The following is a 71,069-nucleotide window of genomic DNA, read 5'->3' on the forward strand; positions in this document are numbered from 1 at the left end:
GAAGTCATCCCTCATCCTATATAATCCTCTGAGATTTTAATGAAAAATTTCTTCTCCTATAGCTTGTTATCATTTTTATTAAGTGTTTGTATGATTGGTATTCGTCCGTAATCCTCTTCTATTTATTGCTAAACAAGACTTGAATAATTTCTAAAAAATTGTCAAGGGATCAACACCCGACCATAACACCTGGTCACTGGTCTAACTAGTGCCTTCTTCATAGTCATAAATAAATAATTTGGAAAATTTGAAGACCAGGGCTAATACCCGGACATGTAATCTGGTGGATACCTACCTAATGGCCTGGGCATGAAATGCCTTATACTTTTTTATGAAGCGGAACTAACACTTGATCATGTGGCCTGACGGATACCCGCCTTATAGCCTAGCAAAAAATGCCTTAAAATTTTTTTTGTAAAACGGGACTAACGCCAGGTCGCGTGGCCTGGCGGATACCCGTCTCATAGCCTTAGCATAAAATGCCTTAAAAATTTTTATATGGGACTGTCACTCGATCGTTGAGCCTAGCGAATACCCACCTTGTGACTTGGCATAAGATGCCTTGTTTAGCAGGACTAACACCAGGATTATGTTCTGGCAGAACTTGCCTTATGGCTTAGCGTAAGATGCCTTGTTTAGCGGGACTAACATCCGGATTAGGGCCTGATAGAACTCATTTTGTGGTCTAGCATTAAATGCCTTGTTTAGCGGGACTAACACTCGGATTGTGGCCTGACAGAACGCACCTTGTAGCCTGGTATCAAATGCCTTATTTCGTGGGACTAACACTTGGATTATGGCATGATGGATTCCCCCCTTGTGGCCTGGCATAAGATGCATTGTTTAGCGGGACTAATACTCAGATTATGACCTGATGGATTTCCACATTGTGGCTTGGCATAAGATGCCTTGTTTAGCGAGGCTAACACTCGGATTATGGCATGATGAATTCCCACCTTATGGCTTGGCATAATATGCCTTGCTTAGCAGGACTGACACCCAGATTATGGCCTGATGGATTTCAACCTTGTGGCTTGGCATAAGATACTTTGTTTAGTGGGATTAACACCTAAATTATGGCCTGATGGATTCTCACCTTGTGAGCTGGCATAATATGGCTTGATTAGCGGGACTGACACCCAAATTATGACATAATGGATTCCATCTTGTGGCCCGACATAAGATGTCTTGTTTAGCAGGACTAACACCCGGATTATGGCCTAATGGATTTTCATCTTGTGGTATGACATAATATGCCTTGTTTAACGGAACTAACACCTGGATTATGGCCTGACAGAACTTACCTTGTGGCCTTTAATGAATGCTCTTTAATATTTTTGAGAAAGGCAACCCCATCATTCCTTGTCACTGAATAACACAACACATAAAAAAATACATCGTTAATTATCATTGGTAAAATTTTCTCAGATTACAAATATTTCAGGAGTGGAAAATGACTCGTCCATCTAACTTGGCCAGCTTATAAGACCCTGGACGAATAACCTTCGAGACCCTAAATAGTCATTTCTAGTTTTTGCCCAACTTACTAAAACCCGATATTACCGCCTATTACATTTGTCCTTTTAAGGGCTAAGTCTCCTACATTAGAGACATATGACATGACTCTTCTATTGAACATTCAGGACATCTTCTGTTATTTATTTATTTTCCCTTACCATTGCTGGGTCTTTCTGCAATTATATGAGTAACCCCTACAAGTTTATGGTGAGGGGTAGTTTCAGGAGTTATTACCTCGGGTTCGAGCCTTCTCTCTTCTCTATTCTTTCTAGCAAACTTTCAAAGTGTCATCCCTTATTAACCTCTCGATCTCATCTGTAATACCCGGCTAGACTCCGGTATCGGAATTCCTACCGTCCGGTGGAATCTCGGATGTCGGAAGCCTCTAGTAGGGTAGAAACATGTTTTCATAAAATGTTTTAAGGTATTTCATGGTTTTAAGTAAAATGGAAATGAGTTTTTGCATTAAAACAACCTTGGAGGAAAACTCAGGTTCGACCGCCGAACCTCAAGTTCGGCCGCCGAACATGCATGCCTTCGGGAGCGCCTTTAGGCCCCCGAAAGCACAAGTGAGGGAAGTCCAGGTTCGGCCGCCGAACCTCAAGTTCGGCCGCCGAACATGGCATGCATGCGGAGGCACATTCGACCCCCGAACGTGGCCTGGCCAGCCACTATAAAAGGGTCCCTTAGCCGAAAACGGGCGAGTTTTTCCCCCATTTTCGGCCAAGGTGAGCTTTCTGCCACCCCTCACCGATCTTTGATGTTTTTCCTCTAGATCTTTCAAGTTTTTCACTTGTTTTAACTTCGTTTTGAAGATTTGAGCTTTTGAGCAAAGTTTTGGTGCTTTGAGGTTCAAGAACTCGAATCTCTTCCAACTCCAAGTCTGGTCGCCTCTACTCTCGATCTTCAAGAGGTAAGAGTCGATCTCTAGCTTATAGTATGTTTTAAGTAAGTTTTATGAAGTTCATGGGGGTAGAATACATGTTTAGCTCATAGTTAGGTTTATGGGTTTTGTATGTGTTTTTGAGCAATGTGAGTTGTTTGTGTGTTGTAGTTGGGGTTTTTGATGGTTTGATGCCCCTAGGAACTTGTATGTTTGTTTGTGTATGCTTGGGAATGTTGTAGAATAGGTTTATGCATGTTTGGATGAGATTGGAGGCACAAATGCATAAGGGAGCCAAGTTTCTGCCCTTTGGCAGAAACCAGGTTCGGCAGCCGAAGGAACTTTCGGCCGCCGAACATGGCTGGGGAGGCAGGCCTTTCGGCTGCCGAAGTTTCCCCCGAAAAGAGACTTTCGTCTCTGTCTGGGACTTTCGGCTGCCGAAGGTGCCGCCGAACATGCATGAGTTTCGCCTCTGTCTGGGAGTTTCGGCCGTCGAAGGTGCCGCCGAACCTGTTTGACTTTCGGCTCTGGAGGGACTTTCGGCCACCGAACCTGCCGCCGAAAGTGCTCTGTCCAGCCCTTCCTTGCATGTTTTTCTATGATTATTCCATGATGTTTTAGGGGGTTTTTGGGGAGTAGTTTAGAGTTATGTTCATGTATGTTTGGTCCCTCATTTGAGTCCACCTGTGTAGGTTCGGACCCGAGGAACCGAGGACCCCAGCAGTGAGTCTGTTGCCCCAGTGTCTGGTCGGAGCTACCCAGAGGTGAGTGGAATAACTTAATTGTGTTTTAAAGAAAAGAATGAACTTTTTAGCATGTTTCACGCATCATGAATGCCATGTGATGAATTAGGTTGCTTGCATTAGAATTCACGAATATGTTGCATTGCATATTTTTATGTTGATGTGGATGAATGTTGGATGATCCATAGCCCTCGATCTATGATATGACGATGTGATATGTACGGTACGGAATGTAAGACCAGTGGGACCCATTCTACATTCGCTGGCACTATGTAAGGGAAAGACCAAGACCCATTCTACGTTCTGGCACAGTTGGACACTGTTGTGTTATGATATGTAAGGGAAAGACCAGGACCCATTCTACGTTCTGGCACAGTTGGACCATGTAGAGGGCTTGATGTGAACCAGCATGGGAAGCAAGGCAAGGATCCCTTGGAGCTACAACAAGGACCATTGACAAGGAATAAAGCAAGGAAGTACGGCGTTACTCTTGGATTGCATATTCAAGAATTTATTACAAGAGAGATGACTGAAATTGCTAGGGATAAGTGCGAGAAGGAACTTGAAGGTCATTCGAAGCTGATTACGTTGCTGGGTGTATGCATGGATGAAGCAGAAGCAAATTGAAGATTTGTAGCGCTCGCTACCATTATCAAAGTCGCGCTCGCGACATTCAGTTAGCCGAAGATACTTTTGTGTTTTGTGGAAGTTAATTTTGGAGCACATCATGGAGGAAGATAGTGGAGAATCAGCCCGAACCATAAGCAGGTTGTGGTTTCGTCCCTGAGGTTGTGGTTTCTGCTGGAACTATTGAGGCATACGAGAATGTGGTTGGTTTTTAAAGACTTGGCAGTTATTTTTGTTATTTTAGCTTGTTTCCCTGTTGGGATAGGAATTCTGACTTAGTATTTGTTTTCCTTTTCCAACTAGGTTTAGGTTTTTGCCTTACACTATAAATAAGGCCTTAAATTCTTATATCAGACACTTTTTTTGTTTTTTTGACAAATTTAATTCAGATTTGCTTTATGCAAATTTCGGCCTTCTTTGAGAGAGTGAGAGTTTGCTTCTTTCATTGATTGCATCACGAATCAGACCAACTTATCAATTTCGATTGTGGCGTTCTTCTGATCCGTTCTACAAAATCCTTCCGTTATTAGTGTTCTAGCTTCGCTAAGCTTAGGGTGCTATAGAGGGTGGTTTATCCACGTTCTTGGAATCTATATCAGAGGTGCGACGGGGTTTGAGGATTAAGTGCCATAGGGTTCCGCGTCATTTGGTATCAGAGCCAACAACAGGTAAATCTTTATCTATCTGTCTTTCTAGGGCTGTGTTATATTTTCGTTTTTTTGGTATCTTAGTTTCGAATTTCGTTAGGGTTCATTGTCTTCAATTCGTTTCTGTTCAATTCGATTCCAATTGTTAGGTCCTGGATTGTCCATCCAAAATCATTGTGTTGCTTGCTATTTTGTTATTTGGCAATTCGGTTTCTTTTAGCAGCCATTATTTCCCTTCGAACTGAATCTGTTAGTGAATTTTTTTTGATACACACTCAAGAATTTCGTGTGGTGTTGTTTGAGACCCAAGCAAGGGGATAGTGAGAAAAAAAAAAAAAAAAAATTGCTCCAACAAAAAAATTTTCTTTTTAGTCTTGCTATTTAAGTATTAAGGATCAGTTCTAGGTGGGTTACAATTAAGTGAAAATTTTGCTTCAGATTTTTTTTCCACCATTGAGGGGCTGCTGTTCTTTTATTTCAAATTGCATAGTATAGTAGCATTCTTGGGGTGTCTTCAAACCAGCGTTTGGGGTAGAAGATTTAGGTCCATAAATCAGCTTACCAAGAGCGAGTTGGTTTTGATACATTCTGACCAGAATTGTCTATTTTATTGCCCTCTTGTTTCTATTTTGTTTTTGAGCTAGCGTTGAAATTCCATTACATTGCTGAGTATCATTTGTTTGTTTCGATACTTAGTTTTCAATCGTGTAGTGCAAACGTTCTTGTGCTACCTCCGGATACTTGTCAAGTTGTCTTCTAGGTGTCTAGGGATTAGGATCCTACCTTTTTGAACGTACTTGGCAGATTGGTGAGTGAACCTTGGTTCTGAAGTGCAATCGAAGAATCAGCAATAGTGAGGTAAGAGCGAAACACTTGTGAATTCTTTCTTTCAGTTACTAATTGTTTCTTGTGAGTTTCTCTGTTGTGGTCATGACTAGTGGGAATGGTAAAGATGTTGCTTCAATTTCTAGCAATTTTGAGACATATATGCAGTAAAGTAATGAGAAGATGGAAGAGATGGCAAGAATGATGGCCACCCTACAAGAGAACATGAATCTAATGATGAGGGAGAGGGTACAACAGCCCGCACCTCCAGTGAGATTACCACAACGAATCTTACCAAGGGGAGGCGAAGAGGAGGTCATTAGGAGAGCAGCAAGAGGAGGTCGAGGTGATCAGGAAGAGGTGGCTGAAAACTACCAAATTGTGACTGACAATGACCTTAGTTCCATCAAGATGAAGGTACCCGAATTTAAAGGGAATAACAATGCGGAAGAATACATTGAATGGGAGCGAAAGGTGGAACAAATTTTTGAGTGTCATAATTACTCAGAAGAAAAGAAGTCCCATATCGTAGCCGTGGAATTTAGGGGATATGCTACATTCTGGTGGGATCAACTCAAGTCTAGTAGAAGAGGAAAAGGATTGCGACCCGTGCCGGAGTGGGAGGCCTTGAAAGACTTAATGAGAATAAGGTTTGTTCCTTCTCATTACTATAGGGATTTGTATAATAGGTTGGCAAGACTGGTCCAAGGTGGTAAGAGTGTTGAAGAATACCACAAGGAGATGGAGATGACCATGGCCAGGGCTGACATTGAGGAGGATGAACACAGGCTAATGTCCAGATTTCTGGGAGGTCTAAATTCCAACATTGCAAGTGAGCTGGAAATGTATGATTACAATTCCATGGAAGAGTTAGTTGAGAAGGCCATGAAGATTGAAAGGAAAATCAAGAACAAGAGCTCCACCAAATATGGGAAGTTCCAGAATGTGGGAGGAAGTAGTTCAACCTTTAAGGGGTCTTCAAATGATTTGCCCTCAAAAGGTGGAGATTTCAAGAATTCCTTCCAAAGGAGCAATCCTCCACCTACAAGTGGAAAAGGGATGAATGGAGGTTCAAATAAGCAGCAGTCAGGTATTCCTAATACTACTCCTAGTAGAAATATTAAGTGTTTCAAATGTTTAGGAAATGGGCATATTGCATCTCAATGTCCAAATAGGAGAGTTATGATTGCTACTGATGATGGGGGTTTAGTTTCTGATTCTGACCATAGTGATGGTGATAATAATGATATGAATGATATGCTTGATGATGTTGATGAGTGTGAAGAAGAAGTTGAGAATGCGTTGGTTGCTGAACGTGGTGATATGTTAGTTGCTAGGCGTGCTTTGAATATGCAAGTGAAAGAAGAAGGTCTAGAGCAACGAGATAACATATTTTATACTAGATGTTTAGTTGAGGGTAAAGTTTGTATGCTCATCATTGACAGTGGTAGTTGCACCAATGCTGCAAGTGAGACAATGGTGGAGAAGCTGAAATTGACTTGTTTAAAACATCCACATCCATATAGACTACAATGGTTTAATGATAGTGGAGAGGTGAAGGTTACTAAACAAGTGAAGATACCATTCTCTATAGGCTGGTATAAAGATGGAGTGTTGTGTGATGTAGTTCCTATGCAAGCTGGCCATATGTTGTTAGGAAGACCATGGCAATTTGATAGGAAGGCGCAGCATGATGGGTATTCAAATAGGTACACATTTACCTATGAAGGAAAGCTGGTTACTCTTGTACCATTATCACCGTTGGAGGTGTATGAAGATCATCGGAAGATGCATGAAAAAGCAAAGCAAGATTCGACCAAAAGGGGTGCTACTTTAAAAATTAAGGGAAGTGCGAGAGAACATGATAAGGAGAGTGAATGTGAGAAGAAATTGGGAAAGGAGGCCAGAAAAGAAAATAATCAAATAAATGGCCCATTGGTGAGAGAAAACCAAGGAAAGGTGAAACAAACTTTTTATGCGAAACCAAGAGAGCTTAAATTTGCAATATCTAACGAGCAGCCGTTATTGCTCATTAGATATAAAGAAACTTTGTTTACTAATGTTGATGTTTCACTTGACCATTTGCCTTCTAGTTTTGTGTCTATGTTGCAGGATTTTCAAGATGTGTTTCCAGAGGAGCTGCCTAGTGGTTTACCGCCATTAAGGGGAGTTGAACACCAAATCGACTTCATACCTGGTTCGACGATTCCAAATAGACCAGCATATCGAAGTAACCCAATGGAGACCAAGGAGATGCAACGACAAGTGGAGGAGCTGTTGGAGAAAGGCTTGATTAGAGAGAGCTTAAGCCCTTGTGCCGTTCCTGTTTTGCTGGTACCAAAGAAAGATGGCACATGGAGGATGTGTGTCGATTGTAGAGCTGTAAATAAGATCACGGTGAAGTATCGACATCCCATTCCACGACTTGACGACATGTTGGACGAGTTACATGGTGCAAGGTATTTTACTAAAATTGATCTTATGAGTGGATATCATCAAATTCGTATGAAACCTGGGGATGAGTGGAAAACAGCTTTTAAAACAAAATATGGCCTATATGAGTGGTTAGTAATGCCTTTTGGGTTGTCTAATGCACCGAGTACATTTATGAGATTAATGAACCATGTTTTGAGAGCTTATTTGGGCAGATTTGTTGTTGTTTATTTTGATGACATTCTGATCTATAGTAAGACATTAGATGAGCATTTAGAGCATGTTAGGATAGTGTTGGAAGCTTTGAGAACAGAAAACTTATATGCCAAGCTTAAGAAATGCACATTTTGCATGGATAGGCTTGTTTTTCTTGGCTTTGTTGTGAGTGCACAGGGATTAGAAGTTGATGAAGAGAAAGTGAAAGCTATAAAGGAATGGCCTGTTCCTAAGAATGTGACTGAAGTGAGGAGCTTCCATGGGCTAGCAAGTTTCTATAGAAGATTCGTGAAGGATTTTTCTACCATTGCAGCACCACTCACTAGCATTATCAAAAAGGAGGTTGGATTTCAGTGGGGAGAAGAGCAGCAAAAGGCGTTTGAGAATTTGAAAGGGAAGTTGACATCTGCACCTGTCTTAGCTTTGCCTAATTTTGATTCAATTTTTGAGATTGAATGTGATGCTTCTGGTGTAGGTATTGGGGCTGTGCTGATGCAAGAGAAGAAGCCAATAGCATATTTTAGTGAAAAACTCAAGGGTGCACAACTGAGTTATTCTACATATGACAAGGAGTTACATGCTTTGGTGAGGGCGTTGGACGTGTGGGAGCATTACTTGCTGCCAAAGGAGTTCGTGATTTATACTGACCATGAATCCCTCAAGCATTTGAAGGGCCAAGGTAAGTTGAACAAACGGCATGGTAAGTGGATCGAACGAATTGAGAGATTTCCATATGTGATTAAGTACAAGCAAGGTAAAGATAACGTTGTTGCTGATGCGTTGTCTAGGAGATATACATTACTTTCTGTTTTGAGTTCTAAGTTGCTTGGATTTGAGTATATTAAGAACTTGTATGTTGGTGATGTTGATTTTGGCAATGTTTATGTTGCATGTGAACAAGGAGCTTTTAATTCATTTTATAGGCATGAGGGATATTTATTTAAGGGAAATAAATTATGTGTGCCCAGATGTTCCATGCGTGAATTGCTTGTTTTGGAATCTCATTGTGGTGGTTTAATGGGGCATTTTGGTGTGTCTAAGACTTATGATATTCTGTTTGAGCATTTTTATTGGCCATCTATGCGTAAGGATGTTGGGAAGTTATGTTCTGCTTGTATTGCATGTAGACAGGCGAAATCTAAGTCTATGCCTCATGGTCTTTATATGCCATTGCCTGTACCTAGTTCTCCTTGGATTGATATTAGCATGGATTTTGTGCTTGGTTTGCCTAGAACTAAGAGAGGTAGAGATAGTATTTTTGTGGTGGTTGATAGGTTTAGTAAGATGGCACATTTCATTGCATGTCATAAAGCTGATGATGCGAAAGTTGTTGCTGATTTGTTCTTTCGCAATGTTGTGCGCTTACATGGAGTGCCTCGGACTATTGTTTCTGATAGGAATACAAAGTTCTTGTCCCATTTTTGGCGTGTTTTGTGGAGTAGACTAGGAACTAAGCTTTTATTCTCTACTACTTGTCATCCACAAACAGATGGGCAAACTGAAGTTGTGAATCGTACTCTTGGTACGTTATTGCGATCTATAGTGGGTAAGAATTTGGCTACTTGGGAAGATTGTTTACCTTTTATTGAATTTGCTTATAATCGTTCTATTCATTCTTCTACAGGTTATTCGCCATTTGAGCTAGTTTATGGCTTTAATCCACTAACTGTTCTTGATCTTTTGCCATTACCTTCTAATGAACTTGTAAGTTTAGATGGGGAGAAGAAAGCTGACTTGGTGAAAGCTTTGCATGAGAAAGCACGAGCTAACATGGAGAAAAAGAACAAGACGTATGCTGATATTGCGAATAGGGGTCGCAAGAAGATGGTGTTTGCTCCTGGAGAGTGGGTTTGGGTGCATTTTCGCAAGGAGAGGTTCCCAAATCAAAGGAAGAATAAGCTGGATGCGCGTGGTGATGGCCCATTTCAAGTCTTGGAGAAGATCAATGACAATGCTTATAAGATTGACTTGCCTGGTGAGTATGGTGTTAGTGCCACTTTTAATGTTTCTGATTTGTCTCCTTATGACGATGCAGATTTGAGGACAAATCTTTTTAAAGAAGGGGAGAATGATGTGAACCAGCATGGGAAGCAAGGCAAGGATCCCTTGGAGCTACAACAAGGACCATTGACAAGGAATAAAGCAAGGAAGTACGGCGTTACTCTTGGATTGCATATTCAAGAATTTATTACAAGAGAGATGACTGAAATTGCTAGGGATAAGTGCGAGAAGGAACTTGAAGGTCATTCGAAGCTGATTACGTTGCTGGGTGTATGCATGGATGAAGCAGAAGCAAATTGAAGATTTGTAGCGCTCGCTACCATTATCAAAGTCGCGCTCGCGACATTCAGTTAGCCGAAGATACTTTTGTGTTTTGTGGAAGTTAATTTTGGAGCACATCATGGAGGAAGATAGTGGAGAATCAGCCCGAACCATAAGCAGGTTGTGGTTTCGTCCCTGAGGTTGTGGTTTCTGCTGGAACTATTGAGGCATACGAGAATGTGGTTGGTTTTTAAAGACTTGGCAGTTATTTTTGTTATTTTAGCTTGTTTCCCTGTTGGGATAGGAATTCTGACTTAGTATTTGTTTTCCTTTTCCAACTAGGTTTAGGTTTTTGCCTTACACTATAAATAAGGCCTTAAATTCTTATATCAGACACTTTTTTTGTTTTTTTGACAAATTTAATTCAGATTTGCTTTATGCAAATTTTGGCCTTCTTTGAGAGAGTGAGAGTTTGCTTCTTTCATTGATTGCATCACGAATCAGACCAACTTATCAATTTCGATTGTGGCGTTCTTCTGATCCGTTCTACAAAATCCTTCCGTTATTAGTGTTCTAGCTTCGCTAAGCTTAGGGTGCTATAGAGGGTGGTTTATCCACGTTCTTGGAATCTATATCAGAGGTGCGACGGGGTTTGAGGATTAAGTGCCATAGGGTTCCGCGTCAGGGCTATTGGTGACAAATTCATCCTTGATGTGATTAGCTGTGATGTGATGCATTCCATGATCCATATGATTTAAATGTTTTTATTATTCTGCTCACTGGGCTCTAGTAGCTCACCCCTCTCCCATTTCCCCAGGATTGCAGGTACAGGGTAGACCAGGAGGTTTACAAGAGTAATGAAGTCTGATTTATGTAATAGATAGTGTGGACATGATAAATGTATTAATGTTATGTAAAAATACAGTTTCAGTCATGTAATGATATTGAGGATTAGATATTGTGCTTGACATTGTGTTTGAGGTATCCCTTTTATTACATGATCAAAAATGTTTTATAATGTTCATGAAAGCCAACTCATCTCATGTTGTATCGCCCGTTGGGGCATTGATGAGATCCCACAGAGGGATCACGATTATGATTATGACTACGTACATGTATGTTCAGGTTGAGTTGGATGTTTGAAGGAAAAGTTTTAAATTTTTATGCATGTTGTTGATCATGTATGGGATTATATAGGTTCTCAGGTTATATGTCAGGCTTGCTACGGGTCCCGGCGGCCTTAAGCCGATCTGGATCCTAGCGCCGGTAGCGGTCCAATTTTCGGGTCGTTACAGAATGGTATCATAGCCCTAGGTTCATAGGATCGGACCTAGAGTGTCGGGCTCATAGATGTTCTAGAAGGTCAAGCACAATAGGAAAGATCATGTCCACTAGGATAGGATGTGGAGTCCTGTCTTGTATGTTGATGTGAAATGCCATGATTATATACATGTGCATTGATGTTATGATATGAATGATGTATATGTGATGAGGGTTCATGTGTGCCCACATGAACCATATGATGCTAATGTTTGTATGATGTGTACTATTTTTCAGAAAACAGGATGAGAGGAACCCGTCGATCGGTAAGATTGACTGGAGTACCACCTGAGGATGAGGGCACAAGCGCCCGTCCTCCTACATTGCCTAGGGCAATGTCTTGTAGAGCAAACAAAGAAAGAGTGTCAAGGGACCCTAGAAGGTCTTTTGATGCTAGCAGAAGGGGGACAGATAGAGGAGGAAGTTCTTCAGATGTGAGGGAGGTTATGGAGGAGGAGCAAAGGAGGGATGGGAACCTGGATGTGAGCATGGAGGAAGAAGGGACAAGGGAGTCTCAGGGAGGCGTTCAGGCCTCGGGGAATGGTTTTCCACCCCATTATCCACCTTTCCCACAGGGTTCAGGGTATCCGATGGGAGGTACATCGGATTATTCCAGCTTTAACCCCTACCCTACCTACATGCCTTATCCACCTTTCTATCCACCTTACACACAGTACCCAGCTTATGCACCCTCACCCTTCTATCCAAACCCGGCAAACCCCACCTCGGGGAATGTTGTACCCCCACCTCCACCACCTACAGAACCAGCAGCCCCAGTTACTCAACCTCCTAGACCTAGCTCAGCCGATGGGAGCAAGGTAAAGATGACAGATTACCTCAAGCTGGATGCTCCCAAATACAAGTCAGGGGATGACCCCTTTGAGTATCTGAGAGTGGTGAAGACAATAACTGATGACCTAGGGGCAAGTGATAGCAGGGCCATTCAGATGGCAGGGTTCACCTTAAAGTGCAAGAAGGCACGGGAATGGTTCAAGTGTTATGTGGACCCGAGACTAGACGGCATGACATGGGAGGAATTCGCGAATGAGTTCGCGGGATGGGCTTTTCCAGACAGTTCCAGAGAACTGAAGATGATTGAGTTTGAGCAACTGAGGCAGTCAGAGCACATGGGTGTAGAGGAGTTCACGGATAAATTCTTGGAGCTATTGCCTTTTTCAGGGCAAGCTCTAGATACAGATACGAAGAAAGCCAAGAGATATGTTATGAAGCTGCATTCTAGGTACTCCTCGTTGATTCAGTCAGCTGAGAGAGAAAGTTTCCACACTGTGGTGGATATGGCTCGAAGGATGGAGGCGAGTGCTATAGTTGAGGGGTCAGTGAAGCAGTCAGTGATCCAGTCTTCAGGGGTTAAGACCCCAGGCAGAGGAGGACCAGGTTTCTCTTCTCAGAGCTCAAGTAAGAAGAGGTGGGATAACACCACCAAGAAGCCGAAGAAGAATAAGTTTTGGAACAAGTTGAAATCCGGTCTGGGATTTGGCGGTGGCTCGAGCTCAGGCTCAGATGGTACAGAATGCCAGAGATGTGGAAGACCACACAGGGGAGTGTGTCGAGCTGGGACTAATACATGTTTCAGATGTGGACAAGAGGGACACATAGCTCGGCAGTGTCCTAGAGCACCTTTTATGGGCCAACCCCAGCAGACAGCTTCTGGTAGTGTGGCACAGCCAGCAGCTCCAGCCGCAACTCAGGGCAGTGGCAGAGGTAGAGGGAGAGGGGCAGCCTCTTCTTCTGGTTCCCGAGGTGAAGGTCCATCAGCTCCAGCCAGGATCTTCACCATGACTCAGCAGGAGGCTAACACATCCAACACCGTGGTGTTAGGTAATCTCATCATTGGGTGTTCTGATGTGTATGCATTAATAGACCCGGGTGCATCTCATTCATTTATTGCTCCGAGAGCCGTTGAGAGTTTGGGTCTGATAGTCTCTGGGTTAGAGTGTCCCCTATGGGTCAGTGGACCCAAGTGTGACCCGTCAGTGGCAGTGTCAGTCTGCCAGTACAGTCCAGTTTTTGTTGAGGGAAGATGCCTCTCCGCCGACCTTGTGGTTCTAGATTTGACAGACTTTGACGTCATTCTAGGGATGGATTGGCTATCTACCCATGGTGCTACCTTGGACTGCAGAGACAAGGTAGTTAAGTTCAGAGATCAGAACAGGTCAGAGGTCGTCTTCAGAGGAGACAAAAGGGGTACACCTAGAGGTCTGATATCAACCCTTCAGGCTCGTAGGTTGCTTAGGAAGGGATGTCAGGGGTATTTGGCTCATGTGAGAGAGCTAGACAGTCAGGTCAGGGAGCCAGCCTCAGTGCCAGTTGTCAGAGAGTTTCAGGATGTCTTTCCTGATGAACTTCCAGGTTTACCACCTACTAGGGAGATAGAGTTCGAGATAGAGTTGGTGCCTGGAACTAGACCGATCTCTATCCCTCCCTACAGGATGGCCCCAGCCGAGTTGAAGGAGTTGAAAGAACAATTGCAGGAGCTGGTAGAAAAGGGCTTCATCCGACAGAGTACCTCACCTTGGGGTGCTCCGGTCTTGTTTGTGAGAAAGAAGGATGGATCCCTTAGACTTTGTATCGACTACAGGCAGTTGAACAAAGTCACTACCAAGAATAGGTACCCTCTGCCAATGATCAATGATCTATTCGACCAGCTAGCAGGAGCGGGTTGTTTCTCCAAAATAGATCTAAGATCGGGGTACCATCAGCTAAGGATAAGGGATGAAGATGTGCCGAAGACAGCTTTCAGGACCAGATATGGGCATTTTGAGTTCCTTGTGATGTCGTTCGGGTTAACCAACGCCCCTGCAGCATTCATGGACCTCATGAACAGAGTATTTAGCCAATACCTGGATCACTTTGTTATTGTCTTCATAGATGATATCTTAGTGTATTCCAGGAATGCAGAGGAGCATGCCCATCATCTGCGGTTGGTCTTGCAGACTTTGAGGGAACATGGCTTGTATGCCAAGTTCTCTAAATGTGAATTCTGGCTGAGGAGCATTTCGTTCTTGGGGCATGTAGTGTCAGAGAATGGGATTGAGGTGGACCCCAAGAAGACAGAAACTGTGGCTAACTGGCCTAGACCCACTTCAGTGACAGAGATTAGAAGTTTCTTGGGTTTGGCAGGTTACTACAGGAGGTTCGTTCAGGACTTCTCAAAGATAGCAGCTCCTCTGACCAGACTAACCAGGAAGAATCAGAAGTTTCTGTGGACCGACCAGTGCGAAGAGAGTTTTGAAGAGCTTAAGAAGAGGTTGACTTCAGCACCAGTTTTAGCTCTGCCATCTAGTGATGAGGACTTTACAATCTTTTGTGATGCGTCCCGTGTGGGACTGGGTTGTGTACTAATGCAGAATGAGAGGGTGATCGCTTATGCTTCTTGTAACGACCCGAAAATCGGACCGCTACCGGCGCTAGGATCCAGATCGGCATAAGGCCGCCGGGAACCGTAGCAAGCCTGACATAACCTGTAATCCTGTTTAATCCCATACATGATCAACCATACTCATAAACCTGTAAACATTCTCATATAACAACCAAGCTCAACCTGTACATAAACATAAACATAACATAAACCTCCACTGGAGCCCTCATCAAAATGCTCCAATGGGGTATCTCATCATACATAAGCTTGGCTGAAACATAACCTCATATCTCATATCATAAAGACCATGTACATACAAGTGGGATTAACAATCTGTATTGGTCAAGCACAACTCTATCCTCAATATTCAAATTACATAACATAACTTAAAACACTTTTACATTACATCATAATACAATTGTCATGTCCACAATCTAACTATTACAAAAAACATGCTTCAAAACTCTGGCTAACCTCCTGGTCTACCCTGTACCTGCACATCTGGGGTTAGGGGAGAGGGGTGAGCTACAAAGCCCAGTGAGCAGAATAGTAAAATATTTAAAACATATGATAACATGAAATGCATCACATCACAGCTAATCACATCAAGGATGGATTTATCACCAATAGTCCCCTACATGGACCAACTGTGCCAGGGGCGTAGAATGGGCCTCACTGGTCTTTCTCTTACATAACATAACATAACATGGTCCAACTGTGCCAGGGGCGTAGAATGGGCCTCACTGGTCTTTCTCTTACATAACATAACATAACATGGTCCAACTGTGCCAGGGGCGTAGAATGGGCCTCACTGGTCTTTCTCTCACATAGTGCCAGGGGCGTAGAATGGGCCTCACTGGTCTTCCGTATCGTATCATCATCATCATAGCATAGGGGGACTAATGGATCATTCAACATCCATCCACATCATCAAACATAATATGCAATGCACATATTCGTGAGTCTAATGCAACACCCTATTATCTCATGGCATTTATGATGCGTGAATCATGCTAAACTGATTTATTTATTTAAAAGCATAATAGTTATTCCACTCACCTCTGGCTGAAGCTCTACAGACTCTGAAGCAGCTATCTCACTGCTGAGGTCCTCGGTTCCTCGGGTCCGAACCTACACAGGTGGACTCCAATGAGGGACCAATCATACATAAACATAACTCTAATAAACTCCCCAAAAACCCCCTAAGAACATCAAGAAACAACTTCATAAAAACATGCAAGAAATGGCTGGACAGGGCACTTTCGGCGGCAGCTTCGGCGGCCGAAAGTCCCTCCAGAGCCGAAAGTCAGGCAGGTTCGGCGGCACCTTCGGCGGCCGAAACTCCTAGACAGAGGCGAAACTCATGCATGTTCGGCGGCACCTTCGGCGGCCGAAAGTCCCAGACAGAGACGAAAGTCTCTTTTCGGGGGCAACTTCGGCAGCCGAAAGGCCTGCCTCACCAGCCATGTTCGGCGGCCGAAAGTGCCTTCGGCTGCCGAACCTGGTTTCTGCCAAAGGGCAGAAACTTGGCTCCTTTGTGCATTTTCGCCTCCAAACTCACCAATCATGCATATACCTCAGTTAAATCATGCATACAAGTTCCTAGGGGCCTCAAACAAATAATTGCCCCAACTACAACACTTCAAGCATACTCAAACATGCCACATTGTTCAAGAATCACATAAAACCTAACATTTGCTTAAAAACTCATACAACCCTATACATGCCATTCTACCCCATAAAATCACTTAAAACTTACTTAAAACACATGAGGAGCTTAAGATCGGCTCTTACCTCTTGAAGATCGAGAGGAAGACGACCTAAACTTGGAGATCCACGAAAATGAGCTCCTGAGTTCCCAAAGCTCCAAAACTTGTTTCAACAGTTCAAAACCTTCAATGCAAGCTTAAAACTCAAGAAAAATGGTGGGGATTTGGAGGAAAAACACAAGATTTGCAAAGGGAAGGTCGGAAGCTTGCTGTGGCCGAAAATGGGAGAAAGCTCGCCCATTTCGGCTAAGTGCCCCTTTTATAGGCGGCTGGCCAGGCCACGTTCGGGGGCCGAATGTGCCTCCGCATCCATGAAATGTTCGGCGGCCGAACTTGACTTTCGGCGGCCGAACCTGGGTTTTCCTCCAAAGACTTTTCATGCAAAAACTCATTTAATTTCATACTTAAAACTATTAAAACATGAAAACATTTTTATAAAACATGATTCTACCCTTCTAGAGATCTCCGACATCCGAGATTCCACCGGACGGTAGGAATTCCGATACCGGAGTCTAGCCGGGTATTACACTTCTAGGCAGCTGAAGAAGCATGAGTTGAATTACCCCACACATGACCTGGAGATGGCAGCAGTAATCTTTGCACTCAAGATGTGGAGGCACTACCTCTATGGGGTAAAATGTGAGATCTTCACAGATCATAAAAGCCTGCAGTACATCCTGAGTCAAAGAGATTTGAATTTGAGACAGAGGAGATGGGTGGAGTTGCTGAGTGACTATGATTGCAAGATTCAGTACCATCCGGGTAAGGCGAATGTTGTGGCGGACGCCTTAAGCCGAAAATCACTCGGCAGTTTATCCCACATATCGGCAGAGAGGAGGCCAGTGGTGAAGGAGTTTTACAAGCTCATTGAGGAAGGTCTACAGATGGAGTTGTCTGGTACAGGTGCCTTGGTGGCCCAGATGAGAGTGACACCCGTGTTTCTGGAGCAAGTGGCTCAGAAACAGCATGAGGACCCGGAGTTAGTGAAGATTGCCAGGACTGTTCAGTCAGGCAATGATAGTGAGTTCAGATTCGACAGCAAGGGGATCCTCCGCTATGGGAGCAGACTATGTGTACCAGATGACATCGGGCTAAAAGGAGACATTATGAGAGAGGCTCATAATGCAAGATACAGCATTCACCCCGGAGCCACCAAGATGTATCAAGATCTAAAAAAGGTTTATTGGTGGCCAGCTATGAAGAAAGAAGTGGCACAGTTCGTGTCAGCCTGCGAAGTGTGTCAGAGGGTGAAGCTGGAATCAGAAGCCGGCTGGAATGCTTAACCCGCTACCTATTCCAGAATGGAAATGGGAAAATATAGCTATGGACTTCGTAGTGGGGTTACCGGCGGCGTCCAACAGAGTGGACTCCATATGGGTGATTGTGGACAGACTCACCAAAACTGCTCACTTCATTCCTGTCAGGAGTGGCTACTCTGTGGACAAGTTGGCGCAGGTATATGTGGATGAGATCATCAGACTGCATGGGGTTCCTGTTTCGATAGTGTCAGATAGAGGGCCCCAGTTCACCTCCAGATTTTGGCGGAGTCTGCAGAACGCCATGGGTACCAGGTTGGATTTCAGTACTGCCTTCCACCCCCAGACTGATGGACAGTCAGAAAGGACCATCCAGACTATCGAGGATATGCTCAGAATGTGTGTGCTGGACTTTGGCGGTTCTTGGAGGTAGCATCTACCTTTGGTGGAGTTTGCCTACAATAACAGCCATCATGCTAGCATCGGGATGGCTCCATATGAAGCTTTGTACGGAAGGAAGTGCAGATCACCTGTTTGCTGGGAGGAAGTTGGAGAAAAGGCCTTGGCAGGGCCTGAGCTAGTAGAGATCACCAGCAGGGTGGTACCCATAATCAAAGAGAGAATCAAGACTGCTGCCAGCAGACAGAAGAGCTATGCAGACGTCCGCAGAAGACAGTTAGAGTTTCAGGAGGGGGATCTGGTATTGCTCAAGGTGTCTCCAATGAAAGGAGTGGTTCGCTTTGGGAAGAAAGGTAAACTAGCCCCACGATACATCGGACCCTTTGAAATCTTGCAAAAGATTGGGAATGTGTCGTACAAGCTGGATTTACCTGCTTCAATGGAAAGAATCCATCCGGTTTTCCATGTTTCAATGTTGAGGAAGTTTGTGTCAGATCCGAGCAAGGTTCTTAGTGAGCCTGATGTGGAGGTCCAAGAGGATCTCACCTATGTTGAACAGCCAGTACGGATCATAGACACCCAGATCAGAAAGCTAAGAAACAAGGAAATCCCGATGGTGAAAGTCCTGTGGAACCACCACAATTTGGAAGAATGCACTTGGGAGACACGGGAGCCTATGCTCCAGCAGTACCCTCATCTCTTTTAAGGTTAGATCTCTTTGTGTTTATGTGCTAGGTATGTATGTTATGTTTTATGCCATGCTATGTGTGCTAGTTGAGGTACATTCGGGGACGAATGTTCTTAAGGGGGGAGAATGTAATACCCGGCTAGACTCCGGTATCGAAATTCCTACCGTCCGGTGGAATCTCGGATGTCGGAAGCCTCTAGTAGGGTAGAAACATGTTTTCATAAAATGTTTTAAGGTATTTCATGGTTTTAAGTAAAATGGAAATGAGTTTTTGCATTAAAACAACCTTGGAGGAAAACTCAGGTTCGGTCGCCGAACCTCAAGTTCGGCCGCCGAACATGCATGCCTTCGGGAGCTCCTTTAGGCCCCCGAAAGCACAAGTGAGGGAAGTCCAGGTTCGGCCGCCGAACCTCAAGTTCGGCCGCCGAACATGGCATGCATGCGGAGGCACATTCGGCCCCCGAACGTGGCCTGGCCAGCCACTATAAAAGGGTCCCTTAGCCGAAAACGGGCGAGTTTTTTCCCCATTTTCGGCCAAGGTGAGCTTTCCGCCGCCCCTCACCGATCTTTGATGTTTTTCCTCTAGATCTTTCAAGTTTTTCACTTGTTTTAACTTCGTTTTGAAGATTTGAGCTTTTGAGCAAAGTTTTGGAGCTTTGAGGTTCAAGAACTCGAATCTCTTCCAACTCCAAGTCTGGTCGCCTCTACTCTCGATCTTCAAGAGGTAAGAGTCGATCTCTAGCTTATAGTATATTTTAAGTAAGTTTTATGAAGTTCATGGGGGTAGAATACATGTTTAGCTCATAGTTAGGTTTATGGGTTTTGTATGTGTTTTTGAGCAATGTGAGTTGTTTGTGTGTTGTAGTTGGGGTTTTTGATGGTTTGATGCCCCTAGGAACTTGTATGTTTGCTTGTGTATGCTTGGGAATGTTGTAGAATAGGTTTATGCATGTTTGGATGAGATTGGAGGCACAAATGCATAAGGGAGCCAAGTTTCTGCCCTTTGGCAGAAACCAGGTTCGGCAGCCGAAGGAACTTTCGGCCGCCGAACATGGCTGGGGAGGCAGGCCTTTCGGCTGCCGAAGTTGCCCCCGAAAAGAGACTTTCGTCTCTGTCTGGGACTTTCGGCCGCCGAAGGTGCCGCCGAACATGCATGAGTTTCGCCTCTGTCTGGGAGTTTCGGCCGCCGAAGGTGCCGCCGAACCTGCCTGACTTTCGGCTCTGGAGGGACTTTCGGCCACCGAACCTGCCGCCGAAAGTGCCCTGTCCAGCCCTTCCTTGCATGTTTTTCTATGATTATTCCATGATGTTTTAGGGGGTTTTTGGGGAGTAGTTTAGAGTTATGTTCATGTATGTTTGGTCCCTCATTTGAGTCCACCTGTGTAGGTTCGGACCCGAGGAACCGAGGACCCCAGCAGTGAGTCTGTTGCCCCAGTGTCTGGTCGGAGCTACCCAGAGGTGAGTGGAATAACTTAATTGTGTTTTAAAGAAAAGAATGAACTTTTCAGCATGTTTCACGCATCATGAATGTCATGTGATGAATTAGGTTGCTTGCATTAGAATTCACGAATATGTTGCATTGCATATTTTTATGTTGATGTGGATGAATGTTGGATGATCCATAGCCCTCGATCTATGATATGACGATGTGATATGTACGGTACGGAATGTAAGACCAGTGGGACCCATTCTATGTTCGCTGGCACTATGTAAGGGAAAGACCAGGACCCATTCTACGTTCTGGCACAGTTGGACACTGTTGTGTTATGATATGTAAGGGAAAGACCAGGACCCATTCTACGTTCTGGCACAGTTGGACCATGTAGAGGGCTATTGGTGACAAATTCATCCTTGATGTGATTAGCTGTGATGTGATGCATTCCATGATCCATATGATTTAAATGTTTTTATTATTCTGCTCACTGGGCTCTAGTAGCTCACCCCTCTCCCATTTCCCCAGGATTGCAGGTACAGGATAGACCAGGAGGTTTACAAGAGTAATGAAGTCTGATTTATGTAATAGATAGTGTGGACATGATAAATGTATTAATGTTATGTAAAAATACAGTTTCAGTCATGTAATGATATTGAGGATTAGATATTGTGCTTGACATTGTGTTTGAGGTATCCCTTTTATTACATGATCAAAAATGTTTTATAATGTTCATGAAAGCCAACTCATCTCATGTTGTATCGCCCGTTGGGGCATTGATGAGATCCCACAGAGGGATCACGATTATGATTATGACTATGTACATGTATGTTCAGGTTGAGTTGGATGTTTGAAGGAAAATTTTTAAATTTTTATGCATGTTGTTGATCATGTATGGGATTATACAGGTTCTCAGGTTATATGTCAGGCTTGCTACGGGTCCCGGCGGCCTTAAGCCGATCTGGATCCTAGCGCCGGTAGCGGTCCGATTTTCGGGTCGTTACATCATCTTTCAGCTATCGACACTCCTCTGTTGTATGTCTGTGGTTTTCGTAAAAACAGTAGTACTTGGTCCTATCTCGCCTTTTGGCTCTCTAAGGGTTGAGCTTAGGAGGCCACCTAACCTCCTTGTCATTTTTTCCTGATCCACATTAGAATACGTGTTCGTGAGTCATTCAATGGAGTATAATTTTTATACTTACTTTGGTTATCCCTTCCTTGGGAGACTGGATAACTTTTGTTGTCTCCTTCATATCGTCGCTTCTTTGGTTTTTAGTTTTGCTTTTGACAATGCTTGGACTTTGTCATCCAGCTTGATGTACTTCTAGGGTTTGTCCATTAGCTGTTGGTACGTAGTGGCTGAATTCTTGGTTAGGGAATCCCTGAACTTGACATTGCACATTCCTTTTTTTAATGCTTCACATGCTATCTCATGATTTAATTTCTCCACTTATATTGCTTCTACATTAAATTATAAGATAAAGCTCCTTTAAAGACTCACCCTCTCCTTGGCAAATCTTCTACAAGTTAGAGGAGAGCTTTTTAGGAGGTATACAAGTAATAAACCTAGACTTAAATAACATAGCGAATTATATAAAGCTTTGAATCAAACCTAAGTTCAGATATTGATACCATTTATAAGCCAAACCTATGAGCGTCGATGGAAACACTTAGCACAACACAAAGTCGTTGACATCCTCAAGTTGCATGATCGTCCTAAAGATAGCCAGGTGACTCCTGGGATCCACTGTCCTGTCATATTTGTTAAAACATAGGAGTTTGAATTTAGTGGGGAATGTCTCTGCCAAGATCTCTTCTGAAAGAGGTGAGGCATTATCTAGGCCAAAGTCATCTTCCTACTCCTTCTGGTACCTTTGAACAACATGTATCAGCTTCTAATCGACGTCCTTCGGTGCATTGTCTAATGACTCCTCTTCCTCGATCTTGGTCTTCCCTTTGGACCGCGTCTGGATTGCCTCTGTCCGAGTTCTTAGGGTATCAAAAGAGGCTTCCTCCCTTCCTCTAGGAGCCATGAAAAATGTATCTCTCTGAACTTTGTATTGCTCGAGAGTAACCTGCAACTTTTTGATGTATTGGAGCATTTGCTCATTGCTCATATTGTTGAGATCTATTTCATTGACCATAGAGGGTGTGTTTTGTCCACTGCCACGAGTGAAAGAAATGATAACGCCCTCATTTGTAGCAACAATCTTAGCAACAGCTCGTGAATTGCCGGCCATTTTGAGAAAGAGAAAAGATAGATTTTTTTTAAGAGAAAGGGGATAAGAGACCGGTTTTAATCCAAATGAATAGAGAGAATTCAATGGATTTTTCAGCAGCGGAATCAAATAATATGGCTGAAATAGAGCTGTACTGCGATTGATTAATCTTGCAAGAAAGAGAACGTGAAGTGGTTGATGCTTACGACAGCCACTCTGATACTCAAGTCAATAAATTGAAGAATAGGGCGAATATAAGAAATTGCTTAGAACTTAAGAGTAGTTGTGTAAAAATTATTTACCTTTATCTCTGTGATTATTAGCTTTTATACTGTAAGAAGATGGAATTAATTATATTATTTTTTAGAGATCTGGCGGATTCCGGCTAATTGATTGGGGGTCCTATGATTATAAATATATTGGGATCTGCTGGATTGTATCTACTAACGGTAACTTTATGTAAAGACTCGGTTTATCCAGGAGAGGGCGAGTCTTAATGAAGGACCGAGTACTACGATGTTTGAGTTTTCCTTTCCATGAGTGGAATTGCGTATCGATTTTTCAAACTCTTGCCACGTGACCTTATTTTATGGTGACAACTCATGGTCTGCTTTGAGCGATTGTTGTATTACATCAATTATCCAAAATTTAAAGTATTGGATATAAATATGAAGTAACATAAACATTTGAATTTTCTTTATGCAACATATCTTTTAATAGCAATCTGCATGACATATGATATGTGAATTAAAAAAGTTTTGACCAAATTTAATTGAGACTAATGACTAAAATTGAAACAAATGTGAAAGAAATGATTTATATAAGATGAAAAATAAAATATTTTTTCTCTTTTATCTTAACATGAAAAATAAAAATAGGTCTAATATAGTTTGATTCAACGATTAAAAGCATTTATAATCTAAATTTGAGTCTTCATTCTTTATTCCTAACTAAAAAAATGAATAAAAAAAAGGAGATGATTTATTTCATTTTCTCCTTCATAATTTATCCAAACATAATATTTTGGTATTCTTTTTTAAGAATATACAATAAAGTAAAATTTACCAAATAGAAGTAAGTATTTTATATTTTAAAAAAAATATAATTTTTTTTATTATTTAAATTTTATTTAACAATATTAATAATTGTAATGGGTGTTAGGTGTTGTAATAGTGAATAACTATTCATGTAATAATTAAATATTATAAAAAAATCTTTTCATAAATTACTAGCTCAATTATTAAATAATATCAATTTAAATATTAATTATTATTTTAAAAATATTATAAAAAAATTTAAAATATTTAATGGGGAAAACATTCTCAAATTACTATTCAGTGGATTGAAAATAAAGATTTTTGAATGTTTTCATTAACTCCCGCAAACCTTTCTTTTTTTTTTTTTTTTTTTTTTTTTTAAAAAAATCTCAATATCTCCTAAAAGAATCTCTGGTTAGTTTAGAAAAACGACCTGCGAAAAAAAATAAAAAATTTGCATAAAATTAACTGCGAATCTGAGTCTAGATTGTGAGAAGTACAAGTAAAACAGAAGGAGAAGAAATTGGGGAGGACGATAGTTCAGCTTGCATCACTCACTCCACTCTCTTGCGTAGATACGAGAGTGCCACTTTTCGCTAACGCACAGCCTCAGCAATCTTCCATCTCTCATTTCAAGTGTTAAATACTGCTGTAGCTTGGAGGTTCGCGCTTTAGCTTTTGAATGCCAGAAACCCATCTAATTCTCTATAAGAAATTTTGATTTTTCCTACTTTGGTATTTTGGAACTGATAAAGCTTTTTCATGTGATAAATCTTTTTTGGGTATGTGCATAAATAAGAAAAATAGTAGCAGAGGCAGTGAAATGAACTAGACAAGTTCTGATGAAACAGAACATAGGTGTGAAGGTGTTGAAATTTGAGTAGATTGACATTTCCTTTAACGAATTTTTTAAAGTTATCTTTCCTAATATGGGCTAGAATGCGTGCTGGATTTGATGGTAAAGGATGGTGTAACCTTACTTAGATGTTTGAACTAAGTTTCAGTCAGACGTATTGATTTCTTTGGAGGGTCCATATGCAGGTTCTCACGAAATGCTAAACTGTTTGACTTTTTCTTCTTTAATTTAAATCTATATGATCATTCAGCTTATTTTTCAGATTTTCTGGTGTACTTATTTGTATTTATTGTCCCTGAATTATGCATATTGATGTTTCCAATTAAATTGCATCCTTTTAAAATTGGAGAAGACCTATTTTCTACTTTCGAATGAAACATTCACATTTGATAGTTTGAATTAAGCAATTTGATGGTTGATGTGAGCCTAAGATTTATGATCGTTCCATTTGTTATGGCTTGTACGGGAGAGAAGTTTACTTGAATCTGACTGTGTCCATGCACTGACATGCATCATGCAGGATTAAGTATCAACTGGTGTCTGTAGTAAATTCTCTAAGTTGAAATGTTTTCAGTAATCTGTTTCATGGAAGGAATCAACATATCTGAATTTTTGGGGTTTTTCCATCTTTCCAATTCTGGTGCCTTTTCCATGTTTTTGTTAGTAGGCTCTAATTCATATGATTCAGGTTATGGAATTTAATGGTTATTTAATCTGATAATTCCTTAGTGTGTTTATTTTTGCTAAATATAAATATATTATAAAATTTTGACTCCTGCAATTTCATAATATACTGGCCACTCTTATATTTTAGTGGTTTATTGTACTAGTTCTCTGTGATGTGATTATTTGCTGTAGATGGTTGGTGTGATAGATATATGGGCTTTTGATGATAGCAAAGGAATGACAATTTATAAGTAATGCAATACAAATCTTCTATGTTGTCATTTGAGTTGTAAGTGTATGTCTACAAAAGAAAATTAATTTTTAACTAGACAATATAGAGTTAAAGATCATTTTCTAGGGGTTCTGCATATAACTGGAAATCGTTAACTAAGACGCTAGTTTGTAAAGGCAATTTTATATGTAATTACACTGACTGATGTATGTTTAGTGATACTTTTTGGGGAGCAAATCAACTCTTCAATCTGCACCACTGCATTTCTTGGAATTTGTTGAAAAATATTACCTTGTGTGCTATATGTAACTGTGTATGCAACCCATTGACTTGCTGCATTGCAACTTGCTCTCTAAACTCATGCTTAGGAGGGGACATCATTTTATTAACGTATTTTTATTCATATTGTTTATTATCTAAATATTTGGATATTCTCATATAAGATTATCTTGTTAAGTTTGCCTCTTCTTTGAGTATATACAGTAACTAATTTTTCTTTTATCCCTTTAATAAGATTTCACTAACTCATTATTGCTGAATTTGGAGATAGATAAATTTTAATATTCAGCATGTCCAGCTGCTATTATAAAACTGTTTTCTCCCCTGATTGTCATTGTTTTACTGAAGAATAAACAACTAGACATTGTTTTATGCATGCATGCACACATTTACAGAATTGCTTGATATGAAACTTTAAAATGCCATAAATGAGACCTACACATAATTAGTGTGTTTATTGATTTTTCTAGTGGCCCCAAATACTAATCTTGTTTTATTCACCTGTTTCTTTTACCATTTTCAGTAAATATAATGTGATATGTAAGTTCAATTGCAATTGGAATTGTCTGGCTTTATTGATTTGGATTGTAATTGTGATCATGATTGTCCTCTCACTGATACCAATATCACTGTGGTTTAAGTTGGAAGTAGAATGTCAACTTGGTTTTGGGATGTTGCTTTGTTGACCTCCAACCACATCCAACCCAAGGATTGCTAACCTCATATACTCCAATGGAATTTTCCCCCTTATTTTCTACTGTCAAAGTAGATTTTGTTTATGTTGAAAAGATTGAGTCCGTTCTAACTGTCCAACTTCAAAATAAGAATCATGTATTTTAAACAAAAGGAATTGGTCTTAGGATTATGAAATGATTAAATCTTACAAATTAATACATTGAGGTACATGGGAGTGTTGTGATTTTAGACAGTTCAGGGGGTATTATTGAACTGTTATTGACTTTCAGATTTATGGATACACAGCGCGACAATGGATCGGCTTAGTGGTTCTGCATCTCTCATGATAGTGTCAGATCTTGATTTTACAATGGTAAGCTGTTGTCTGCTTTGTAGCAATGTACATTGTACCATACTCTGGTATTTTATTTGTGTGTTTTCTTGTAATTGCAGGTTGACCATCTTGATCAAGAGAACCTCTCTCTTCTTAGATTCAATGCTCTATGGGAAGCCTATTACCGACAAAATTCTCTGCTTGTTTTCTCTACTGGGAGGTCACCTACAATCTATAAACAGTTAAAGAATGAGAAGCCTTTGTTGACCCCTGATATAGCTATAATGTCTGTTGGAACTGAGATTATGTATGGTGAATCAATGATAAGAGATGATGACTGGGAAAAATATCTGAATCACAAGTGGAACAAGGAAATAGTCTTGGAGGAAACGGCCAAGTTTCCTGACCTTACTCCTCAGGTTTGTTGTATAGCTAATTGGCATCAATTGTTTGAAATCTTATTGAGCAGCGCAGTCTAGAGTATTGGATGCATGACTCTGGGCATTTGTATATAAAAGTATTTATGTGGAAAATCAACACAGCTGTACATGTATATGTGATAATGGCTATAGGATTTAATTTTAGTGGGCTACTGCAGGCAGAAACAGAGCAAAGACCGCACAAGGTAAGCTTTTTTGTGGAGACTATAAAAGCCTTGGAAATTATAAAGACTCTCAGAGAACTTCTAGAGAACCGTGGGGTGAGAAAGTACTCTCTTTTTCTCTTTTCCTTTTTCTTCTGAACCGAGACTCTGGACAGTTTCATCTTAAGTAGATATAGTGGCATGCTAAAGGCACGCAAAAAAATACTTCTAACATTATTTTTTCCTCCTCATTTGATCTTCATATGTTGTTGGCCAGCTTGATGTGAAAGTGATATACAGCAACGCAAAGGCTTTGGATATTTTACCCAAGCGTGCGGACAAAGGACAAGCTCTTTCATATCTGCTGAAAAAATTTATAGCTAATGGAAAAGTGCCTATCAGTACTCTTGTGTGTGGTGACTCTGGTAATGATGCTGAACTCTTCAGCATTCCTGAAGTATATGGTGTGATGGTCTGTATCTTCTTAAGCTTTTATTATTTGCTATATGCGATATGCCTATAATTTTGATGGTTCTCTGAACTAGTCACTTGAATTTTGAATATGTAGGTTAGCAATGCCCAGGAGGAATTATTACAGTGGCATGCAGGTAATGCAAAGAATAATTCTAAAATAATTCATGCAACAGAAAGATGTGCATCTGGGATCATACAAGCTATTGGAAGCTTTAGACTCGGTCCAAATGTTTCTCCAAGAGATATTAAGGACATCCAAACATGCAAAGGGGAAATTTTTGGTCCCACTCATGAAGTTGTGAAGTTTTATTTGTTTTATGAGAGATGGCGAAATGCAGAAGTTGAGAAATCCATTGAATATATGAAAATTTTGAGATTAGTACTTGTAAGTATGATCTGGATACCGTTTCTTCAAGAATAGAATTCAAAAACATTTAGATCTCTATAAGCATTGAGGATTTGAACCTGTGAAAGGACATATTTTATGAGTTAAAGGCATAAAAGAGTTGTTTGAACCAAAAAGAAAATGTGGATTGTGAAACAAGGCAAGACCTGATAGTTTTCTGCTAACAAAATGTATATTCTAGTTTGAGAAGAAGTGCAGGACCCATTTTGTATGGCTGATAGCAAATTTTAGGCAATTGTTTGTGAAGTTGATATCAAGTCTCCAATGGTGTAATCAATTTACACCCTCTTCAATCCTTGGCAATTAATATTAGAATCACGGTTTGCTACTTGTTCCTGGCTGTACATAAAATAAAAATTGATAGAGCATCCTATGAACTGCCTATTTTTTCTTGTCACTTGAAATGTAGAGGGCTTAAATATTTGTAAAGTTTGATGGTTTTTTTTTTTTTTTTTTTCTTTGGCTTTGACCTTTTCTCTGTAAGGTTTTTCCTCCCTGTACAAGTTGCCATTACAATTTTTTCTGGCTAAGGACAAATACATGCCTACATGCTTCCTCTCCTCTTTTCCATTTTTTCAGTTTCCATTGGGCACTTTTGTCCATCCCTCAGGAGTTGAGCAATCTGTTGAGCACTGCATAGAAGCAATGACAAGGTTGTATGGAGATAAGCAAGGAAAGCAATATCGGGTTTGGTTGGATCAAGTGTCTGCAGCACAAGTTGGTTCAGACACATGGCTTGTGAAGTTCTATAAGTGGGAGTTGTCAGGTGAGGTTATCATTGGGTCTCTTAAAGTTTTCCCTTTTCCCTACCCATATTTTTTTATTTATTTATTTACTTGTTATTTAGCCCGTCCAGATTATGTGAGCACTTGTCATTGTAGCTTTATTTCTGTTTAGGCTTGAATATACTTGCAAAACTTAGTAAGCATAATTATGATTATTAAATTGTCAAGAGTGGTATGCTATGAATACAAGTCATAGTCATTTGTATTGAAATAATGTTAACTGTAGTCAATTACATTGATGCTAACAAATAGGTTGCTCTTTCTACCACATAGTGAACTAACGTTACAAGCTTCATTCTATTGCTTGAATTTTCCACCTGGAATCCATTGGAATGCCGTTAGATTTGCAATTCTAACAAATGGGTTGCTCTTTCTAGATAAGTGGAATGCTGTGTTTTGGTAATCCAACTACTAAATATTTCATTTCCCTATACACAGTAGACAGTGGAGTTATTGTTAAACATTTTTCATCCCCACACGATGAATTGGCTCCTTAGACTTTTTCATTTCAAACTTTTCTAGTTTCTCTGATATTCAACTCTGGCTGAATTGTTATAGGGGCGGAGAGGCATTGCTGTTTGACTACCGCCTTGCTTAGCTCAAAGGTATATCTGGAAACAATTCTCTTCATTTTCGTGGTCATTTCCCTCCTTTATCTACCGCTGAATGGTGTCATGGTAACTACTTTCTTTGTTTTTGGAATCAAATAAATTGTAAATATAAAATTCATTTCTTTTTCAAATAAATTTCATAGAAAAATTCTGCTAGTAGCAAGTGATCAAGGAGCAGCTCAGTTAGTTTACCGTTAGTTTCCACTGTTAATTAGAAAGCGAGGGATAGTAATATTGCGGTTACAACTATCTCAGAAGGATAGTTATAGCTGTTAGAAGTATAAAAACAGATTCAGTAAAATCATCCATTCCGAGAATCCATATGAAGAATTATGTTCTTCTCTAATTCTCTCTAAATCTTCTCCTCCTGTTTCTTTTTCACTTGCAAATTGTATTATTTTGGTTCAAATACAAAAATATAAAGTTCAAAATGAATTGCTAACAACTCCAATATGTTAAGCATGTAATTATGTATTATGTACTGTGGGTTTGGGCAGGCCAAGGTACCGGATGGTTTCACATGGATGCACATGCATCAGACTTGGTTGGATGGTTCAGCACCAGAAAAGCAAACAACTTGGTTATTCTAGGTTTCCAATCAGGTCAGAATCTATTTGTTTTGACCCAGATATAAGTGTTTTTTTTTTCCTCCTAGGCGACAGAATACAGTCAATTAATTGGCCGATTTCGCTGCAAAATTTCTCAATGATGTAGATATTTGAAGGCCTGTCATTAATGGGCATGCATCAAGTGCAACTCTGCAAAAGTGGGAGAAGCAAGTGTCATTCGCTGGTCTTTATGTCCCCGAAGGATGTTGGCGATATTTTGTCTCCTCTGATTCTGCAGCCTTGTATATATAATTCGTCATTTCTCACTGGAGTTGCTTTCAAGGCTGTCAGATATCTAGTTTAAACTCTTTTACTTGAATTTATATTTTAATTAATCGTATGCAATAATCTTTTCTTTTTGATTTGCATGCATAATGCTCAAAAGGGAGAGAGTTCAAGGAAAGAAAAGGATGTAGTGATTTGAAATTGTTGGTATATTTAACTAGAGACGCTTACAATTTTTTTCTTAGTATTCCAATTTCTCCAAGTGCAACAAGTTTCAATTCCAACATTGAAGATTCTACCTTAAGCGATGGCATACTCGGAGAATTCATCTCCCCTCGAACATTTACTTACACTTCCTTTGCCTCTTTCTAAATAAAGGATGTGTAAATTACGTACTGTACTTTCATTTAGGAGTTATCATTTTATCGATTTGATTTAAAATTGAATTAAATAAATTAAAAAATTAAAATTTTAGTATTTATAAAAATAGAATTTGATTTAAAATTGAATTGAATAAATTAAAAAATTGAAATTTTAGTATTTATAAAAATTAAATTCAACTGATTTTGATTAAAAATCAAATTAAATCGAATTAATTTGATTCGATTTGATTCAATTCAATTTAATTGATTTGAACTTTTAATAAATTTTTATCTTTTACACTTTATTTTTAATATTTTAAAATTTAATTAGAATATTTTAATTTTAATATAATTTAATTTTTTTAATATAATTTTAATATACTATTATCACTTGTACAGTTTGATTTTTTTTAATTTTTTTATTAAAATTAAATCAAATTAAAATATTTAATATTTTTAAAATTAAAAATTAAATTAAATTAAAATAAATAAAAAATTAAATTAAAATTTTAAATTAATTTCAATTCCATTTCAAGTATTCAACCTACGTTTTACTTCCTTCACCTCTTTCTAAATTGGGGATGCAAAATTACTTACCCTTGGTTACTTTTATAGCCAACATACGTTAAATTCGCGTCTGACTAATTTTTGAAATTACAAAATCCAATTACAAAAGTAATTTGAGTCTAATCTGACGTGATTCACTACGAACTTGGCTGGACGCTACTATAGCATCCTATTCCTATCTACTCATTGTAGCATTCAAAAGTTGGACGCTACTAACCGGAAAGAAGCGTCCAACTAACTTTGTTTAAAAGAAAAGATTATTAATTTTTTTTTTCTTAAATTCAAATATTAAAATATTAATAAAAGTAATAGGGTAAACTGTAATTTAGTCCCTCTGGTTTAGTGAAATATAACGTTTCGTCCCTCTGTTTTAAAAAACCTTTAATTTAATCCTTCACATTTAAAAAAACTATAAAATAATCCCTACCGTCAAATTTTCAGTTAACCTTCTGTTTATTTTAATAAAAATGACAAAATTACCCTTAAGTAAAAAAACTCAATCAAATAGAATTCCCTCCATTTCCCCTCTTCCCCTCCTAAACCACATTTCTTCGTCAACCACACACAACCCAACAATCATAGTTTAAGTGGAAAAGAATGCTTCAAGAGTGGAGAAGAGGAAAAAACGAAAACCTGCAATTAGCAGCAATGGCGGCAAGTCCATCAGTGGAGAAACCCTCATATGATGAAAGCACCAAGACCTTGAAATTCTTAAAGGACTTAGCAATCAGCTCCAAAGTCTCATCCGTAACCACCATTCTCTTCAACCTGATCTCCTCCAGCCAAGGGTATGCGTTAGCCATGGCCTCGATCCACGGGTAAACATAACCACCCCAACCGTCCGGGACGAGATTGAAGTCCGCGAAGTGCGGCTTCCCTTTGAGCTCAACCGATCTCAGCTCCGGAAATCTCCTAATCACCATTGGCGGACTGACGGCGTAACAGTTCCCGACGAAAATCCTCCTTCGGCACCACCTCTCTACCTCGTACCAGGACTTGCATACCAACGATATTGCGTTCCGGTCCTTATCACTGTGAATGAAGGAGAAAACCCATTTCAACTTCAGGGTATTTAACAAACAATTCCTAGGATTAGTAGCCATCTCCAACACATTTGAGATTGTGAAAAACTCGAATGATTCTACACGTGTTAGGATAAGAGCTTCCAATGGGTTCTTCTTGCAGGTGGCTTTCACTCTCTTTCTCTTCGGACTATACATAAAATATTGAGCATTTCCTTTTCCATTTACTCAGCAGGTTGGCAATTGCAGGTGAAAACAGAGGAGCTACTGACAGCCGATAATGCAGGTGGCAGCAACTAGGGAGACGATGACCCATCAGTATTTGTAATGAAAATTCTTTGAAAGATGCAGAGAGAGTTCCAAGTCACTAACGGTTATGGCCCCAAACTAGCCCCACAAGTTATGAGGGTATAGGAGAACAATTCCTCGATAAATTTGCATGAATCTTTAGCTCAACCTTAATTAAGCAACACCACGCTAACCTGTAAACTTGCAAATTTAATAATGTTACATTTCAGGAGCACTGGACGACATTCATAGTGGAAAAAGATTTCAAGTTCATATCTGAAAATGGACTAAACGCTGTAAGAGGATCCATCACCTCCAAAGCCTTACGTAGGAGGAGGAGGAGGAGGAGGAGAAAGGATCGGGAAAAGAAGGAGAAAGAGAAGGAGGAGGAGAAAGGATCGGGAAAAGAAGGAGAAAGAGAAGGAGAAGAAGAAAAAGAAGAAGGAGGAGGAGGAGAAGGAAAGGAAGAAGACGATCGGGAAAAGAAGGAGAAAATGAGAAGAAAAGGGTAGTTTAGTCATTTTTATTAAAATAAACAGAAGGTTAACTGAAAATTTAACGGTAGGGATTATTTTACAGTTTTTTTAAATGTGAAGGATTAAATTAAAGGTTTTTTAAAACAGAGGGACGAAAGGTTATATTTCACTAAACCAGAGGGACTAAATTACAGTTTACCCAAAGTAATAAAGCAATTTTTTTGTAATTTAGAAATAATTTTTAATTTTATTTTTTATTAAATTTTTGATGACCTCTGAGTTCACCTCATCTCCGTCTAGGGCCAGACTCATGAAAATAGCCCATTGCTTAGAGATCCTCGAGCCATTCACGCCAGCTAGGTCCAGTCCACTAAGCCTCACGACCGGGTTTATCTGGCTCTCTCCACCAGGCCGGCCTCATCTTCCCTGCACCTTGGGCCGATCCCATTTAGGCCCTGCTTTGTCCCTACTCACCGGTCCAGCCCAGAACCTGAAAGAGGATCCATCCATCCATCTTACAGACCCGCCTACCCGCACCCTGAGAGAATCAGAGGCCGTTACGCATGGGGCAGAGATTTGATTCCCTCGTACGTCCATATCTGCGTGGCAGGGACAGGTGGACTACTGATACTCGTTCTATTGGCACGTCGCTAGCAGACAAAAGGAAACCTATAAAAGGAGAAATACTCTCTTCTAGGTTCAAGCTTTTTCTAAGTTTTACAGAGCCCATTGTAAAAACCCTATTTCTCTAGATCTCAGATAATCAATTGGCGCCGTCTGTGGGAACAAAGGAGATCTTTTATCACCGGAGTTCCATTCTTAACAAAACCCACTGAGATCCACGATGGCTAATCACAATGAAAACAACCTTAACATCCCAAATGACCTGAGCTCTGCCCAAGAGGGGCAGCAGTTCTCCTTTTCTAGCCCTACAACACTAAACAACCAAACACCCATTCCCCTCAATCCCTCGCCAAGCTTGGCAGGGAATGCTCCCATCACTACCTTATCCAATCAAGACCTTCAAACCATGGCCCTTCAACTACAGAACACCGCCCACTGGTTGGGGCAGATAATGCAACAAAGGGGCCTCAACACCCCAATGAGTACACTCCTAGTGGTAGAAGAACCCTAGACTAATGAGCCCCAACCTGCTCCTGATCGCTTTCAAACCAGCAGCAGCGGTGCCGGGGAAGGAGAGAGAAGAGCCGGAGAAGAGGAAGAGCCGGAGGCCCGAGTCCATGGAAGGAGGGTGAGAGAGATGATAGAAAATGATGATGCCGACAACTATTCCGCCGGGACAACCGGGTGGATCAGAAGCGAAGCAGAAGAGGAAGAATATCGCGCAGAGAAGAAGCCCAAGCAGGAAGATGAGGATGTGGACCAGAAGCTACAGAAGTTGAGAGTGCAGCTTTTGGCCGAGCTGGGAAAGAAAGATCAAAGCCAAACCTTCCTGCCCACTTCTTCACCTTTCTCGAAGTGGGTCCAGCAAGAGACTGTCCCTAAGAAGTTTATGATGCCGTCAATGGCAGCTTACGACGGAGCGGGTAACCCGAGGGAGCACGTCATGAACTACAAGACCTTCATGGAACTACAAACCTTATCGGATGCCTTAATGTGTAAGGTATTCCCAACAACGCTCTCGGGGCCAGCGCGAGCGTGGTTCAATAGCCTGGAGACCGGAAGCATTGGAAGTTTTGGGGATCTGGCCACTCGCTTCATTAGCCGGTTCATCACCGGGGTGCCAGCGGATAGGAAGACGAGTTATCTGGAAACAGTAAGGCAAAGACGGGAGGAATCGCTTAGAGAGTACGTAGCTCATTTCAATACAGAAGCCCTGCAGATTTCCGAGCTCGATGAAGGAAGGGCGGTGGAGGCCATGCAGAAGGGGACGACCTCTGCCGAGTTTTTCGGTTCATTAAGCAGGAAGCCACCGACTTCACTGGCCGAGCTAATGAAGAGGGCTGAGAAGTATATAAGACAGGATGATGCTCTGGTGACAAGCCGATTCGCCAAAGGAGCGCCAAGCAAGGAGAAAGCCCCGGAGGAAAGAAGGCCGGAGAAGCATGAAAAGAAACATGGCAAAAGATCTGAGCCTTACAGACAGCCTTGGGAGCGAAAGGACCAAAGACCTTTTCCCCTTCGGTCCTCAGAACAAAGGCCACTCCCTTCATGGGTTCCGGAGAAGCCGACCCCACTTAATGCCTCTAGAGCTGAAGTGCTCGTAGCTGTCCAAGACAAAGAATTCTTGCAATGGCCCAAGCCCCTGAAAGCGGAAGCCGACCAGTGAAATCCTGACAAATATTGTCAGTTCCACTGAACTCATGGTCATGACACCAACAACTGTTTCCAGTTGATTGCAGAAATTGAGAGGTTGATAAAGAGAGGGCACCTAAAGAACTTTGTAAAGAAACCGGAAGGACAGAGACCTCAACCCAATCCGGCAGCCCAAATGCCGAGAAGAACAGGAGCTAACACTGTGAATGACGGGTCCAGTGGAACTATCAACATGATCGTAGGAGGCACGGGAGGTCGGATGAGCCGAAGGGGGAAAAAGAGGAGCAGAGAAGGAGAAACTAGCAGTGCTGAGGTCATGCAAATCGTTGAACACTCTTCAACAACCATCACTTTCTCCTCGGAGGACGCTCAGGGCGTTCAGATGCCTCACGATGACACCCTTGTTATTGAAGCTGTTATTCACAACTACCGGGTAAAGAAAATCTTGGTGGATGATGGAAGCAAGGTAAACCTGTTGCCTTATCGAGTCTTCCAGCAGATGGGAATTCCTGAAGAGCAACTGGTTCGGGATCAAGCCCCAATTAAAGGGATTGGAGGGGCACCGGTGACAGTAGAAGGGAAAGTAAAACTAGCCCTTACTTTGGGAGAAGCTTCGAGGGCTCGCACCCATTATGCGGTGTTCTTGGTGGCTAAACTCCCCCTGAGTTATAACGCGATTCTGGGATGACCTGTGCTGTTCGACTTTGAGGCTGTCACCAGTATCAGATATCTGGCGATGAAGTTCCCAACAGAAGCAGGAGTAGGGATAGTTTAGGGAAGCCAAGAAGAAGCAAGGGCAGTATACCTGGCTACGATGGCAGAGCCGAGCACAACAGAGGAAGGGCTGGACTCGAAAATCTTAGAGGTCAGGGATGAAAAAACGGAGGCTAGGACAGAGCCAGTAGGAGAACTGGAGACTTTTCCATTATCAGAAGTGGAAACAGATAAGGTCTTTAGTCTCAACGCCGGCCTAACAAAAGAGTAGAAAACCGAGGTCATGACTCTGGTCCGAAGTCACGCACCAAGCTTCGCCTGGAAGCCTTCCGACATGCCAGGAATTGATCCCGAAGTAATGACACATAAGTTGAATGTCCTCCCCGAATCCAAACCAGTAAAGCAGAAGAAGAGGGTGGTAGGAAGGGAAAAGCAACAGGCTACAAGGGAGGAAGTACAGAAGTTAGAAGAGGCAGGCTTCATTAGGGAAGTCATGTACCCACAGTGGTTAGCTAATCCTGTATTAGTCAAAAAAGCCAATGGCAAATATAGGATGTGCATAGATTTCACTGACTTGAATCAGGCTTGCCCTAAAGATTGTTACCCCATCCCTGATATTAATAAAATGGTCGATTCTATGGCCGATTTTGATTATATGTCATCTTTGGACGCAATGTCTGGTTATCATCAAATCCCAATGGATAGGACGGATGAAGAAAAAACCTCATTCATAACAGAAAATGGGACTTATTGCTATAGAGCCATGCCTTTCGGATTGAAAAACGCCGGGGCGACTTACCAAAGACTGATGAACAAAATCTTCAAAGAACAGATCGGCAGAAACGTAGAAGTTTATGTAGACGATATGGTGGTCAAGAGCCTAACTTTCCAACAGCACGTGGCAGATTTGAAGGAGGTATTTGGAGTATTAGATCAGTATAGAATGAAGCTGAATCCAGCAAAGTGCGCTTTCTTCATCAGACGAGGAAAATTCCTGGGATACATGGTGAGCGGGAAAGGCATCGAACCCAATCCGGAGAAGGTAGAAGCCATACTAAATATGTCAGAGCCGACCTGTGTAAGGGACGTCCAAAAACTGACCGGGAGAGTAGTGGCACTCAATCGATTCATGTCACGGTCAGCAGAAAAGTGTTTACAGTTCTTCAGAAAGTTGAGAAAAGTGCCAAACTTTGAATGGACAGAAGACTGTCGTGAAGCCTTCAAAGAACTCAAAAGTTATCTCAGCTCGCCCCACGTGCTTAGTAGTCCCGTAGAAGGTGAAGAACTTCTGATATACCTGGCAGCCTCTGAACAAGCAGTCAGCGCCGTATTGGTAAGGGTGGAAGAAGGGGAGCAGAAGCATGTTTTCTACGTCAGCAAGGTGCTTAAGGATGCCGAGGTCAGATACTTGAATATTGAGAAAATAGCGTATGCTCTATTGCTGGCAGTCCGGAAGTTCAGGGTTTACTTGGAAAGCCACCAAGGAGTGGTGATGACGGATCAACCATTGAAGAAGATTCTGCATAGACCAGAGACCTTAGGTCGGATGCTCGCATGGTCCCTCGAGATCAGCCCTTACTGCCTAGAGTACCGACCTCGAACAGCTATAAAATCTCAAGCCCTTGCCGATTTCATAGCAGAATGCACGTTCAGTAAGGAACAAGGGGAACCATCTTCAGAAGCATCGAGGAAGGAGAGGAAGGAAGAACTCTTCCAAAAGTTCAACTGGAAGTTATATGTGGATGGGGCTTCAGGCGCCGGAAGCAACGGTGCAGGAATAATGCTTAAGGGGCCTGAAGAATTTAAGGTTTGCTACGCCCTGCGCTTAGGATTCCAAGCTTCCAATAATGTGGCGGAGTATGAAGCCCTAATATACAGAATGATGGTGGCAATGGAAGTAGGGGTAACCGACCTCGAAGTAAATAGCGACTCACAACTGGTGATCAATCAGATTACTGGGGCATATCAGGCCAGGGATCCAACCATGCAGAGTTATCTGGCAAAAGTAAAAGCAATAGAGGCCGAGTTCATAGATCAGGGAGTTACCATCAAATTCCAAAGAATACCACGAGAAGAAAATGAGGAAGCAGACCTGCTTAGCCGGTTGTCTAAAGAAGAACTAGAACAGCTTCCCGACGAGGTGTACATACAACACGTCCTTACGCCCGCTTTCAATAAAACAAGCACGGTGCTATAGGTGGAACAAAGCCCAACTTGGATGACCCCATACCTAGAATACCTAGAGAAGGGAAAGCTCCCCAAGGATAACGATGAGGCCAGAAAGATAGCAACTCGTGCCGCCAACTATCAAGCAGTAAGGGGGACCTTGTACAGAAAAGGGAAGTCCAGCCCATGGCTCCGATGTGTGAGCTCGGAGGAGGCTATAAGGGTGATGGAAGAAATACACAGGGGAATATGTGGAGCTCACGAAGGGGCAGGGACATTAGCCAACAAAATATTCAGACAAGGGTACTATTGGCCCACTGTCAAAAGGGAAGCAGAAGAGTTCGTCAGAAGGTGTGATGTATGCCAAAGATTTGCTAATGCCATCAGAGTCCCAGCCACTCCTCAAGCTAGCATATCCAGCCCATGGCCATTCTCACAATGGGGAATAGATATCCTGGGACCCTTCTCCAAGACCACGGGGCAGAGGAAGTTCGTGGTAGTGGCCGTAGAATACTTCTCAAAATGGCCAGAGGCAGAAGCAATAGCCACGATCACAGCTCGCAAGATGATAGACTTTGTATGGGGAAACATCATCTGCAGATTTGGCATCTTTTAAGATCCTCACCGGCCGTTTTTATTTTGTTTTCTCGGGAGTTCAAGGGGATCCCGGTCTTCTTTGTTTTCCCGGGAGTTCTAGGGGATCCCGGTCTTCGTGCTCCGGGAGGTCTTTTAAGATCCTCACCAGCCGTTTTTGTTCCGGGGAGACCTTGTGATCCCGCCGACCTTCTTTGCTCCCTTAGGAGGTCTTGCGCAAGGTTCAGGCTCATTGGCCTTACTGTCGCTTCGTCATCTCAGCTGGTTTTGTGCCTAACTGAGGTCTTAGGTAAGATTCAGGCTCATTGGCCTTACTGTCGCTTCGTCATCTCAGCTGGTTTTGTGCCTAACTGAGGTCTTGTTCATTTTTCTGAATTTTTCTGCAAAATAAGAGTTTGCACAAAGCGCATATAACGAGAATGCTCGTTATTAATTCAATAAAATTCATCAATAAATAATATGTCGCACATGTCACTTAACTTTATGTTTCAATAAAATATTATGCTGGAACACATAAAGTATTGTAAAAGGTTTAAGTATTATTTACACTTTATAATTCTGTAATCAATAATGACTGCAGAACGATAAATACGGTGAAAGTAAAGTAGAAGATTCTTGATTTTAAAGTTTGTCTGATCGTGACGACGAATAGTAATTAATTATTTGCAGGAGGAGTAGATTGTGGGTAAGCTAATTTTAGAAAATCATTTACAATGGCATTGTTGTAATATTTATAAAGGATTTGGGTACTTACCTCCTGGTGATCAAGAGCCACGTCGACCATTTTTGCATGGATTGTGTGGGCGCGTCACTTTACTCCGATCCCACCAAACTCAATCTTGAAAAATTGATAATTTTGGTGTTTGGCCGACCTGCTGTAGTCCGAGCTCCTCCCTCGTGTTTTTCTGCAGTTTTCCATCGACTTTTATCTCAAGTTCTTCCACCGATCTATTTTTCATCATTTGTTGTGCGGTCCTACCTCGTCTATTTGTTGTTCAGAGCTGTCTAGTTTATCCAACCTGCTTTATTTTTCCTCGTGAGTCTCCTTTCTCTCTCCTCCCAACAGATAGGCGAAGCTAGGAGCTTTCTATGATCTTGCCCAGAAGTTTGCCTGTAAACTAGTTAAGCTAGATTTTTGAGTGACTTTGTACTAAGATTCACTTAAAACTACCAGATAATATAGAAGGAAACTGTGTTATTCTGCTAAAATTATCTTAATCTCACTACAAAGAGGAACCATTTATGCATGAACTGTGATCCTTAAAAAATTAAAAAAAAAAAAAAGCATTGTGCAATTAATATATGCTTGTATGCTATTGGAGGATAATCAATAAAAGTTTTTCTATAATGTCAGTCCAAAACCGAAATATGATGCCCATTTGGCAAATGAACGAGGTGGCAGTATATAAGTGCATGCTTGCAAGGTGTCAAATCCAAATCAATAATTGGAGGTTCCATGCGAAAGCTTAAAACTTATAATTAAACGAGCAAAAGCGCATTGAATGGAAAAGAACCAAACCCAAAAATATTTCTCTGCAGAACACTAATTCCAGAAGCCAAAACCCAGGAAGAAAGGTAACGCTTCAAACACGATCCGACCTCCATCACAGATCTAAGCTCGAGCACGGATCCGACCTCAACGAGTACGCTGTGGTTGTCGGATTTGCCGAGCTCCTTTCAATCCTGCTACTCCAACCGATCGACCAATCTATTTCCCCAAATTCACTCAATTCGGCTGACTTGTTAATTCGAATCTTGAGGACAGTCCGGCCATCCGACCCGGAATGCGAGACCGACTTCAAACATAACTTCGACCTCAAGCATACGTCTATCCGACCTCACGCGTTCAATCTCGAGCATGAGTCTGTCGACTACTAAGCGCGAGCTGATTTATTCATGTGGTTCAATGTCTAGCCGGGTTCGTGATGTTTATTGGAAATCTCTTGTTGGTTTGCCAAAATTGCTCTTTCCAAATTTGCTTTTCCTCCGACCTGCTGAGCGTGGTCTGCTGGAGCCTTCCCACTCAAAAACTGATGTCAAATCAAAATTCTCAGACAAATTTCCCCACTCAGACACCGTTGATGTGTTGAGCTCACATTCTGTTTGGTTTTCTCAAACTGTATTAGTAAGAGTTCCCTTGGAGACTCAGGTTCACTCTCTGAACTTAAGCCAAATGGACCGAGCTCAATCCCCAGCATATCAAGAAATTCATCTGCCACAGACTCAAATGCTTCAATTTCCAAATTTGCCACATTACTCAAGGCAGATTCTAATTCTTTCATCACAGACTCTTTTGAGCATATCTCATCCTCCTTAAAACTGCAATCATGCACCATGAGCTCATCTTTGATGCTGTCATTTCTGCATCATGGGGATGAAGCCTACCACCCTCTTCAGAACTTGAATGAAAACTCTCATCAATTTTGTCTTCTAGTAAAGAAACATTATCAGTGTAACGACCCGAAAATCGGACCGCTACCGGCGCTAGGATCCAGATCGGCTTAAGGCCGCCGGGACTCGTAGCAAGCCTGACATATAACCTGTAAACCTGCATAATCCCATACATGATCAACAACATGCATAAAAATTTAAAACTTTTCCTTCAAATATCCAACTCAACCTGAACATACATGTACATAGTCATGATCATAATCGTGATCCCTCTGTGGGATCTCATCAATGCCCCAGCGGGCGATACAACATGAGATGAGTTGGCTTTCATGAACATTATAAAACATTTTGATCATGTAATAAAATGGATACCTCATACACAATGTCAAGCACGATATCTAATCCTCAATATCATTACATGACTGAAACTATACTTTTACATAACATTAAAACATTATTCATGTCCACACTATCTATTACATACACCAGACTTCATTACTCTTGTAAACCTCCTGGTCTACCCTGTACCTGCAACCCTGGGGAAAAGGGGAGAGGGGTGAGCTACTAGAGCCCAGTGAGCAGAATAATAAAAACATTTAAATCATATGGATCATGGAATGCATCACATCACAGCTAATCACATCAAGGATGAACTTGTCACCAATAGCCCTCTACATGGTCCAACTGTGCCAGAACGTAGAATGGGTCCTGGTCTTTCTCTTACATAGTGCCAGCGAACGTAGAATGGGTCCCACTGGTCTTACTTTCCGTACCGTACATATCACATCGTCATATCATAGATCAAGGGCTATGGATCATCCAACATTCATCCACATCAACATAAAAATATACAATGCAACATATTCGTGAATTCTAATGCAAGCAACCTAATTCATCACATGGCATTCATGATGCGTGAAACATGCTAAAAAGTTCATTCTCTGCTTTAAAACATAATAAGTTATTCCACTCACCTCTGGATAGCTCTGATCAGACACTGGGGCAACAGACTCACTGCTGGGGTCCTCGGTTCCTCGGGTCCGAACCTACACAGGTGGACTCAAATGAGGGACCAAACATACATGAACATAACTCTAAACTATCCCCCAAAAACCCCCTAAAACATCATGGAATAATCATAGAAAAACATGCAAGAAAGGGCTGGACAGGGCACTTTCGGCGGCAGGTTCGGCGGCCGAAAGTCCCTCCAGAGCCGAAAGTCAGGCAGGTTCGGCGGCACCTTCGGCGGCCGAAACTCCCAGACAGAGGCGAAACTCATGCATGTTCGGCGGCACCTTCGGCGGCCGAAAGTCCCAGACAGAGACGAAAGTCTCTTTTCAGGGGCAACTTCGGCAGCCGAAAGGCCTGCCTCCCCAGCCATGTTCGGCGGCCGAAAGTTCCTTCGGCTGCCGAACCTGGTTTCTGCCAAAGGGCAGAAACTTGGCTCCCTTATGCATTTATGCCTCCAAAATCATCCAATCATGCATAAACCTATTCTACAACAATCCCAAGCATTCACAAGCAAACATACAAGCTCCTAGGGGCATCAAACCAACAAAAACCCCAACTACAACACACAAGCAACTCACATTGCTCAAAAACACATATAAAACCCATAAACCTAACTATGAACTAAACATGCATTCTACCCCCATGAACTTCATAAAACTTACTTAAAACATAACATAAGCTAGAGATCGACTCTTACCTTTTGAAGATCGAGAGTAGAGGCGACCAAACTTGGAGTTGGAAGAGATTCGAGTTCTTGAACCTCAAAGCTCCAAAACTTTGCTCAAAAGCTCAAATCTTCAAAACGAAGTTAAAACAAGTGAAAAACTTGAAAGATCTAGAGGAAAAACATCAAAGATCGGAGAGGGGCGGCGGAAAGCTCACCTTGGCCGAAAATGGGGAAAAACTCGCCCGTTTTCGGCTAAGGGACCCTTTTATAATGGCTGGCCAGGCCACGTTCGGGGGCCGAATGTGCCTCCGCATGCATGCCATGTTCGGCGGCCGAACTTGAGGTTCGACAGCCGAACCTGGACTTCCCTCACTTGTGCTTTCGGGGGCCTAAAGGCGCTCCCGAAGGCATGCATGTTCGGCGGCCGAACTTGAGGTTCAGCGGCCGAACTTGAGTTTTCCTCCAAGGTTGTTTTTATGCAAAAACTCATTTCCATTTTACTTAAAACCATGAAATACCTTAAAACATCTTATAAAAACATGATTCTACCCTACTAGAGGCTTCCGACATCCGAGTTTCCACCGGACGGTAGGAATTCCGATACCGGAGTCTAGCCGGGTATTACAATCAGCCTTATCAGCAACTTCCACTGGTTTCTCCATTTGCCAACTGTGTGGTGTTGGCTCCATCATGTCCGCCCATCTGCATTGATAGACGGCGTCATGCCGACCTCGCTTGTTGGAGTTCGGCCAGGCTAGCAATCTTCTTTATTAGCAACTTCTTCACTAGGTTGACACATCTTTGATAGCTAGAGCTTTTTCCAACCTTGCTACCCGACCCACCGACCTCTCGGTACTCCGATCTACGAACTCTGTCCATCTAACCTTTACAATATATGTACTGTCGACCTCACAATTTCAATAAATATATACATCATTTTTTTTTTAAGAAAAGATTAAAATTCTATACTCATAAATAAGTATTTTGATCTGAAGTTTCACCTCGTCAGATCTTCAAAGAAAAAGTTAGTAGTAATAAAATTTAATAAATGTTAAAATAAACAACGAGGGCAGGAAAATGAAGATTAAAAGACTGTCAAGATATTCTTGAACCAGCTGGGCCTTTCTTTTCAGCTAGGCTATTCAACTGGGTTATTATAAATCTCCAGCTTTCTTTTCGCATAAGCTTTCATACCTCCATGTGGATCTCAATGGGTGGATTTAGGAACTCCGATGACGAAAAGATCTCCTTCGTTCCCACAGACGGCGCCATTTGATAACTCTAAATCTCCTTGGACTCCATATCCGATAGATCTGGTTCTCCCTCGTCCCCTGTTATATGGATTTGATTTCTTTTTGGACTACAGCGGATGGGTCTGTCAAATGGGTCTCTCCATGTCCTCTTTGAGGAAAGGACCTGCAAAATAAGGGAAAAGGGGGTCAGGAGCCCACCGGGGATGCCCCGGTGGAGGCTCTGTGACGCTCAAGTCAGATTTACGAGCTAGAGTAGTGTGGATAAGCCAGAGTTGTAGAGAGAAAATAAAAATGGAGTTAAGGAAGAAGGAGCAGGAGAGAGAGTGTATGCCCCTTGAAGGAGAAGACCCTCCAGTATATAGTGCTTTTTGTCCTATTCACTCAGGCCCGTACGTACGGTTGTGTCAGGTACCTGCTCCATGCGTAACGGCCATTTAATGCTCTCCAGAGCTCATGCGAATGGGGCTAGTGAATGATTGGGCCTACTCCCTTATGGGGCTTGTGCTCGTATCTGATCCGGATCACCCTGGGTTGGCGGCCTAGGCTCGTGAAGTCGAGCTGTCTCTCGAGCGTATGATCTGATGGGCTTTGGACCTGTGGCCTTCTTTTGGACCCGACCTTATTCCTAGGCTAGGAAAGATCTGGAGGTTATCAACACTATTATGATTTAGATGATATTACATTGACAAAAGTAAACTTTATGTATGAATCATCTAAGTGCCATATAGTTAATCTATTTATTACATAAGAACTGATTATATTTGTTTAAATATTATATATCTTATGACATGAGACTCGTCATTTTACTTTCGTTAGTATTCCACATCTTATGAGATAGAAAGATGTGACAATCTAATAAAATGAATTATGCCCGATAAGATATATTCAACTATGAACAAATTTTTAACATTTTGCATCAGACATTTTTGTCAACTATATTCTCAACTCTTTAGGATTGGAATTTCCGCCAAATCACCAATAGACTATTTCATATCAATTTAAACTTACTAAATTAAAAGAAATATTTTATTACCATATTAAGAAAAGTATAATTCACCCTCTCTCAATTTGCATGATATGTTTTATTTGGTCAAAAATGAAAAGTTTCTTCCTTATTTCAACCAAAAATTTTGGTTGAAATTAAATTTATTTGACTATTAATCAATAGTTTAGGAGAAAGTTAAACTTTTATCCAATTAAAATTTAAGAACATAATCATTACTCAAACTTAAAACAGTAACTAATAGTGAATTTTATTATATCTCAGGAATTTAATCCTAAATTATTCATTTAAATAATAGTTTTTCTTAAATATTAAAATTTCTTAACCTCTTGAATTAAATGAATTTTAATGGATGTAAATTTACCTTCATTAGAAAACTTGAATAATTTATTTTCAAATTACAAAAATATAATTTAATGATTAAATATTCATTTATTTTCTTTGTTCTCTGTTTTTCGGTCACTTTAAAAAATTGATTTGTTTAAATTATTTTTCACTGATAAAATTTAGTATTAACTTTTTTTTTTCAATTTTACCCTTCTTTCTATTAGATGCTATATTTAATTTTACAGTTTCTTAAAACTTATCATATCATTTATTTATTTATTTATTTTAATTATCCCACTTTTCTACTGGTAGATAAATGAAGAGAGAATTTGATATTTGAGTAATTAGGTAAAATAAAAAAGGCCGAACTCTTGGGCTGATTCAATGGGCTTCCCAATTTGGAAATGAGCTCAACATATCCTGAGAGAGAGTGGATTAGGGTTTTAGGGTTTCGTTCCTTTACAAAGGTCCCTTTTGAAGACTGCAAACTTTGTAAGAGACGAAGCTCTGTGAGAGGAAAGGCCACCGAGGAGCAGAGCCATGGTGCACGTCTCCTTCTATCGCAACTGTAATTCTCCATCCCTCTTCCTCTCCCTCGACGTGCATTTTCTCCTAGTAAATTTCGCATATTTTGTTTTGAAGGGATTCAAGGTTTATGTGTGAAGGATTTACAATGAAAATATTTTAAGTTGATCTGTTTGATGTAAAGTTGTTTTTGTTTCTTTTCTATGCTTGATCCATGCATTATGGCACTTACGCTGTTCGGTCGCTGAGAAAATTGTGGAAAAAAAAGGGAGAGAAAGTGCTCTGTCTAGATCAGTTTATTTATTTTATTGTTTTGATTCCCGAATAGCCTAAAAATGGTTGTGTTTTGCACTTGGATGGAGGGGTTTGTTTGCCTGGATACTGAAAAAGTAAATGTTGAGGCGTTAAGGTTCTATTTTGCTTTTCGTTTAACGGAGTGATCGAGATAAATTGATTTTTCTAGCTGTAAATATTTGGGTTTAGGATTTTTTGATAAAATGAGATGAAAAGTTCCCACCTTTATCTTAAGCTGAATCGCCATTATCTAGTTTTTTTAATTGAAGAGAGATCTGCTTCCTATGCATCTTGTTAGTGTCAAACAGACTAAGCATAATATATGCTTGATATATTTTTTTTTAGTTTCATAATTAATTGTGTTTCGTTTCTGGGTTTCACTTAAAATCCTGAATAAATAGATGGGAAGACTTTTAAGAAGCCCCGTCGTCCCTATGAGAAGGAGCGATTGGATGCAGAACTAAAGTTGGTTGGGGAGTATGGATTGCGGTGCAAGAGAGAGCTATGGAGGGTTCAATATGCTTTGAGCCGCATTCGAAATGCTGCTAGAATGCTTTTGACTCTTGATGAGAAGAATCCTCGCAGGATCTTTGAGGGTGAGGCACTTCTCCGCAGGATGAACCGCTATGGTTTATTGGATGAGAGTCAGAACAAGCTTGATTATGTGTTGGCCTTGACTGTGGAGAACTTCCTTGAGCGCCGCCTGCAAACACTTGTTTTCAAGTCTGGTATGGCAAAGTCCATCCACCATGCCCGAGTGCTTATCAGGCAGAGGCATATCAGGTATATATATGATTTGGTACTGGAACTTATTTTTATTATTTTGGTTTTACCAAGTGGCTTGCCTATTGCACTGCTGATTTTAATAATTTAGCCACCTAATGTTCTACCACTGATTATATAGTTTTAAATTTCCAGTCATGTTAATAAATTGTGAGCTCTAGGATAAATAATTTTGTGACAGAATCACTGTAGTGCCCTTTGGTGAAATAGGTACTTGCCATTGCATGAATATTATTTGTGTTGTTAGGCATGATGATGGTGCTTTTATCTCATCTGCTGGATTTTGTGATGATACCACTGTACTATTAGGTCTGAGACTCTTCAATATAATGAGCATTAACCCTTTGTTCATAGGAAGTAGTGATGTTAAATGTTGAGAGGAATTATAAGAAGCAAAGTATTTATTTATCTGCCATTGTTGGGAATTGACTTGACAATATCTGTTGTTTGTAAAAAGCACAGCCATGTACCGTGTTTGGGTGGTCAAGTACTTAGACATATTGTGTGCTGAACCCCCCTCTTATATTCTCTTAATGCGGGGAAACAAAAGAATAGCAAGCAGTTTGAATTTCTTATTGCTAAACTACTTGCTTTATGAGTAGCTTTTGAACCTAATGAAGCGTTTGAGACCAGATCAATATCTTGAAAGTTAAGGCCTTGTTAGAAAACTGAAGTTCAATATACACTGTTCTCCCAAAGTGTTGATGTTTTCACTGTGTTTGGGAGAATCAGTTTTGAAGACGACGATACTTTCGATGGTGTTTTGAAAGATGTGATTGTATATTGTCATCAACATGATTGTTATTGACTTGAATTCAAAATATGTTGGCTGTCTCTTTCTTGTGGTGCAATTAAGGATCCATCTGCATATATGCTTATATCATATAAATATTTGGGGTGGCAGGGTTGGAAGGCAGGTGGTTAACATCCCATCTTTCATGGTGAGGGTTGATTCACAGAAGCACATCGATTTCTCATTGACAAGTCCATTTGGCGGTGGGCGTCCTGGAAGAGTGAAGAGAAAGAACCAGAGAGCTGCTAGCAAGAAGGCTTCTGGTGGAGATGGAGATGAAGACGATGAGGAGTGAGTTATGAGTTCAGCCATGGCCAGGCTAGTAGAACATAGGCTATTGCCTCAGCATTTGTTATCTTTTACAAGGACAGTTTTGTTAAGAATATTTACTGCATTAATGTTTTGGTTTCTGAACTTTGATATTGGGTTTGTTTTGAGAGGAATTAAAATTATGTATCAATGAGCTATGCTGAGCTCCTCCAATTTAAACGGAATCTGGCTGGTTATTGAATGCTTGTCTTCTTAGGTCTAATTTATGCTTTACTAGGAATACCTTGAGAAACCATCAGTTTGAGTTGGCTTGAAAAATTTGAAAAACTGAATAAACTGAAATTTAATCAAATCGAACTTGATAAATTCAGTAGATTAAATTGAATTAAATTTTATTTATTTGATTTTATTTAAATTACAACGCTGATTTTTGTTTTTTTGGATTTATTTTGAATTTAATTTTAATTATAAATAAGCGCCAAAAGTCATCTCCAATCCTATCCACTATTTTTTATACCATTTTAGTGTTTTGCACTAAAATGCTGCAATATTATTTTCAATCTTCTGCACTATTTTTAACACAAAAAAATATATTTTATTTATATTATTCTCTTTTTTAATATTATATTATTTATTTTACTTTAATTTTATTTATATATTTCACTCAAAAAATTCATATAATTTTATATATTCACTCTAAATATTTATATATTTTATATTTCCGTCCAATATTTAAATATTTAATTATTTTATAAATAAATAAATAAAAATATATTAATTATAAAAATGTATTAATTAACTAATAATTATAAAAAAAACATTAATTAAACATTAATTATAAACATACATTAATTAAATATTAATTAACAAATTAAAAATAAAATAAACTCATACATATTAAATTATCAATAAAAAAATAGAAATATTCTATATAATATATTATAAATAAATTATTTTTTTATATTATTCTATATAATATATTATAAATAAATTAATTTATTATAAATATTATTTATAATTGTGAATATATTAATTGAAATTAAATTTCAATAATTATAAAAATATAAAATAAATTTAAAATATAATAAATTATGAGAGTAAAAAAAATTAAACTTAATTGAAAATATATATAAATTTTGAATTATATTATAAATTAAAAAAATAAAAAAATATAAATTTTTAATTATATTATAAATTAAAAAAAAAAAAAATGGCGCTGCTATAGTGTCACGCCAAATATGACGTGACACTGTAGCGAGCTCCAAAATCCTATAGGATTTTGGCGCAGCATTGGAGGGCATCTCCAACGCAAAAATAAAATTTAGCGCAGCGTTGGAGATGGCCTAATATGAGGCTTAGTAGTAATTAATTAATTGATTGATTTTTTTTCTTAAAAATAAAATTGAACTGAATAAATGAAGTATTTTAAAATAAATTAATTCGATTTAAAGTCAAATTTTGCCACCAGCAGGCAAGGTCTTCGGGTGTCTATTTTCAAGATGCTAGTTTGTGATGTTGGATACAACGAATAAAAACCCTCTGGCTATGTCACAATCATTGGCTGAGTCTTGGTGAGCAAGAGAGAATCACCCCATAGGATTGCATTGTCCGTGCGATGATGGCAATGCGCTGGATTATGATGAACGCCTCTAAGTCAGAATCCGGGCCAGAAGCGACGCCTGTGTCCGCCGCCCATTTGCCGACCCTCAGTAGGGGCAGTCCGGCCCCCAAAGGCACGTGCCGTTGGCCAAGCCCTCGCGGCGGACGAGCCGCGCGGGCTGCCTAGCTGTAACGACCCGGGAACCGATACCCCTCTGTAACGGCCCGAACCGCCACCGGCGCTAGGATCCAGATCGGCTTAAGGCCGCCGGGACCCGTAGCAAGCCAAACATACATACTATCACCTGGTCAAATCCCACACATGATAAAAAACTTTAACATAAAACCTGTAAAACTGAACATACACCAAGCTTGATCCGTATGCTACAACATAACCGTGAACATAAACTTCCCCATGCTAGAGCCCTCATCAAATGCTCTAGCTGGGTCAACATTACATACCACAAGCCTGGTTCTCAACTCAACATAAAAACATTACATAACCATGCATCAACGGGGATTAACCAGTCTATAGGGCCAAGCACACTCTAATCCATAAACATAAACTCTACTATCAGTTACATACATTATCTCAAATTACATTACTTCAACTTATATTACATGTCCACTTCTAAAACTACTAAACTGAAACATAAGCATAAACTATTACATAAAACACACGTCTCTTAATCTTTACCCTGCTGACTTCTGAGCTCTGACTTAAACCTGCAACACTGGGGTTAGGGGAGAGGGGTGAGCTAAAAAGCCCAGTGAGTAGAAACAGAGAAAACAGTTCATTAATTATGATTTCATTTTACTAAAAACATTTGCTTTAATTCCTCCATTTTTAGGTATATTATTATTCATTTAACTTCTTCTTATTTATGCTTTCATGAAATGCGTCATAACACAGAGAAATCACATAATCTTGTCCGTCTCGGGGCTTATGCAAGATTTATTCCCCACGGACCCTGGTTTCTGAGAGTCTTACTTTTTGCATGCATCTTTCCTCTCAGAGGATGGACATGACATCAAAAATCCCTCTGTCGGTGCCCGGCTCCCCCATAGGAGCTCACAAAGGCCTGTAACATACATGACATGGTGTCTGGTCCACTGAGAGCTCACATGGACTTTCCTACAGGTACTTGTCCGGCTCTCAAAGGACTAAGACAAGACTCGTGACAGATATGGGCTATTGAAGTCGCCTCGGTCCACCCTACCTCAACATCAACATGAAATAATGCAATGCAACATATTCGTGAACTAGTGCAATCAACCTACTATACATAATCATGATGCATGCTCATGCTTTAGGCATTAGATTTTGTGCATAAAAGATTAAGTTTAGTTCTACTCACCTCCTGGCAGACGCCGACTGACTCTGCACCTGCTAACACTGATGGCCTCCTCGATCCCTCGGGTCCGATCCTACACAGGTGGACTCGAATGAGGTGCCAAACACATTCTAACAACTCATAAACAACTCCCCAAAAACCCCTCTAAACATCACTTAAACATGCATGGAAAACACCCAAGAAACGGCTGGACAGGGCACTTTCGGCGGCACCTTCGGCGGCCGAAAGTCCCTTCCAGAGACGAAACTCGGGTAAGTTCGGCGGCAGGTTCGGCGGCCGAAACCCTAGGACAGAAACGAAAGTCCCTCCTTCGGGGGCACATTCGGCAGCCTAAAGACTGCCTCCCATGCAGGTTCGGCGGCCGAAACTCCTTTCGGCGGCCGAACCTGGTCCCCTCTGGACGACAGGTCCGATTCTGCCAAGCCAAAAACCAAACTCAAATATACCCAAATCCTCACATACTCTCTCCCAATCATGCATACTCACTCCCACAAGCATAAAGGAGCATAAACTAACACAAACATCACATAACATACATTGGGTATAAAACCCACATAAACCTAAACATGCATATCTACCCATACTCAACCATCAAAAACTTCATAAAACTTCATGAAAACACTAGGGAAGCAAGGATCTACACTTACCTCTTGAAGATCGAGGGTGGTGTGACCCCTAACTCGGAGGTGTGGAGAATCCAAGCTCCAAAAGCTCCAAGCTCCCAAAACTTCGATCAAAGCGTTAAAACTCTTCAAAACAACTATGGAACTTATGAAAACATGAAGGAGATGAAGAAAGAACATGAAAACGGCCAAGGGAGGACAAAACTCACCTGAGCTCGAGAATGGGGAGAAAACTCTCCCATTTCCGATCCGAGGGCCCTTTATAGGTGGCCTGGTCAAAGACCTTCGGCGGCCTAACGTGCCCCCTAACTCATGCATGTTCGGCGGCCGAACCTGACTTTCGGCGGCCGAACCTTGGCTCGTTCAAACAAGACTTTCGGAGGCCAAAGGCGCTCCCGAAGCCTTCCCATGTTCGGCGGCCGAACTTCACTTTCGGCGGCCGAACCTGGCAAATGCCTCCTTGGTCTTTTCTTTTTAAAACTCAAATCATTTTCATTTAAAACCATGAAATCATGTGAAAACATTTTAGAAAGCACATTTTACCCCTTCTAGAGGGATCCAACACCCTAGATTCCGCCGGAGGGCAGGAATTCCGATGCCGGATTCTAGCCGGGTATTACATTCTTCCCCCCTTACAGAACATTCGTCCCCGAATGTTCCTCAACTACTCATGCATAAAAACATAACATAAGAACATATCATCGTACATACACATCAAGCAAGCAATCAAGCAAGCAAAACCTCTAAACTTTCTCCTAAAAGAGACACGGCATTGCCGGAGTCAAACTCTTGGTTCTCCTAAGAACACTCCTCAAACTGGGGTGATTCTACAGGACCTCTCCATCTGCATCTCCTTGTTCCAAAACTAACTAACTGATGTGTCCATGATCCACAATAGCTGCTCAACTCAGGTGAGATCCCTTGGGACCTCCACCTCTGGTTCCTCAAGAACCCTACTTGGATCTGACACGAACTTCCATAAAGTGGAACGTGGAAATCCGAATGGATTCTCTCCCTTATGAATCACCCTTCGCAAAGGAGACACCTCAAGCAATACCTCAACCTCCTCCTGAAACTCCTCCTGCTTCCACTGCGCTACTCTGATCTTCTCTTCAGATCCGCAAGGATCCATCCTTCTCTTCCACAAAAACCGGTACTAGAACACCCCAAGGAGAGTGACTAGGTCGGATGAAACTCTCATCTACTAACTCCTGCAGTTGCTCCTCCAACTCAAAACTCTGTAGGTGCCAACCTGTAGGGAAGGATAGAAATGGTTCTGGGTCCAGACACCAGTCCTATTCCAAGCTCTAACTCCCTAACAGATGGTAAACCTGACAGCTCGTCTAGGCAGACATCTAAGAACTCTCTAACTACTACTATCACTGAGGCTGGTTCCCGACCCAACTACTAACTCTCCAGCAAGAACTAGAACCCTCTGACAACCCCTCCTACGCACCCTATGAGCCTGACAGGCTGACATCAAACTTCTAGGCAACCTACACTGTCCCCTCAAAAGACTACCTCTGACCCATCCTGTCCTCTGAACCTGGCCACCTAGTCTCTACGGACCAAGGTTGCACCACAAGTAGAAACCCAATCCATTCCGAGAGTGACGTCTGAACATTTAAGTCCAAGACCTCAAAATCGGGTGGATGGATTCTACCCTCAGTTGACACCTGAACTGAACCGGCAGACTGACTCTGCCTCAGATGGATCACACTTGGGTCCACTGACCCTGAGAGAACACTCTAGCCTGGAAGTTATCAACCCAACCCCTCGACGACTCTTTAGAGTAACTAAGGAAAGAGAAACACCAAGGTTCACAAAAGCATGCACATCAGAACATCAAAGTGAGCGTACCTGACACCACCGTGTTCGATGTGTCTGCCTCCTGCTGAGCCTGGACGAAGATCCGGGCCGGAGCTGACGGACCTCCTCTAAGGGAACCTGCTGAAGAAGAGGCTGCCCCTCTCCCTCTGCCTCGACCACTAGCCTGAAACATGGTTTGAGCTGCTGGCTGAGTCGCTCCACCTGAAGCTGCCCGTTGAGACTGAGCTGACCGGAGCTTATTAGGACACTCACGTGCCATGTGCCCCTCCTGTCTACATCTAAAACACACTGTCGTCCCAGCCAGACAAACTCCCTGGTGTGTCTTACCACACCTCCTGCAACGAGTTGCACCCGAACCAGAGCTCGCACCACCAAAACCCAGACTGGCCTTCAAATTCTGCCAAAACTTCTTCTGCGACTTCCTGAGACCTCTCTTCCATTTCTCACCTCTCGTGGCAGCTGTACTCAGAGTGGAGGGATCAATCCCTCCTGAACCCGAGATTCTAGAATCCTGGGTCTGAGCATCTTCCTGGGAATCTCCCATACCTTCTCCAAACATAGCCACATCCAAACTCGTATCTCTCCTCTGAACATCCATCTCAGGCTCTCTCATACTAGCTGACATCCTCCTTAGATCCATACCTTCTCTGCTTGCATCAAAAGACCTCCTAGGGTCCCTTGATGTCCTCCATCTACCGACTCCCCACGACTGCGCTCTCGGCAGGGTAGGGGGAAAGGTGTCCATACCTTCCCTCTCTGACGGAACTCCTGTCGATTCCACAGATCGACGAGTACCCCACATCCTGACTCCTCTGAAGCACACACACAAGCATGCAAACAACATCAGCATCATACGGTCCATGTGGAAACACATGAACCTACATCATACATACATAGCATACATAACATGTCATACATCGTAGCATTTATGCACATGCATGAAATCATGGCATATCACATCATCATAGCAAGACAGGACTCGACATCCTATCCTAGTGGACATGCTCTTACTCTTAATCTTTCTTAAGGTGCTTGCCCTACTAACACAACCTCTATGACAACCTCTTTCCGATGTGAGATATCTCAAATCCCTGAGCACATCGCTCAACACATCGTACTCTTGAGGCCCTAAGCTCTGATACCACTCTGTAACGACCCGGGAACCGATACCCCTCTGTAACGGCCCGAACCGCCACCGGCGCTAGGATCCAGATCGGCTTAAGGCCGCCGGGACCCGTAGCAAGCCAAACATACATACTATCACCTGGTCAAATCCCACACATGATAAAAAACTTTAACATAAAACCTGTAAAACTGAACATACACCAAGCTTGATCCGTATGCTACAACATAACCGTGAACATAAACTTCCCCATGCTAGAGCCCTCATCAAATGCTCTAGCTGGGTCAACATTACATACCACAAGCCTGGTTCTCAACTCAACATAAAAACATTACATAACCATGCATCAACGGGGATTAACCAGTCTATAGGGCCAAGCACACTCTAATCCATAAACATAAACTCTACTATCAGTTACATACATTATCTCAAATTACATTACTTCAACTTATATTACATGTCCACTTCTAAAACTACTAAACTGAAACATAAGCATAAACTATTACATAAAACACACGTCTCTTAATCTTTACCCTGCTGACTTCTGAGCTCTGACTTAAACCTGCAACACTGGGGTTAGGGGAGAGGGGTGAGCTAAAAAGCCCAGTGAGTAGAAACAGAGAAAACAGTTCATTAATTATGATTTCATTTTACTAAAAACATTTGCTTTAATTCCTCCATTTTTAGGTATATTATTATTCATTTAACTTCTTCTTATTTATGCTTTCATGAAATGCGTCATAACACAGAGAAATCACATAATCTTGTCCGTCTCGGGGCTTATGCAAGATTTATTCCCCACGGACCCTGGTTTCTGAGAGTCTTACTTTTTGCATGCATCTTTCCTCTCAGAGGATGGACATGACATCAAAAATCCCTCTGTCGGTGCCCGGCTCCCCCATAGGAGCTCACAAAGGCCTGTAACATACATGACATGGTGTCTGGTCCACTGAGAGCTCACATGGACTTTCCTACAGGTACTTGTCCGGCTCTCAAAGGACTAAGACAAGACTCGTGACAGATATGGGCTATTGAAGTCGCCTCGGTCCACCCTACCTCAACATCAACATGAAATAATGCAATGCAACATATTCGTGAACTAGTGCAATCAACCTACTATACATAATCATGATGCATGCTCATGCTTTAGGCATTAGATTTTGTGCATAAAAGATTAAGTTTAGTTCTACTCACCTCCTGGCAGACGCCGACTGACTCTGCACCTGCTAACACTGATGGCCTCCTCGATCCCTCGGGTCCGATCCTACACAGGTGGACTCGAATGAGGTGCCAAACACATTCTAACAACTCATAAACAACTCCCCAAAAACCCCTCTAAACATCACTTAAACATGCATGGAAAACACCCAAGAAACGGCTGGACAGGGCACTTTCGGCGGCACCTTCGGCGGCCGAAAGTCCCTTCCAGAGACGAAACTCGGGTAAGTTCGGCGGCAGGTTCGGCGGCCGAAACCCTAGGACAGAAACGAAAGTCCCTCCTTCGGGGGCACATTCGGCAGCCTAAAGACTGCCTCCCATGCAGGTTCGGCGGCCGAAACTCCTTTCGGCGGCCGAACCTGGTCCCCTCTGGACGACAGGTCCGATTCTGCCAAGCCAAAAACCAAACTCAAATATACCCAAATCCTCACATACTCTCTCCCAATCATGCATACTCACTCCCACAAGCATAAAGGAGCATAAACTAACACAAACATCACATAACATACATTGGGTATAAAACCCACATAAACCTAAACATGCATATCTACCCATACTCAACCATCAAAAACTTCATAAAACTTCATGAAAACACTAGGGAAGCAAGGATCTACACTTACCTCTTGAAGATCGAGGGTGGTGTGACCCCTAACTCGGAGGTGTGGAGAATCCAAGCTCCAAAAGCTCCAAGCTCCCAAAACTTCGATCAAAGCGTTAAAACTCTTCAAAACAACTATGGAACTTATGAAAACATGAAGGAGATGAAGAAAGAACATGAAAACGGCCAAGGGAGGACAAAACTCACCTGAGCTCGAGAATGGGGAGAAAACTCTCCCATTTCCGATCCGAGGGCCCTTTATAGGTGGCCTGGTCAAAGACCTTCGGCGGCCTAACGTGCCCCCTAACTCATGCATGTTCGGCGGCCGAACCTGACTTTCGGCGGCCGAACCTTGGCTCGTTCAAACAAGACTTTCGGAGGCCAAAGGCGCTCCCGAAGCCTTCCCATGTTCGGCGGCCGAACTTCACTTTCGGCGGCCGAACCTGGCAAATGCCTCCTTGGTCTTTTCTTTTTAAAACTCAAATCATTTTCATTTAAAACCATGAAATCATGTGAAAACATTTTAGAAAGCACATTTTACCCCTTCTAGAGGGATCCAACACCCTAGATTCCGCCGGAGGGCAGGAATTCCGATGCCGGATTCTAGCCGGGTATTACACTAGCGCCATCCATTTTCGGGGCTAGTTGATTCGGCAGGTGAATTGTTACACACTCCTTAGCGGATTTCGACTTCCATGACCACCGTCCTGTTGTCTTAATCAACCAACACCCTTTGTGGGTTCTAGGTTTGTAACGACCCGAAAATCGGACCACTACCGGCGCTAGGATCCAGATCGGCTTAAGGCCGCCGGGACCCGTAGCAAGCCTGACATGTAACCTGTAAACCTGTTTAATCCCATACATGATCAACAATCAAACATAAAAATTTAAAACTTTTCTTTCATACATTCTATCATACACCAAACTCAACCTGTGCATGTACTGAACATAGTCATAATCGTAAACTTGACCCCTCTGTGGGATCTCATCAATGCCCCCAATGGGTGGCATAACAAGTGTTGAGTTGGCTAAACACAGTCATTAATAAACATTAAGATCATGTATCAAAAAGGTATTACAATATACTATGGTCAAGCACACTTCTAACCTTAATATCGTTACATTACATATCTATACATCATTATACAATCTGTCATGTCCACATTCTAACTATTACATACATAAGACTTCATTACTCTTCTTGACTTCTCTGTCTAACCCGTACCTGCAAACCTGGGGGATTAGGGAAAAGGGGTGACCTACTAGAGCCCGGTGAGCAGAATAATAAAGCATTTAAAACATATGATAACATGAAATGCATCACATCACAACTAATCATATCAAGGATGAACTTGTCACCATTTAGCCCTCTACATATTCCAATCATGCCAGGGGCGTAGTGCAGGCCACACCTGGTCTTTCTCTTATACATAACATAACATACATAATCCATAGTGCCGGGGGCGTAGTGCAGGCCACGTCCGGTCTTTCTCTTACATAGTGCCAGGGGCGTAGTGCAGGCCACACCTGGACTTCCATATCATATCATCACGTCATAACATATGAGGGCTAATGGATCATTCAACATTCATCCACATTAACAACATATTATGCAATGCAACATATTCGTGATTTCTAATGCAAACAACCTAAAATATCACATGGCATCCGTGATGCATGAACATGCTCAAAACTGACTTATTTACTTGAAACATAAAGAGTTATTCTACTCACCTCTGGCTAGCTCTGACACTGACTGAAGCAGTTGACTCACTGCTGAGGTCCTCGGTTCCTCGGGTCCGAACCTACACAGGTGGACTCAAATGAGGGACCAAACAACTAGAACATAACTCTAAAAACATCCCCCCAAAACCCCCTAAAACATCTCAAAACATCCATGCAAGAACATGCAAAGGAAGGCTGGACAGGGCACTTTCGGCGGCAGGTTCAGCGGCCGAAAGTCCCTCCAGAGCCGAAAGTCAGGCAGGTTCGGCGGCACCTTCGGCGGCCGAAACTCCCAGACAGAGGCGAAACTCATGCATGTTCGGCGGTACTTTCGGCGGCCGAAACTCCCAGACAGAGACGAAAGTCTCCTTTCGGGGGCAAGCTTCGGCAGCCGAAGGCTGCCTCCACAAGAGGGTTCGGCGGCCGAAAGTCCCTTCGGCTGCCGAACCTGGTTTCTCCCAAAGGGCAGAAACTTGGTTCAAACATGCACAAATGCCTCCAAACTCAAACCATCATGTATTTAGCTCAACCAAAACATGCATACAAGCTCCTAGGGGTCTCAACTACCTTAAACCCCAACTACAACACATCAAACACACATTACAAGCCACATTGCTCAAAAACTCATCAAAAACCCATAAACTCAACATAAGCTTACTCATGCATTTTCTACCCCATGAACTTGCATAAAACTTGTTTAAAACATAATGTAAGCTAGAGATCGACTCTTACCTCTTGAAGATCAAGAGTAGAGGCGATCTAACTTGGAGTTGGGAGAGATTTAGCTCCTTGGGTCTCCAAGTTCAAAACTTGCTCAAAACTTGAAAATCTTCAAAAGAAAGTAAAAACTTGTGAAAATCTTGAAAGATCTGAAGGAAAAGACTCAAGATTGGTGAGGGACGGCGGAGAGCTCACCTTGGCAGACAATGGGGAGAAAAACTTGCCCGTTTTCGGCTAAGGGACTCTTTTATAGTGGCTGGCCAGGCCATGTTCGGGGGCCGAACGTGCCTCCGCATGCATGCCATGTTCGGCGGCCGAACTTGAGGTTCGGCGGCCGAACCTGGACTTCCCTCACTTATGCCTTCGGGGGCCTAAGGCACACTCGAAATGCATGCATGTTCGGCGGCCGAACTTGAGTTTTCCTCCAAAGTTGTTTTCATGCAAAAACTCATTTCCTTTTTACTTAAAATCATCAAAAACATTAAAACATTTCATGAAAACATGGTTTTACCCTTCTAGAGGTCTCCGACATCCGAAATTCCACCGGACGGTAGGAATTCCGATACCGGAGTCTAGCCGGGTATTACATTCTCCCCCCCTTAAGAACATTCGTCCCCGAATATTCCTCAACTAGCACATAGCATGGCATACACATAACATACATGTAAAGCACATAAAACTCACAAAGAACTAACCTTAGAAAAGATAAGGGTATTGCTGGAGCATGGACTCCCGTGTCTCCCAAGTGCATTCTTCCAAATTATGGTGGTTCCATAGGACTTTCACCATCGGGATTTCCTTATTTCTTAGCTTTCTGATCTGGGTGTCTATGATCCGCACTGGCTGCTCAACATAGGTGAGATTCTCTTGGATCTCCACATCAGGCTCACTAAGAACCTTGCCCGGATCTGACACAAATTTCCTCAACATTGAAACATGGAAAACCGGATGGATTCTTGCCATTGAAGCAGGCAAATCTAGCTTGTACGACACATTCCCAATCTTCTGCAAGATTTCAAAGGGTCCGATGTATCGTGGGGCTAGTTTACCTTTCTTCCCGAAGCGAACCACTCCTTTCATAGGAGACACCTTGAGCAATACCAGATCCCCCTCCTGAAACTCTACTTGCCGTCTGCGGATGTCTGCATAACTCTTCTGTCTGCTGGCAGCAGTCTTGATTCTCTCTCTGATTATGGGTACCACCCTGCTGGTGATCTCTACTAGCTCAGGCCCTGCCAAGGCCTTCTCTCCAACTTCCTCCCAGCAAACAGGTGACCTGCACTTCCTTCCGTACAAAGCTTCATATGGAGCCATCCCGATGCTAGCATGATGGCTGTTATTGTAGGCAAACTCCACCAAAGGTAGATGCTGCCTCCAAGAACCGCCAAAGTCCAGCACACACATTCTAAGCATATCCTCGATAGTCTGGATGGTCCTTTCGGACTGTCCGTCCGTCTGGGGGTGGAAGGCAGTATTGAAATCCAACTTGGTACCCATGGCATTCTGCAGACTCCGCCAAAACCTGGAGGTGAACTGGGGCTCTCTATCTGACACTATCGAAACAGGAACCCCATGCAGCCTGACGATCTCATCCACATATACCTGAGCCAACTTGTCCACAGAGTAGCCACTCCTGACAGGGATGAAATGAGCAGATTTGGTGAGTCTGTCCACAATCACCCATATGGAGTCCAATCTGTTGGACGCTGCCGGTAACCCCACTACGAAGTCCATAGCTATATTCTCCCATTTCCACTCTGGAATAGGTAGCGGGTTAAGCATTCCAGCCGGCTTCTGATGTTCCAGCTTCACCCTCTGACACACTTCGCAGGTTGACACAAACTGTGCCACTTCTTTCTTCATCGCTGGCCACCAATAAACTTTTTTCAAGTCTTGATACATCTTGGTGGCTCCGGGGTGAACGCTGTATCTTGCATTATGAGCCTCCCTCATAATGTCTCCTTTTAGCCCTATGTCATCTGGTACACACAATCGACTCCCATAGCGGAGGATCCCCTTACTGTCAAATCTAAACTCACTGTCTTTGCCTGACTGAACAGTCCTGGCAATCTTCACTAACTCTGGGTCCTCATGCTGTTTCTAAGCCACTTGCTCCAGAAACACAGGTGTCACTCTCATCTGGGCCACTAAAGCACCGGTACCAGACAACTCCAACTGTAGACCTTCATCAATGAGCTTGTAAAACTCCTTCACCACTGGTCTCCTCTCTGCCGTGATGTGGGATAGACTGCCTAGTGACTTCCGGCTTAGGGCGTCTGCCACAAAAAGATCGTGGTCCTTTGCTTGGTCAAGGGATTCTGACATCAAATGGGGCTTTTTGGTCTCATCAGAGGAAGATCCTAGCGCCTGAATTGTACATGGAAAAGGTTAAGGTATGATGAATAGAACCAACCATTTGATTTTGTCTATTTTTTTGCTGTGGTCGAGAATTCTGGTGCTGAATCTTGATTTGAAATGAAACTTTTTGCAGGGAATGGTGAACCTGATAACTGAGTCTACCCTTATATTGATAAATTCATGGAAGCGTGTGATTGAGAAAGATGGTGGAGTTGCAGATATAAAAATTGATGAGGGCATGAGAAGTTTCTCTGCAGATGTTATCTCCAGAGCCTGTTTTGGAAGCAATTATTCCAGGGGAGAAAAAATTTTCCTGAAATTAAGACATCTCCAGGAGGCTATGTCCAAGAAAAGTCTAGCCACTGGGATTCCTGGAATGAGGTCAGCTTCTTCGTTATGTGAAAAACTGATGGACCTTTTTAAATATTTTAACTGATAGAGATTGAACTTGCCAACTTGCCTCAGATATCTTCCCACAAAAAGCAACAGAGAAGCACGGGCATTGGAGAAAGAAATCCGCAATTTGATTCTGGAGGTAGTAAAGGAAAGACAAGAAGGGATGAGCTAGGAGCCAGTGATAGTAGAGCCATTCAGATGGCGGGGTTCACATTGAAATGCAAGAAGGCAAGAGAATGGTTCAAAAACTATGTGGACCCGAGGTTGGAGAGCTTATCCTGAGAGCAGTTTGCTAATGAGTTTGCAAGATGGGCGTTTCCAGACAGTTCCAAAGAGCTGAAGGTTGTAGAGTTCGAGCAGCTGAGACAGACAGAGGATATGAGTGTCGATGAGTACACAGATAAATTCCTGGAGTTGCTGCAGTATATGGGTCAGGCATATGACACAGATCAGAAGAAAGCTAGAAGGTATACCATGAGGCTCCATCCTAGGTATTCCTCCCTGATCCTAGCAGCAGAGAGAGAGAGCTTCCACACCATAGTGGATGCAACACAGAAAATGGAGGCTAGTGCTATTATTCAGGGGACAGTTAAACAGCAAGTGACACAGCCCTCGGGTTCTAAGACCCCAGGTTCAGGGAAGTTCGACCTCTCTTCCTTGAGTACAACAGCTGCGGGTAGCAAGAAGTGAGACAGAGGCTCTAAAAAGCCGAAGAAGAATAAGTTCTGGAACTATTTGAAGTCAGGTCTGGGATTAGGTGGTGGCTCGAGCTCAAGTTCAGATGGTTCAGAGTGCTTGAGGTGTGGTAAGCCACACAAGGGAGTCTATCGGTTAGGGACATCAGCACGTTACAAATGTGTGCAGGAGGGACACATAGCTCAGGAGTGTCCTAGGGCAGCCTTTATGGCACCGTCCCAGCAGACAGCTTCAGGTAGTGTGGCTCAGCCGGTAGCTCCAGCCATGACTCAGGGCAGCGGTAGAGGCAGAGGGAGAGGGGCAACCTCTTCTTCAGCAGGTTCCCGAGGTGAAGGTCCATCAGCTCCAGCTTGGATCTTCACTATGACACAGAAGGAGGCAAACACATCAAATACCGTGGTGTCAGGTAATCTCATCATTGGATGTTCTGATGTGTATGCTTTAATGGACCCTGGTGCATGTAATACCCGGCTAGACTCCGGTATCGGAATTCCTACCATCCGGTGGAATCTCGGATGTCGGAAGCCTCTAGTAGGGTAGAAACATGTGTTCATAAAATGTTTTAAGGTATTTCATGGTTTTAAGTATGAAAACTAAATGAGTTTTTGCATGAGAAGTCTTTGGAGGAAAATCCAGGTTCGGCCGCCGAAAGTCAAGTTCGGCCGCCGAACATGCATGCATTTTGGAGGCACGTTAGGCCCCCGAAAGCATGAGTGAGGGAAGACCAGGTTTGGCCGCCGAAAGTCAAGTTCGGCCGCCGAACATGGCATGCATGCGGAAGCACTTTCGGCCCCCGAACGTGGCCTGGCCAGCCACCTATAAAAGGGTCCCTTAGCCGAAAACGGGCGAGTTTTTCCCCATTTTCGGCCAAGGTGAGCTTTCCGCCGCCCCTCACCAATCTTGAGCTCTTTCCTTCCCATCTTACTCGATTTTCATGAGTTTTTACCTTGTTTTGAAGATTTTCAAGCTTTAAGACAAGTTTTGGAGCTTTGGGAACTCAGGAGCTCATTTTCGTGGATCTCCAAGTTTAGGTCGTCTTCCTCTCGATCTTCAAGAGGTAAGGGCCGATCTTAAGCTCCTTATGTGTTTTAAGTAAAGTTTTATGAGTTCTTTGGGTAGAATGCATGTTTAGCTCATAGTTAGGTTTATGGGTTAATATTGATGTTTTGAGCAATGTGTGTTGATGTTGTGTGTTGGAAGTGTTGTAGTTGGGGTATATGCTAGTTTGAGACCCCTAGGTGTAATGTATGGTATGTATGCATGTTTTAGAACTAGTTTAGGCATGATTTGAGCTTGGGAGGCGAAGTGTGCTTAGGGGAGCTGAGTTTCTGCCATTCGGGAGAAACTCAGGTTCGGCCGCCGAAGGGACTTTCAGCCGCCGAACCCCCTTGTGGAGGCAGGCCTTTCGGCTGCCGAAGTTGCCCCCGAAAGGAGACTTTCATCTCTGTCTGGGACTTTCGGCCGCTGAAGGTGCCGCCGAACATGCATGAGTTTCGTCTCTGTCTGGGAGTTTCAGCCGCCGAAGGTGCCGCCGAACCTGCCTGACTTTCGGCTCTGGAGGGACTTTCGGCCGCCGAACCTGCCGCCGAAAGTGCCCTGTTCAGCCATTTCTTGCATGTTTTTATGTGACTGTTTCATGATGTTTTAGGGGGTTTTTGGGGAGTATATTAGAGTTATGTTTTTGTATGTTTGGTCCCTCATTGGAGTCCACCTGTGTAGGTTCGGACCCGAGGAACCGAGGACCTCAGCAGTGAGCCAGCTGCTACAGAGTTGTCAGAGCTAGCCAAAGGTGAGTGGAATAAACCTTAAGTTTTAAAATAAATGAAATATGAATTTTGAGCATGATCCATGCATCATGAATGCCATGAGATATAGTAGGTTGCTTGCATTAGTATTCACGAATATGTTGCATTGCATTTATGATGTTGATGTGGATTGGTTATTGGATGACCCTTTAGTCCTCATATGGCATGATGATGCTACGGCATGATATGGTATGGAAGTCCAGGTTGTACCCATTCTACGTCCCTGGCACGATGTAAGAGAAAGTCCAGGTTGTACCCATTCTACGTCCCTGGCACAGTTGGACTGTTTGATATGTTATGTTAAGGGAAAGACCGGTTGTACCCATTCTACGTCCCGGCACAGTTGGACTATGTAGAGGACTATAGGTGACAATACCATCCGAGATGTGATTTTGTTGTGATGTGTTGCATTACATAATGGCATGAAATTTTAATATATTGTTTTCACTATTCTGCTCACTGGGCTTTGTAGCTCACCCCTCTCCCCTAACCCCAGATGTGCAGGTACAGGGTAGACTAGAAGGTTAGCCAGAGTTTATTGAAGTATGTTGATGTAATAGTTAGATTGTGGACATGACGATTGTACTATGAATGTAATGTAAGAGATTCAGTATGTTATGTAATGAGATATATATTGAGGTATAGATGTGCTTGACCCTATGAGTATTGTTATCCCTTGTAATACATGATCTACAGAAATGTTTTATGATGTTCATGAAAGCCAACTCATCTTATGATGTATCGCCCATTGGGGCATTGATGAGATCCCACAGAGGGATCGTGATTATGATCATGACTATGTACATGTATGTTCAGGTTGAGTTGGATGATGAAAGAAAAGTTTTAAATTTTTATGTATGTTCTTGATCATGTATGGGATTATACAGGTTTACAGGTTATATGTCAGGCTTGCTACGGGTCCCGGCGGCCTTAAGCCGATCTGGATCCTAGCGCCGGTAGCGGTCCGATTTTCGGGTCGTTACAGTGCATCTCATTCTTTTGTTGCTCCGAGAGCCGTTGAGAGGTTGGGTTTGATAGTCTCTAGGTTAGAGTGTCCCCTCTGGGTCAGTGGACCCAACTGTGATCCATCAGTGGCGGAGTCAGTCTGCCGATATAGCCCAGTGTTTGTAGAGGGTAGATGCCTTCCAGCTGACCTTGTGGTTCTAGAATTCACTGATTTTGATGTCATTCTAGGGATGGATTGGCTATCTGCTCATGGTGCTACCTTGGACTGTAGAGACAAGGTAGTCAGGTTCAGAGTACAGGATGGGTCGGGTCAGAGGTTGTCTTCAGGGGAGACAGGAGGGGTATGCTTAGAGGTCTAATATCAGCCCTACAGGCTCGTAGGTTGCTCAGGAGGAGTTGTCAGGGGTTTCTAGCTCATGTGAGAGAGCTTGATAGTCAGGTCAGGGAGCCCGCCTCAGTGACCGTAGTCAGAGAGTTTCCAGATGTCTTCCCAGACAAGCTTCCAGGACTACCACCTGCTAGGGAGATAGAGTTCGAAATAGAATTGATGCCTGGAACCAGACCGATCTCTATCCCTCCCTACAGGATGGCACCTGCAGAGTTGAAGGAGCTAAGGGAGCAGTTGCAAGAGTTGGTAGATAAGGGTTTCATCCGACCGAGTACCTCACCTTGGGGTGCTCCAGTGCTATTTGTAAAGAAGAAGGATGGATCCCTAAGACTTTGTATTGACTATAGACAGTTGAACAAAGTCACTACCAAGAATAAGTATCCTCTACCCAGGATCGACGATCTATTTGACCAGCTAGCAGGAGCAGATTATTTTTCCAAGATAGATCTAAGATCTGGGTACCACCAGCTAAGAATCAGAGAGGAAGATGTGCCGAAGATGGCGTTCAGGACCAGATATGGGCATTATGAGTTCTTAGTGATGCCATTTGGGCTAACCAATGCCCCTGCAGCATTCATGGACCTCATAAGCAGAGTTTTTAGCCAGTATCTGGATCACTTTGTTATTGTCTTCATTGATGATATCTTAGTGTATTCCAGAAACACAGAGGAGCATGTCCATCATCTGAGGATAGTTCTGCAGACCCTGAGGGAGCACGGCTTGTATGCCAAGTTCTCCAAGTGTGAATTTTGGTTGAGGAGCATTTCTTTCTTGGGACATGTGGTGTCAGAAAAAGGAATTGAAGTGGACCCCAAGAAGGTAGAAGTTGTAGCTAACTGGCCCAGACCCACTACAGTTACAAAGATTAAAAGCTTTTTGGGTTTGGCAGGTTACTACAGGAGGTTCGTTCAGGACTTCTCCAAAATTGCCGCTCCTATGACCAGATTGGCCAAGAAGAATCAGAGGTTTGTGTGGTCTGATTAGTGCAAGGAAAGCTTTCAAGAGCTGAAGAAAAGGTTAACGTTAGCACCGGTGTTAGCTCTGCCTACCAGTGATGAAGATTTCACAGTGTTTTGTGATGCATCCCGTGAGGGACTAGGTTGTGTGTTGATGCAAAATGAGAGGGTAATTGCTTATGCTTCTAGGCAGTTGAAGAAGCATGAGTTAAATTATCCTACACATGACCTAGAAATGGCAGCTGTGATCTTTACACTCAAGATGTGGAGGCATTACCTTTATGGGGTTAAATGTGAGATCTTTACAGATCATAAGAGTTTGCAGTACATCTTGAGTCAAAGAGAGTTGAACCTAAGGCAGAGGAGATGGATAGAACTGCTTAGTGACTATGATTGCAAAATTCAGTACCATCCGGGTAAGGCAAATGTTGTGGCAGATGCCCTAAGCCGGAAAACACTTGGCAATCTATCCCATGTTACAGCAGAGAGGAGATCGGTGGTGAGGGAATTCTATAAGCTCATTAATAAAGGGCTGCAGTTGGAGTTGTCTGGTACAGGTGCTTTGATAGCTCAGATGAGAGTGACACTCGTGTTTCTGGAACAGGTGGCTCAGAAATAGCATGAGGACCCAGAGTTAGTGAACCAGGACTGTTCAGTCAGGCAAGAATGAGGAGTTTCATTTTGACAGCAAAGGGGTCCTCCGCTATGGGAACAGGTCATGTGCACCAGATGACAAGTCTAAAGGGAGACATTATGAGAGAAGCTCATAATGCCAGATACAGCGTTCACCCTGGAGCCACCAAGATGTATCAAGATCTGAAGAGAGTTTATTGGTGGCCAGCTATGAAGAGAGAAGTGGCACAGTTCGTGTCCGCCTGCGAAGTATGTTAGAGGGTGAAGTTGAAACATCAGAAGCCGGTTGGAATGCTTAACCCACTGTCAATTCCAGAGTGGAAATGGAAGAATATAGCTATGGATTTCGTGGTGGGGTTACCGGCAACGTCCAACAGACTAGACTCCATATGGGTGATTGTGGACAGACTGACCCTGCTCACTTCATCCCTGTCAGGAGTGGCTATTCAGTGGACAAGTTGGCGCAGGTATATGTGGATGAAGTTATCAGGTTGCATGGGGCTCCCATTTCAATAGTATCAAATAGGGGACCCCAGTTCACCTCCAGGTTTTGGCGGAGTCTGCAAAATGCTATGGGTACCAGGCTGGATTTTAGCACTGCTTTTCCATCCACAGACTGACGGACAGTCAGAGAGGACCATCCAGACTATTGAAGATATGCTCAGAATGTGTGTGCTAGATTTTGGCGGTTCTTGGAGGCAGCATCTACCCTTGGTGGAGTTTGCCTACAATAACAGCTATCATGCTAACATAGGGATGGCTCCATATGAAGCTTTGTATGGGAGAAAGTGCAGGTCACCTGTCTGTTGGGAAGAAGTTGGGGAAAGGTCCTTAGCAAGGCCTGAGTAAGTGCAAGTCACCTACCGCCGAACATGCATGAGTTTCGGATCTGGAAGGCACTTTCGGTCGCCGAAGGTGCATGACTTTCGACTCTGGAAGGACTTTCGGCCGCCGAACCTGCCATTGAAAGTGTCCTGTTCAGCCTTCCTTTGCATGTTTTCTATGATTGTTTTAAGGTGTTTTAGGGGGTTTTTGGAGAGATGTTTAGAGTCAAGTTCATGTATGTTTGGTCCCTCATTTGAGTCCACTTGTGTAGGTTCGGACCCGAGGAACCGAGGACCCCAGCAGTGAGATAGCTGCTTCAGAGTCTTTTCAGAGCTAGCCCGAGGTGAGTAGAATGACTCCTTATGTTGCAAAGTAAATAAATAAATTTTGAGCATGTTCATGCATCACGAATGCCATGAGATATATTAGGTTGTTTGCATTAGAATTCACGAATATGTTGCATTGCATAATATGATGTTGATGTGGATGAACATTGGATGATCCATTAGCCCTCGTATGGAATGATATGATATGATGATGATATGGTATGGAAGTCTAGGAAGACCCATTCTACGTCCCTGGCACAATTTAAGGGAAAGTCCAGAAAGACCCATTCTACATCCCTGGTACATTGGAATGTTATGATATGTTATGTAAGGGAAAGACCAGAGACCCATTCTACGTCCTGGCACGATTGGATATGTAGAGGGCTATTGGTGACAGGTTCATCCTTAAGGTGATTTGTTTGTGATGTGATGCATTTCATGAAAGCATGAATTTTAATATAATGTTTTACTATTTTGCTCACTGGACTCTAGTAGCTCACCCCTTTCCCTTAACCCCCAGGTTTGCAGGTGCGGGCTAGACCAGGAAGTCACCAGGAATAGGAGTTTATGTATGTAATAGATTAGTTGTGGACCTGAAAGACAATGTAATGTAATGTAATGTAAAGTATTGTGTAATGATGTATATTGAGGTTTAGTATTATGCTTGACCCTAGTATGTATAGTTAATCCCTTTGCACATGATCCATGAAATGTTTTTTTATGATGTTTATGTTTAACCAAGCTTAGTGTATGATATGTTACCCCATTGGAGCATTTGATGAGGGCTCCAGTGTGAGGTTTATGTATATGAGTATGTGTATGCAGAGGTTAAGCTTGGTGCATGAAAGAAAAAGGATTACAGTTTTTATGAGTATGTTTGATCATGAATGGGATTTAACAGGTACAGGATGTATGTTAGGCTTGCTACGGGTTCCGGCGACCTTAAGTCAATTTGGATCCTAGCGCCGGTAGCGGTCTGATTTTTGAGTCGTTACAGATTGGTATCAGAGCCTGGTTTCATATGGTCGGACCTAGAAAGTGTTGGGCTCATAGATGTTATAGAAGGGCAAGCACAATAGGAAAATCATGTCCACTAGGATAGGATGTAGAGTCCTGTCTTGAATAATGATGTGAAATGCCATGATTTTATGAATGTGCATTGATGATATGCTATGTATGTGATGCGGGTTCATGTGTTTCCACATGAACCATTTGATGCTAATGTTTTATGTGATGTGTGTTGTTTTCCAGTAAGCAAGATGAGAGGAACTCGTCGATCTACACGATTGACTGGAGTCCCACCGGAAAGTGAGGACACGGATGCCCGCCCCCCTGCTTTGCCTAGGGCAATGTCCTGCAGGTCTAGTAGGGAGAGAGTGTCAATGGACCCTAGAAGATCTTTTGATATGAGCAGAAGAGGAACAGTTCAGGGAGGAGTGTCAGAAGATATGGGGGATGACATGGATGTGGATTAGAGGAGGGATGGCAGTCTTGGTGTGAGCATGTCTGAAGAGAGCATGGGAGAGTCTCAAGGAGGCACTCAGGCCTCGGGGTTTGTTCAACCACCCCAATACCCACCCTTTTCACAGAATCCCAGGTATTCGATGGGAGGTACATCGGATTACCCCAGTTTTAACCCTTATCCTTCCTACATGCCATACCCACCTTTCTACCCACCATACCCACAGTACTCTATGTATCCACCCCCATCCTTCTATCCAGGTACAACAAACCCTAACCCAGGGGATGTTGCACCTCCTCCACCACCAGTAGAACCTATAGTCCCAGAAGCCCAAGTACCTAAACCTAGCTCATCTGGGGGGAGCAAGGTCAAGATGACTGACTACTTAAAGTTGGATGCTCCTAAGTATGAAACAGGTGATGATCCGTTCGAGTACCTCAGGACAGTCAAGATGATAACAGATGAGTTAGGGGCAGATGACAGTAGAGCCATTCAGATGGCTGGGTTCACACTGAAGTGTAAGAAGGCCCGAGAGTGGTTTAAAAACTATGTGAACCCGAGGTTGGAGAGTCTATCATGGGAGGAATTTGCTAATAAGTTTGTAGGATGGGCTTTCCCTGATAGCTTAAGGGAGTTGAAGATGATTGAGTTTGAGCAGCTAAGACAGATGGAGGAGATGAGTGTAGATGAGTACACAGATAAGTTCTTGGAGCTATTGCCGTTTGCAGGGCAAACTCTTGACACAGACCAGAAGAAGGCTAGGAGGTATATTATGAGGCTTCACTCCAGGTATTCCTCCTTAATCCAATCAGTAGAAAGGGAGAGTTTCCATGCTATAGTGGATATGGCCCGGAGGATGGAGGCTAGTGCAATAATCGAAGGAAAAGTTAAACAGTCTGTGGCACAGTCTTCGGGTTCCAAGACCCCAGGTGGGGGAAAGTTAGACCCTTCTTCTTTGAGTACAGCAGCTTCAGGCAGTAAAAGGTGGGCTAATACCACCAAGAAGCCAAAGAAAAACAAGTTCTGGAACCGTATAAAATCAGGTCTGGGATTAGGAGGTGGCTCGAGATCAGGTCCGGACAGTGCAGTATGTATGAGGTGTGGGAAGTCACACAAGGGAGCATATCGGTATGGGACGACGGCCTGCTTCAGATGTGGGCAGGAGGGACACATGGCACGAGAGTGTCCTAGAGCAGCTTATATGGCACAGTCCCAACAGACAGCTTCTAGTAGTGTGGCTCAGCCAGTAGCTCCAGCCGCAACTTAGGCCAGTGGCAGAGGCAGAGGCAGAGGGGCA

General features: G+C 42.3%; 5 protein-coding genes across 7 annotated transcripts; all 5 read left to right on the plus strand.

Annotated features, from left to right (window-relative positions):
• Window positions 1-24,071: 24,071 nt before the first annotated feature.
• Window positions 24,072-30,634, plus strand: LOC110625179 (sucrose-phosphatase 2). 3 transcript variants are annotated; one of them, XM_021770748.2, is made up of 10 exons: window positions 24,072-24,315; window positions 26,652-26,734; window positions 26,815-27,114; window positions 27,294-27,395; window positions 27,556-27,750; window positions 27,847-28,137; window positions 28,738-28,924; window positions 29,502-29,620; window positions 30,052-30,156; window positions 30,269-30,634. In XM_021770748.2, the coding sequence occupies exons 2-9, from the start codon at window positions 26,675-26,677 to the stop codon at window positions 30,142-30,144; spliced, it is 1,347 nt and encodes a 448-aa protein (XP_021626440.1). In that variant the 5' UTR covers window positions 24,072-24,315; window positions 26,652-26,674; the 3' UTR covers window positions 30,145-30,156; window positions 30,269-30,634. The 3 variants fall into 3 exon arrangements, with proteins under 3 accessions (XP_021626440.1, XP_021626439.1, XP_021626441.1); XM_021770747.2 differs by having other exon boundaries at window positions 26,668-26,734; XM_021770749.2 differs by having other exon boundaries at window positions 24,073-24,315; window positions 26,668-26,734; window positions 29,502-29,548.
• Window positions 30,635-34,363: 3,729 nt separating this feature from the next.
• Window positions 34,364-36,067, plus strand: LOC110624183. The gene is made up of 3 exons (XM_021769300.1): window positions 34,364-34,581; window positions 35,029-35,326; window positions 35,456-36,067. The coding sequence occupies exons 1-3, from the start codon at window positions 34,364-34,366 to the stop codon at window positions 36,065-36,067; spliced, it is 1,128 nt and encodes a 375-aa protein (XP_021624992.1).
• Window positions 36,068-36,193: 126 nt separating this feature from the next.
• On the plus strand, window positions 36,194-38,290 carry LOC122724812. The gene is made up of 2 exons (XM_043960672.1): window positions 36,194-36,360; window positions 37,747-38,290. The coding sequence occupies exons 1-2, from the start codon at window positions 36,194-36,196 to the stop codon at window positions 38,288-38,290; spliced, it is 711 nt and encodes a 236-aa protein (XP_043816607.1).
• A 7,627-nt stretch (window positions 38,291-45,917) lies between these two features.
• On the plus strand, window positions 45,918-48,411 carry LOC110625350 (40S ribosomal protein S9-2). The gene is made up of 3 exons (XM_021770972.2): window positions 45,918-46,073; window positions 46,726-47,107; window positions 48,012-48,411. Exons 1-3 carry the CDS (start codon window positions 46,046-46,048, stop codon window positions 48,193-48,195), a joined length of 594 nt encoding a protein of 197 aa, XP_021626664.1. The 5' UTR covers window positions 45,918-46,045; the 3' UTR covers window positions 48,196-48,411.
• Window positions 48,412-61,249: 12,838 nt separating this feature from the next.
• Window positions 61,250-61,887, plus strand: LOC122724813 (cytochrome P450 714C2-like). The gene is made up of 3 exons (XM_043960673.1): window positions 61,250-61,354; window positions 61,453-61,700; window positions 61,785-61,887. The coding sequence occupies exons 1-3, from the start codon at window positions 61,340-61,342 to the stop codon at window positions 61,885-61,887; spliced, it is 366 nt and encodes a 121-aa protein (XP_043816608.1). The 5' UTR covers window positions 61,250-61,339.
• The last annotated feature ends 9,182 nt before the right edge of the window (window positions 61,888-71,069 follow it).

The sequence above is a fragment of the Manihot esculenta genome, chromosome 10 (genome assembly GCF_001659605.2).
Source record: "Manihot esculenta cultivar AM560-2 chromosome 10, M.esculenta_v8, whole genome shotgun sequence".
Classification (NCBI taxonomy): domain Eukaryota; kingdom Viridiplantae; phylum Streptophyta; class Magnoliopsida; order Malpighiales; family Euphorbiaceae; genus Manihot; species Manihot esculenta.

Excerpts from the sequence above, each read along its gene's own strand:
- LOC110625179 (XM_021770748.2), top strand. The coding sequence starts at position 26,675 with ATGGATCGGCTTAGTGGTTCTGCATCTCTCATGATAGTGTCAGATCTT. Across the intron at positions 27,396-27,555 it reads AACTTCTAGAGAACCGTGGG|CTTGATGTGAAAGTGATATA; the intron begins GTGAGAAAGTAC and ends GTTGTTGGCCAG. Across the intron at positions 28,138-28,737 it reads AAATTTTGAGATTAGTACTT|TTTCCATTGGGCACTTTTGT; the intron begins GTAAGTATGATC and ends CCATTTTTTCAG.
- LOC110625350 (XM_021770972.2), top strand. The coding sequence starts at position 46,046 with ATGGTGCACGTCTCCTTCTATCGCAACT. Across the intron at positions 46,074-46,725 it reads CGTCTCCTTCTATCGCAACT|ATGGGAAGACTTTTAAGAAG; the intron begins GTAATTCTCCAT and ends CTGAATAAATAG. Across the intron at positions 47,108-48,011 it reads ATCAGGCAGAGGCATATCAG|GGTTGGAAGGCAGGTGGTTA; the intron begins GTATATATATGA and ends TTGGGGTGGCAG.
- LOC110624183 (XM_021769300.1), top strand. The coding sequence starts at position 34,364 with ATGATAGAAAATGATGATGCCGACAACTATTCCGCCGGGACAACCGGG. Across the intron at positions 34,582-35,028 it reads ACTTCTTCACCTTTCTCGAA|GAAGCCACCGACTTCACTGG; the intron begins GTGGGTCCAGCA and ends TTCATTAAGCAG. Across the intron at positions 35,327-35,455 it reads CCTCTAGAGCTGAAGTGCTC|TTGATTGCAGAAATTGAGAG; the intron begins GTAGCTGTCCAA and ends AACTGTTTCCAG.
- LOC122724812 (XM_043960672.1), top strand. The coding sequence starts at position 36,194 with ATGGCAGAGCCGAGCACAACAGAGGAAGGGCTGGACTCGAAAATCTTA. Across the intron at positions 36,361-37,746 it reads AACGCCGGCCTAACAAAAGA|TAAGGAACAAGGGGAACCAT; the intron begins GTAGAAAACCGA and ends ATGCACGTTCAG.
- LOC122724813 (XM_043960673.1), top strand. Across the intron at positions 61,701-61,784 it reads ACTGGGATTCCTGGAATGAG|ATATCTTCCCACAAAAAGCA; the intron begins GTCAGCTTCTTC and ends AACTTGCCTCAG.